Consider the following 65938-nt stretch of genomic DNA (forward strand, 5'->3'; position numbering starts at 1 on the left):
TTATTGACCATTTGAGAGTACTCTTCCTCGAGAACATCTTTCGTGCTAATAAGGCACTTCACTCATTAGAAAAAAAAAAGGCACTTCACTCTTGAATGCCCCTTCTCCTAGGCATCTTCCTCAATGCTCATCACGGTATCACCTACAAATAAGAGAGAGAGAAATGCTATCGCAACATTTTATCTCGCTATGCGAACGTGACAAAATATAATAGCCACCGAATCAGTCCCTGTTTATAAAAAAAAAAAAAAAAAAAAAAAAAAAAAAAAAAAAAATTCCCACTTTTGCAAAACTCTGCCACGTCAGAATAGTAAAATAAATAAAAATTAGATATATGGTATTATTCGTAATAGAAACTTGGGTATCGAGTCGATCAGTGAACTTCACTCTTCAAAGGACCAAAGTTTTCTCCAAATTGAAATGGATAAAATTCTTTTAAACTAGTTTATTAAAGCATGTGATTCTCATGTACATTTTTAATAAGACAGTCCATTAAACTAAACTAGGTTAGAAGAAATTTACTCCAACTCAATTTGGAGGAAAACTTTGTCCGGCTTTTCAAAAGTCTTAGGCACATATATAATGAGTGTGTTTCTGTGAATAGACTGATCATAATCTTAGTTTCAGCAACATCTTAAGTAAGACTTTGCATTTTTCTCAGGAAGTAGAAACACAAATTCAGAAAATAATACCCACTTTAAGAAACGTAAATGTACTGAACACTAAGAAATGATGAATGCCAAGGCACATGCTGAAAATTTGTGCCACAGAAGTGGTCGGATTAGGATACAAATTGGGAAGGAAATGATTTTCAATAACAGAATCAGCATCAGTTTTGGGGGGCATTGGAATTGATAGCAGACTAACAAGCGTTGCCAGTTTGGCTCTCTTTTACACAATCCGCTCCAACTCTCTTGCGTAGCTGAGTGTCTGGTTGATCAGTTGCAGAGAAGGTATTTCCTTGCAAGGTGCAGAGTCTTTGGCCTTCTGGAAAAATACAAAACCATTCTTTATCTCCCATTCAGTATGCTCCTGCATTCAAGCAACAGATTATGAGGTGAGTAATAAGTAATCAAAATATCATTAAAAAGCGAAAAGCGCTATCCAGATACACAAGTATACAAGAGAAATACCTAGCTAGAAGGAGAAAGAAAGGCATCTTTTTATCATGGCAGATTCATAACTAATGGCACATCTAATAGGCTTTTAGCAATTAACATAAATCCAGAAAACTATAGCCATCAAGTATTTGAGCAATATCTGCTATTTCACATATTGCAGAACCAAGGCTAATCCCTAGGGCTAGGGCTTCATTCATCCCAAACAACTGGCTGCTCCTAACATTCAACTTTGTCATGCAGCATTCCTACCTTTAAACAAAGGGCTTCTGGCAAGAGTTTGGATATGATCCAAAGGTATTTCACAATTAACCAGATAATTGTAGAAACAAGAGATCACTTAAATTACTTCCAAGTTGATCAGTAAGTTAGAATAGTTGGAAGAAAAAACATGACTCGTGGCAATAATGCATACCTCCTTGATGTATTCCAACAGTTCTTGGTCAGAAGAGTACAGCAACATTTGTCGCGCATCATTAATTGAAAGAAAATCATATGCCTTCTCACTGCATCCAGCTATTTCATCTCTGAAAGTGATAGAACAGCAATCAACTAAAAATTAATCATATTTTAGAGAGTAAATACAAACCTATAAATTCAAAACTGATGGAAAGGCTTACCACTTCCACCAATCACATATTCCCAGTGGTGAAAAGCTTGATTTTCATGTAATAGTTTACAGATATGAAGTTACATTGCAATATAATTCAGAAAAAGTTCTCCAAATGCTTGTTTGCAGTTTGCTGTCGCCTATTACTTTAAATTCATGATACCCACTAAAGTATTATTGAAGATAAGAATTAACCAATTTACCTGACTGTCTTCGCCAGAAGATCCATGAAGTAGACATAAGTCTCATCTGGCACCGTTTGTCGGGCAGTCAACACACGGTTGTAAGCCCCTTCCATGAAGGATTGCTCCAATTCCACTGCATGCTTAATGCAAGTATTCTCCAAAGCAGTCGGAGAAAGAAGTTCCAGTTCAGTGTGGAATTCAGCAATTCTATTCTGCACAAGGAGTCTCAACAGGTTGAGACCTAAAATTGGATATTCCTGCGGGGATGGCGGAAGCCGGTTTCTGCTCCAAAGAAAATAAAAATTCATTAGCATACCTTAAAAATTAATAATACATGAAAAAAATAAAAGGACTGAGTTATAAAAAGCTAAGCAGTAGAAAAGAGTCGGCAGCAGGCATGTTGTTTGATCCCAACGTTTTTGTTATGATCTCATGCTTAGTTATATGTTCTTTAACCTCACATTCAAATACATAATTATAGGCAGTTGCAAAGCCACATGTGCCCTCTCCCCAAAAAAAATCTTTAAAACTATTATGCTACCCTTATTGATGCGAGGATAATTGTAGGCAGAGTAATGCTAGGGACCATCTTTTTATTCTCCTAAAGGTGATGTGGCTTTTAAAATTACCATTAAATTTTAGATGAATCATACTTGAATTTTGATCAAATAGTAATTTTGAAAGCCACATTAACTTTAGGAGGATAAAAAGATGATCACTAGCATTACTCTTGTAGGCAATGCCCAAACAAATTAAGTCATGACCCCCAAAATATATGCCAAGTGATGATGTATATACTCTTCATACAAGGAAGTAGGACATAGATGAATTGAACACAGTATAAACTAACCCAGCATCTGTGTAATAAGGCTTCAACTGAAAGAAATCCCTCTCAAATGCATCTTGATCCTCGATCTTCACACTGAGAACAACAGCATGCTCATATATATCCCCTGAAAGTTCTCAAACACACTATATCATGAGGAAATATCTCAGAAACCAAAAAAAAATGGAATTCAGCTACACTTGCTTTACATAATCTTCAATCTTATAGACTCCACAGATGCAGGACAATAAGAGCTTAATTAAACAGAATGCTCCAATATTATTGTGTCCTAACATGGTAGTAAGACTTTGGACCTTATATCCATCTAATTTGTTTACACTAATGTGTATTCCTTGTTCATTACAGTATGTATTCTACATTTCAAAACACAGTTGAGGTCCAGATATCATAATCGAACATTTGATACATTAGATACACTCATGTTTCGATGGATTTGATTATTGTTCTCTTCTTTTACCTGTTCCAGATACTACATAAATCAAATGATGGATTGCATTATAGTGCAAGAAGAGTCATAAACATGAAGCATATTGCTTTTTAATCCATACATGGTTATAATTTAATATCAAGATATCCCCATATCACCAAAATCCATAGGTGAGTGAAACAAATGTAATACCAATGATAACAGAAGCATAACATGTTAACTGAAATGAGCCAAGAGCGTTACTTGCTAAAGTTAATTCATGGATCGCATTAGGCGTGTCTTCAAACAATGGAGGAAGGCTTCTGAAATGTGTCAGCAAGACCTGAAAAATGGAAAACAAGAATGTGAGACATAAGACAAATCCAACTCACTCAGATATTACCCAGCTAAAAAAAGGCTTCAGCTCATACACGCCCTCATCCTGAATCACATACAAGGGCTCATGCATGCTCCCATAATAAATCACATCCAAAATAATCCAATTCCATACCATTGTATTTACGAAACCCTATTTGACACTATACTGAGTATACTCATTATTATCTGACCAACAATCACTCAATACTTCGACTTCCACTTTAGCAACCATAAACTGAAACACAAAGATGGCTGCATTGAACAAGTCGGTATAAATCCCAAATCCACAATTCAAGAAAAGCCATAGCTAAAACTGCCAAATAACCCGGAAAGAAGTTTACGAAAATTTCAAAATGATAAATATATATAATGAGCTCAAAATGTACCAATTCTTCCAAGTTTTCAATCATACCAAACATATAGTGACTAAATCATACTCTATCACAACAAAAACCCTAATCCTATCGCAAAGTTCCAATCTTTGCCCAAACAATTTGGACCCAGATTCAACAAATCCATTATCACCAGTAATCTCATACCACCCAAAACGCAAACAATCTGTGATTCATAATCGAAAACAAAAGCTACCCAGGGAAAAAAAAAAAAAACGGCGGCAGATTAAGCGACTTACGAGTATCAAAAATCAGGATTTTTCGAACGGTACCTTGAGTTGGGAGAGGAGTGTGTCGCAGGTATCGTAGTCGTGCCTCACGAACGCAGCTTTGAAGCGCTCGAAGAGCTGCGAGACCTCTGTGAACTTCGGATCCATTCTCTGTAACTCCTTGGGGTTCTCCTGCTTCTTCTAACTTCGCTGTTTGTCTTCTCTCTTCGCTTTGCTTGGTGCAGAAGACAGAATTTCCTTTTTTAGGGCTTTTCGAGAAAAAGGAAAAACAAATTGGGTCAAATGGGTTGTGTTCTTCGAATCGAATCCAACCCGGAAACAGAGACCCAGATCAAAGACCAGTATTGGTCCTGGACGTTTTTATTGGGCCGAGTAATAGCCCTAGTCCAATTTAAATTAAAAAGAAAAAAAGAAAAGAAAAGTCATTGATTTGGGTGATATCACAAGCAGCAGTTTCACTTATATATATATATATATATATATATATATATATATATATATATATATATTAATTTAGATAATTAAATTAATTTCTACTTTTTTATTCAAATAAGTTCCACAATAGTTTCCCTTATTATTTTTTTGAAGAGAGGAAATATAAACCATTTAGTATTTTTTCAATAAATGCTAAGATAAAGAGAGAAGAAAAATAAGAAGGAGAAATCATTTATTTGAATAAAAAAAAAAATTGTTAATGTGGCACTTTTGGTTTTGGTTCCCTTGAGTTTTTTTAGGGAATACCAAATGCGTTTGTTGCAAAAAAATTTTGCGAGTTTTTCTTACATTTCAAAAAGTGAATGGATTGTAAGCAATGCTCTTATTTGTTTACTTTCCCACTTATTCCTTCTCAAGAGGATGAAATCAAAATTCCTTATTTGGGATTATTGGGTTGGGGTTTTATTTTTTAATTAGTTAGGATCATGTTAAGATTTTTTAAAAGAGTAATGCTATATACTATATTTTCATTTTATCTTCATTCTATTGGAATGACGTCCCTTGACATTAATTGAAAAGAGTTGTCGGTTTGTTTTTAAAATTACAAAGGGCTTAAAGGAATTGACAGCCCTCTAAGGAGTAGCTCATTGGCTACCCCCAACCCTCTAGGAGTGGCCCACTAGCCACCTCCTCCTCTTTGATTTTGGATGGCTAATTCACCATCATGGTGTCGTTTGACCACCATCTGGGTTGTGCCCTCGTTGTTTATATTTTACTATTATTTTACTGTTTTGATTTAAAAAGAATAAAGATATTTTGACGAAAAAATGGTTCAAGTGCATACATGTCACCACTTTTCAATTCAAACTAACAATCAAGACTAACAAAGGTGCTTAATTGTAACAAAATATAGTTTGGCATATTTAAATGTCATACCTCCGTTTTATGATGCTATTTTAAAAGGGCGATCGGTTAAAGAAGCTAAAATGTATTTTAAAGGTACAAATAAAGGTATAGTTTTATAACGTGCGCGGGGGTGCGCACAAAACCCCCCCTTATCTATCTATCCCCACTCTCACTTCGCACGCTGTTCCACACCAGAGCTCAAGCCCAATGGCCTCGTCTACTCTCACCTCCACAATCACCCCCTCAAATTCCCCATTTTGCCCCTACTCTCTTCCCCAATTCCCATCTCGACCCACCACTCCTTTCGCTTCCAAACCGAAACCTTTGATTCACCGAACCAGAAGAAGCGACCTCGGAATGTGTGTTAAAGCTCAAACCTTGGACTTCTCGGGATCCTTCTTCGAGGGCGGGTTCGGGTCGGAGGACGACCCGCCGTACCCTCCCGTGCCGGGCGCGACGGCCGTGGAGGACAAGGAGGCGCCCCAGTGCCCGCCGGGGCTCCGACAGTATGAGACCATGGCGGTTCTCAGGCCCGACATGTCCGAGGATGAACGACTCGCTCTTACGCAGAAGTACGAGGAGGTAACAAAAGAGAAAATAAGAAAAAATATTTAATATTTTTGTTATTATTTTGCTATTTCATGAATTCCCATTTAATACCAATAGGAGAAAAGTTTATAGAGTCATGTAATCATGACCATATGTCAATCATGTCTACTTTATAGCCATTACTAATACCATTACTACTACCATGTCTACTCGATCGTGAGTTTCATTCCGTCTTGTGATTTATATGTTTATAGTCCGAGTATACAAGTAGGAGTGGTTAAGTCCCACATAAGATAGGGTCTCAAGAGTTGGTGCTTGATATAACATAATTGGGCGACGGTAAATGGTGTGCCACATTGGATACTGGTTGCTAGAATTAGTGGTTGATATAACATAATTGGGCCGATTCTGCAATGCTTTTGAAGTAAATGGTGTGCTAGATGGGATAATGGTTGCTAGAATTTGTGGTTCATACACCATAATTGAGCTGACTCTGCAGTGCTTTTGAGGTAAATGGTGTGCTATATGGGACACTGGTTGCTAGAATTAGGGTTGATATAACATAATTTGCCGACTCTGCAATGCTTTTGAAGTAAACAGTGTGCTACACGGGATACTGGTTGCTAGAATTAGTGGTTGATACGCCATAATTGGGCCGACTCTGCATTGCTTTTGAGGTAAATGGTGTGCTACATGGGATACTGGTTGCTATAACATAATTGTGCCGATTCTGTGGTGGTTTTTAGTTAAATGGTGTCCCTATGTGTTATATTTATATTATAAGCCATTTATCTCCTATGATAGTGCTGCAAGGATTTTGACCTGTAAAGTTTCTGTTAAATATGGTGTGAACTTGTTGTTGGTCAATTTTGTATGAAGTTGCTGTTTAACATTGGAGTAGGATATCTTGGGTATAGTTTGAATCTTCCATGCAGATCATAATTTTAATGACCAAGTAAGGGCTTATCCAAATTGGACTAAAAGAATGATAAACAGGGAGCTAGGAAAGGTAAGCTCTCAGGCAATATATGTCCATAGATTTTAAGTTTAAGCAGCTTGAAGAAGCATAATGTGGGTATGAAAACTTGAAGCACCATCTTATTTGAAGTTTGTTCCTAGGCCTAGCTAGTACTGCTCTTTAGATTTCTTATATATGGGATTCAGAGTAACTGCTAAATAATTCCTAATTGTGCTGATTTTCCAGTTGCTTGTTGCTGGGGGTGGCATGTATGTGGAGGTTTTCAACAGAGGGGTCATTCCGCTGGCCTATAGCATCCAGAGGAAAAACAAAGCTGGGGAATCTAACACATACTTGGATGGTATCTATCTTCTCTTCACCTACTTCACAAAACCCGATTCCATTGCGATTCTTGACCAGACACTCAATACCGACGACGATGTTATCCGATCAATGAGTTTCAAAATAAGGAAGAGGAAGTATTAGTTTAGATTGAATCGATTGTTTTGGCTTTGAGAGGAAGACCATTAGGAAACAAAAGCTTGTATGCACGATGTAATCTCATATGCTATGAATCTTTCTTTCTTTCCCTTTCTTATTGGGATTTTTCATTTTTGTAATATAGTTGGATTGATGGCAATAGAAAATCGATGCGGTTGCTAGAAGTTGCAGACATGCAATGGAATGTGAGCATATATTTTGAAATTTTACATCTTGATTATGGACATAATAATTTGCTTGTTTGGCTTCTTCCATGATTTAACTGAAATGCAAATTAAGCACAATTCAACCCCAAACGCAGAAGACAATAAAATAACAATTGCACTGAACCTTCTTCCACTCTGTTAGTCATGACTCATGTCTTCTGATGTCCTGAACAATTGCCAATATGCTCACTGTTGTCTCGGCAAAAAAAGTAGCAGTGATAATTTATATTTGCTTGTTGGATTCATGTTGTGTTAAGGAATGAGTATAAAACTATATAAGTGAATTTTTAACTCGACCCATTTAATTAAACGGGTCAGACTCTGTAACTTTAATTTGATAATTTTGTATTGGGTTTGCGTCAGATTCATGAATTATGTCAAAAATTACTAACTTGATCCAAGGTTTTTTTAGATGTAATATCTTTGCTTATTGTACATAGTCGTCTAAATTCTTATCCTTTGACCACTGGGGTTCAGAAAATACCTTCCCATCATTCTGGGGTTGGGCTAATGAGAAATGAAATCTGCCTATTCAAGATTCAAGTTGGTTCGAATTGATCTTTTATATGGGCTGGGGTGGGGTTATATACACACAAAACTATTACTATGAAAAACTTACAAATTAATATTAGAGCCTATCTGGATAATATCATATCAACTGCTTAATAACTAGAAGTTGATGTACTATCAATCATATTGGCTATCACGTCAATTTGTAAGATTCTTGTAAGAAAATCCTAAAATCAAATTAAAAGAATGAAAAATACTTATGGTATTATCAATTTTACAATACAGAAGTTGTCATATCACTTTGTACATTCGTTTTATGCAGTCTTCCTTTGCATTGATGTAGCACTGCGATATCAGCTGTATTTTTTTTTTGCACACCCTCTTTTGGTCGACAGCACGACCCCTCCCAATAATTTAAGGATTCTACTAGTAGTGCAATTACCTCCTTAGATTCGGTTGGGGTGGCCGACTTCCCTTATGAGAAATGCTGGACAATTTGTTTTGGGGCTAACATGTGAGTGCCATGTCAGTAATTTTTATTTTATTTTATTTTTTTAATTGATGTGGTAGAACCTGTCAGCGCATAAGCTAACTTTATGGAAATCGTATATTCCATAGTAAAATTGGTAGTATCCTTGATATTATTCTTAAATTAACACATTGATTTTTTTAAAACTTTAGTGCCTAGTTTATTATAGCTAGTATGCAATGCACAGAGACTCAGAGTGTGGGAACTTGCTTTCTGACGTGAGGTCTATTGCTGAGATGTTAATCCTTATCATTTAGTTTCACTTTTTGTCAAAATAAAGAAAAATTAGGGGATTTGTCTTATGCATACCAGTCATCACCCACCTCAACAACAGATCCTGCCTTGATACGCCAGCAATAATACTAAAGCTAACAAGGCACATGAAATGCATGTGTCCTGATCATCTTTATGGTCTATCGTCATTGTGAGAAACTATTATCAATGATTTATAAAATGATAAAGTTTTTCTTCAAATTGAGTTACGATTTACTCTAATTAAAATGATTTGTGTATGCAATATATGTGATTTTCACATATATTTTAATTTTCATATACATTTGTGATAATCACATGCATTTTAAATTATGTCGATTAATTTGATTGCATTGAAGGAATTTTTTCCTACTGAGTTTGGTGAAAAGCTTTATCCTGAAATCAAAGTAATCCGTCTTGGCAAGCACCAACCGCCACCAAATAGTAATTGGATTCACCTTTTTCTATCACACATAAAAATTCTCAAGTCGGTGCTAAGTCCTACATGTTTTTTTACTAGGTGAGACTGGACTTTATAAGTGATTTTAAGGAACTCTAATAGCAACTTAAACAAATGCAGCTAGCCTTTTTCTTGGGTCGTTACAAATGATATTTTAGGGCTATTTAGTAACCCTATATGGAATTGAAGCATTGTATGACGTGGTTCTGCTGAGAATGCAAGGAATTTATTATATCACCCCAGTCTTAAATTTAGAAGATGCTAGCCCATATAGAGCGAGTGAATTATAAAAAAGTTCGTGTATGTTAACTCTCCTCTTAGTTTCTTAATAGATGATAGTGCAAATATAACCGGAAAATCCCTAAATAGTTATAGATTATAGAGAGGCTTCTTCATAATCCACCAACAACAGTAGGCTCTCTTCACTTCAAGTAAGGGACGTCTCTAACATAAAAACGCATCCTGGAAAAGATCTAAAAAGTGGACAAGTTGCACCAAGTAGGATCATATAAAATGTGAAATGCATTAAAATAGTGAAAATATGTCAGAAAAGTAAATGTTGGTCTCAAATCTTGTATGCTATGATGCTTGGAAGCACTTCTTAATTAAGTGGCTAATTAAACAATGAGTTCGTACATGAGAAAACTATACTATATGCTTCGCACTTGGACACCATGTCACTATACCTACTCAAAGTTGAAATTTTATTTCTTTATATGCGCATACGGACTGGATTCCCTTCCATTCAAATGCCTCTAATTTCCTCTCATTTTTGATTTGATTTTAGACTTACGGACCAGATTCCCTTCCATTCAAACGTCTCTAATTTCCTCATCTTTGGCTCGAGTTTAGACATATGAACCGGATTCCCTTCCATTCAAACGCATTAAATTTCCTCCCTGCATCGAATTCCCGTCCCTTAACCCTAATTTGCCATATAACAACCAATAACCACCTTTTTTTTTTTTTTTTTTTTTTGTTAATAAATTGGAGGCATTTGAATGGGAGGAGATCCGATCCCTACACATATATGCTTTCAAAGTTTTGTCATGACTCGCTATTATATGATGTCAGAAAAAAAAAAAAAGGATGGAGCTAACAACATCATCACTTTAGTGCATGAGGACATGATAGATATGCTTTTATTGATGCTTCCGTGCTTGATCCGGTGTTTATGTAATAATGAAAAGTTTAAAGATAAAAACATCATCACTTTAGTGCAATGACTTACAGAATTTTACCTTTTCAAGAAGAATAAGTTCTTTGATTATATAATAGAAAAGAGAGAGGGAGAAATAAGGCTGGCCCTAATAACCACTCAAAGTGTAGGGGCAAGCCATATCTTTTTCCTTTCCCTCATGTTGGATCAGAAACTATATGTATGAAAATTATTCCAAGATCATTTCTTTTTATTTGATTTTTGTCCCCCACTCTAAAAGGCTGGAGTGATTTGACAATTTTCGGAAATATATAAAACCATTTAGGAGGTTCACTTAACCGTTAACATATATAACACCAAGAAACGAACGAGGATCCCGTGCAATGAGCTGTCTAGACAAACCAAGTAGATGGGATTCAAACTTTTCTAACACGTGGAGTACTTCGGGCAATCTCTCACGTGAGGCTGCTCATTACACATTCAATGAACAACCTCATTGCTGATCTCTGTCTCCAAGAAACTTAGTGTCTATCGGGGAACATATACACCTAAATACAACATTAGTGGCTTAGTTGCTCTTGAATGTTGAAACTTGTAAGGTAGAAATGTGTCAATTTCTTGAGATTGAGTTAAACCCACTTTGCTAACCTCCTAATGGTACCAAGGTCATTAAGCCATTTGACCAGCCAACCTTGAATCTGAACCAATACCAACTTAATCATGATAATCTATCTTGATCTGTTTTGACACATAACAAATTTTACCTACCACACAAAGCTCATAAATTCGTTTCCAAGTGAGGCCTTTTTCAGCATCTCTTGACAATAAACAAGTCTGCAGAAATTTGGTGGTTAAATTAAAATTGTTTTATCTGACCATATCATATATCAAACTAAGTCCTTTTTTCCTTTTTCTTTTTGTTTATCAACTAAGGAGTGGAAGAATTCATGATCATGTTGGGCCCATGCATGAAGGACAAAGACAAATGGGCCTAAGTGCTTTGTGTGAGGACCCTTAAATTTGGTGGAGAGTCCTGGGCTCGTCCCATCATATAAAAGAAAGAAGATATACATGTCATCATCATGTAAAAATGATCTTCAAAAGCTCTTTGCTTGCTCATATTTTATTAACAAAGTTACAAATCTTTCATGAGTTTCCAAATCCACAAGCAATCTTTTAGTACCTCTCTCTGTCTCTGTCTCTGTCTCTCTCTCTCTTTGAGTGTGCGCGTAAAGATCACATACAAGAAGATTTTTCTGCATAAATACACACAATAAGGCCTTTGAAGCTCTCCTATATCTTGGACTCGATGGGTTTTCCTCAACCTCCAAACCCCTCACACCTTTCTCAGGCTGTTCAACTTAAGCTTTACCAAGCTTTCATATTCTCAATCCCCATCCTTTTTTCAATTATTCTCCTTCTGCTGTTTTACTTGTTCTACCTCAAGAGGAGGGCTTCCATTCTCTCATATCCTCCACCAATACTTCCTATAACTTCTAATCAAGCTAATCAATTTATTACCTTAGTAAGACCCCCTTCTCTGTCTCTCTCTCTCTCTCTCACACACACACACTTGCATACATACATGCAAGAACATGTACAAATAGTTGTACATGCATAGAATCAATGTGATGCTAATGATGATTAACATAATTTGACAGTTCTCTTCCTGATCTCTTTCAAATCTTTCAAGCTAGAGATCACAGATGCAGTGTAAATTAGATGATAGCTTTTCCTTTTTTAATCTAATATTTAACTAGTTCTCTTTTGCTTCATATCTTTCTGCAGACATGTGAGGTGGGTCTGAAGGGGGATATCAAGGACAAGCTTCCAGTAATCTTATTTGATGAGGAATTAAGGACAAGGGAATCACAGTATGTAATTAATATCTCTTCTCTCTTCTTTTTCCTTTCCAATTTCCCACTTAGTTTTGATCCAAATAAGAGTTGAGCTAAGCTTTTGCTATTGGAGTAATGTCACTGTTCTGTTTGTTAATGCGTTTAGAGGATATCTTTGTTTTTTGTTTGATATAAGGTAAAAGTAATTTTGAGTAGACAAAGTGTTTTATATTTTGAGTTGTTTATTAATATTTTTGTTTTGAGAAGAAAAAACAAAAGTGAGAAAAAAAAAATTATAGAACAAAGCGGACCTTTTATCATTTATGCCCTACAACATGTGCCCTATGATGGGTTGTATCACTTCCATCATGTCAAGAAGCCCAACTCACGATAGATGAACAATATTGACATTGACCACCAATAAAGTTTTCTTTTTCCAAAGCTCCACAAAGGGCATCAGATAATGACACATCCTGAAAACAGTTATATATGCCCCATATCGTCTAGCTAGATAAAACCTTGAATTCCTTTCCACATGCCACTTAGAATCTCTAATGGCATCCACTACTCTTTCTCAAAAGTGCGTTTTGAAACATGACTGATAAGAAAGCAGAATATATGAGAAATCATGACATCTTTGGAGGGTGGCCAAATATGAATAAAGTTTCAAAGAAAAACATTTTGGTACTATTCGATATTCTTCAGGAAAAAAAAAAGGTACCCTAACTAGATAAGAACAACCCCTGTATCAAAGTGCAATCTACAGTTTTTTTTGGTTCTTTTGCCTTCGAAGTTCTAATTACTTTGCCCCTTTGAGATATATGTCCTTGCTTACTTTGTGGACCCCATATTATGTTGTATTAATTGATTATCCCGTATTCGCTGCATCTTCTAAGTAAATTTCTGTCAATGTTATTCACTTCAATTGTACCATGATCAAGAACACAGATTTTTTTTCAGTCAGTGCACTCATGGAGCTCAAATTTTATAGTTGGTCTGGAAAGTTTTTGATGAGTTCTGTATAGTGCTAATTAAAGGGCCAAGTTTGGACGTTTGTATAGGATTACTATCTTCTATTGAAAGACACATTAGCAAGATCTATGAAATAGAAAATGGGAAACATTTTAGAATAGTATCTGCAGGCGGTGTGAGTTGAACTATGTTATAATTTTAATTTAAATGATTAAGTTTATCATTTTCTATCAGTTTAAGCTTTTGAGATAAGTGGTAATTTAACATGGTAGTAGAGCAAAAGTCCTGAGTTCAAACGTTGTCTTCATCATTCACTCTCAATTTCAATTAAATATTTCACGTCTAAACTTAAGAAATTTTGGAATAAATAGTGATTTAACAAACATTTGACGAATATTTTTCACAGATGTTGCGTCTGCCTGGGAGAGTTCGAGATCAAAGAAGAGTTGCTCCAAATCCCATTATGCAAACATGTGTTTCATGTTGAATGCATACATCACTGGCTGCACTCAAACTCAACTTGTCCACTCTGCAGACGCTTGGTGATCATCCCCACCAAACTTCACAATCCTGCTCCTTCACCTACTATATCAGAGCCCTTCCAACAAGAAACCACTACAACAGCATCCAACCAGCAGCCACAGAATGAATCATCAGAACAACAGCAACAACAACAACAAGAAGACAGTGCCGTTGAAGGATCATAGAGCGTGGGCGTATATTTAACGGAGTACTCTGGCAGATTACCTAACTATTCTGTTTGTAGGGAGAATGATCCGATGGCTCAAACTCAAGAATCAGAGTTCTCCATAGCAGAACTCCATAAATTATGAAGCATATCATGCCTTCTTTTCCAAGTTGGAATAAGTGCACTAGTTACACACCAGTTCTGAAGGCTTGCAGGCATGCAGGCAAATGCATGCCTGTTAAACATTCACATTATTTTTGCTGTGTTATTGCTTTTCCAACTTTTTTGAAGGCGGCTAATGTTAGTATTAGTGAAGCAGAGGGAAGATCAGTGTAGTTCCGGATGCACTCATTTGAGGTTTGTGTAAGCTTTTTGTCTTGCAGGTTTAAAATAGAATGCCAGTGTCATGGCCTAATTTATCTTGAACTCTATTTTCTGTAGCAGTAGGTAAAATCAGAGAATTTTCAAGAATATATACTTATAGCTTATTAGACAGATTAATTCACCAACCAATTATTAAACAAAAACAGTAGAATTTTCTCACTTCATGCACAAGTAGAAATGGAAAGTCACCCGAAGATACAAAGAAAAGTTCTAATTCTAAATCTTAATTCCTTTTTGTAAGAAACTGCCATGCAAAGAGTCCATTTAAGAAATTATGCAATTATCATACTTTTGGTGAGCATCTAAATCAACCATTTATTATCAACTTAAGTTTTTGAGATTACAGGCGATTTAACATGGCATCTTCAAACTCAATCTCTTCATTCAACTTCAATTTCAATTAAATATCATTGTTTTTACCATATGCATCTTATGGTAAAAACAATATCATGTAGACTTTCTTTCATGTGTAACTAGTGGTAATCAAATCAATGGTTTTCACTAATACCATGTAGACTTTCTTTTCTTCCTTTTTTTTCAATTTTTTCCCCTTCTCTTGTGGTGGCTCAAAAAAAAAAAAAAAAAAGAAGCAGTAAACCCAAGTAGCAAAAAAGTTCGAATTCATAATTTGACAATGATCACATACAAACAACAAAGTTTTTACTCATTTCAGAGCAAGAAATGTACTTATAGCAAGAAGTGACACAAGATAGGGCCAAGCTCTAAATATCAATAGCAATGCAAGAAGGGTAGAAATTATAGTAGTTTTGAAAGGCATTCTTCCTTTGTCTCTCCTCAAGACCATGGCTTCATAAATTGGCAGGGAATTCAAAACTACAAAACCTGCTATGAACATCTGCAGAAAGAGACCCTCCACACTGCTGCTGCCTCTTATAACTTGCATGAGTCCCATAAAAAAGGAGACCAAATTGATTATCGCCGCCATTGTTAGAGGCATAAACATGGGTGATGAGACTCCAAACTCAAATTTACCTTGGTCGTATCTTTTGCTTTGTTCATCATCAACCACTTTGCTGGTCAATCCGAAGCCATAGGTGGAAATGCCTAAACGGGTGAGAAAGAACTCGAGGAACCCGAACATGAAGGATGAGAGCCCTCTTATCATCCACATTCTCTGATTATTCCACCATTTTTGAACTGTTCCTCCCTCTATTACAAATTCAAAGAGATCTTGTCCATAGGCTCCAAGGAAAAGAAACACGTACAAGAAAAACCATGGCTCTGATAACTGCATATTACAACCCATTTTTGCAAGTTTAATATTGATTGGAAATGAAAAATTGAAAATCACTATAAATTAATAATGAGTTGATTTGCATCAACGATAAAGTTTTTCTTTGAATTAGACAGGAGGAACTTTCTTCAACTTAGTTTATTAAATTGATATGTCTTTATAGCATGCAATTCTTACAAGTATTTTCATAAGAGAAATGTTAAAAACTACAATTTTATTTCACAACTATTTCTCAATGTTGACACTAGTCAGCATTGTGAGATAAAAATGTGATATATAACACTACTATTTTTAGAAAGATTTTTCATTCACTTTACACTTACTAACGTGATGTGACATAACATGACATATTTTAAGTGGCTTAAAAAAGTAATGATACTCACCCACATTTCATACTAGTTGAGGTGACATGTTTTAAGTAGCTTCCATATCAGCCACTTAAAAAAGACAAAAGGAAGGGTAGTGATATTCAGCACGCCCGGCGTGCTTTAACAGTGAAGCACGCTGGGCATAAAATTTTTTTCTCATTATTATTTTATTATTTTAATTTTTTTAAAAAATAAAAAAATAAAAAAATTTATGCCCGGTGTGCTGAATATTACTACCCCAAAAGGAAAGCCCCTTATAACATGCCATGTCAACCTATTATCGGAGCACACATAGAGAAATGTTAATTTAATAGACAAAGTCCGGAAAGAAAACTTCTTTTTATTATTTTCTAATCAAAGCGGGGGAGAGGAGAAAAAGGGAGTTCGGGAAGAAAACTTGTGTAGGTGCATACATACCTTTGGGAATATAGTGAGCCCATTGAGATGAGCTAGTTGGGGCAGGAAAGCATATACTGTGAGAGGAACAAACCAAAAGGACCAGAAAGAATAATTTGTGTAGGCAAGGCCCACGAGAGGGCCCACAGACCTGACGCCGAAGGTTATCGGCCGAAATTTGCAGAAGGCCACCTGAAGACCGCCGATCATCCACCGCTGGCATTGTTGCAGAGCATCGATGAGGGAGATGGGTGCATCACCCAAAAAGGCAGGCCTCTTGGGATTGCAAAATGTGGACCTCCATCCCTCGCATTGTAGCCGAAAACCAGTGTAGAAATCCTCACTCAATGATCCATATCTGAACCCCATCTATGCATTGTACAACGAATTCATTTATCATTTATAACAAATATTGCCAAAATGTCAAAATAATTTAAAATTTTCTTCTAAATTTTATGTATTTTTAAGAAATGAACCCCCTAGTTTTTTTTTTTTTTTTTTTTTAGTTAGTTTTGCACCCACTTTCTAAAATTCTAGTTCCGCCCTTGCTTGTACATTCGATGCTCACAAAACCAACTTCCAACCAAGTACTTATGTTTCTTAGCATTGTCCAATTTCTGATTTCTAGTCTAAATACAATCTTAAACTGACAAATTTAGACTTATACCAAACTTAGTTTTGACACTGAATTAATCAGAATAAAACCTACATTTTTCAATAATTACATATCAATATATATTACCAATTTTGGGTTTAAAGGCTAGATCAAAAGGATTGTGATTCTTTAAAATTGGCTGCTCAAATTGCAGGTAATTTGTTCAAGCTCACAAAGAGGGAGCCTAGGGTGCACCTTGGAGACCGATCAAATTGCACGCAATTCGGGTACCCATTTGCATGAAATCCTTAATCCCCTACAGATGGGTGCCTAAATTGCGTACAATTTGGACAACGAATTACAAATGATCCTTATTCTTGAAGGGTTGGACAACACAACACGGATTAACTTTTTCTTGATAAAATTGAGATTTGATCCATAGTTTTCTATATGATACCAAGCAACTTAACACCTTCCATATACTCATTACATTAAGTAATAACTAAGAAAAAAAGAAAGCTAAGAAAGGGAAACAAATTAAGAAGACTACCTCAAAGCCCCATTGAGTCTTGTTCTCATAATCACACCCTGCAACCTTGTGTGCCAATTCCAGAATTGGTTGGGACTGAATGTTCTTGTCCACGACATGGTTCGGGCTAAGCTCGGGGATTTTTGGTGACACATTTGTTGCCGATGGACCTCCGAAGAAAGCCCGTCGATTGAAAAAGCAACCGGTTCCAACATAATTAGGTCCCACCAATCCATCCAATCCCATCGAATTAGTTTGAAATTCTTGTTTATATTCACAAGCATAAATGTCATTCTTGTTGATCCCATGAAACATCTGAGGGAATTGAACATATCCTAATTGGGACTGAATTTTAGAATCTGATAGGTAACACAATGCACGAAGAGGTGTTTGAGGATCATTCGGGTACATATCACAATCCAAGGTAAGGATTATAGGTGCATTGCTCATGCTAGCCGATACTCGAAGCTTCATTAATACACAAAAAGAAATAAATTAAAAAGGAAACTATGAGCGCAAAATGAGCAATATATATATATATATATATATATATATAGATTCGAACTAGTGATCTCCGCTTCATAAGGCATGGTCTACAGCCGATTGTACTACCCCTAGGGGACAAATGAGCAACATTGTAATAGAGTAATGTTATATTTATAACTTTTTTTTATAATTCATTGTCATGTGTCTGCATGTCATTGGAGGGACGTCTGCTACTACAAATAATTGGGAAAAGTAGATTTACTCCCTCTAACTACAAAGCAATTTGTAATGTCTAACTTTTAATTGTTGCAATGTCCTTTTGTGCAAAAGAAAAAAATGACACAAATAATCTTGAATTTAAAAATAAAAAATTCTGAAAAAATAAAAGCAAAAAATTCAAAAATAAAGACAAAAATTCAGGAAAATAGTTTTTTTTTTTTTTTTCAATTTTTCTAATTTTTTTTTTATTAGAAGTATTTTTATCATATTATTTTTCACAAAAGAGAGACATTAATTGCAACTCCTATTGTAGTTTTTAGGGGAGGAAGACATTGCAAATTGCTTGGCAGTTAGAGGGGGAAAAAATTTATTTATTTTCAAATAAATTTAATACCCGCCAATTATATACTGACATGTGTCAACAAATCATTAAAAAATTGCAGGTCTAATTTTCTTTGTAATATATATAGTGCATTCTGGAATAAATAAATAGGAAAGGTTACCAAGACATTGAGGGCACCGGCTTTGAAATTGTGGGGTGAAGTCCTCCGCTTTTCCCTAGAGACATAGATGAGGTTTGGCATCAAGTGGCCTGTGGTGTCTTTGCTTTTGCTACTTTCTAATAGGATCTGCTCATGGTTTTAAGCCAATAAATTAGATGCTCACTAAGATTTAAGTACCTCTAACAATTAAAAGGAATTGTTCCCCTTATTCCTGTATTGCTTAGGAAAAAAAAAACAATGAATTTCTAAATTAACTTTTCAATAAATTTAGGCAAACACACAATCGGGATCAAGTGAACTAAAGATGATTCATTTATTGTTTATATTTTATTTTGTTGCATTTAACCGTGTATACATGCATGATGTCACGTTATTTAAAATTTTAAATGAAGTGGCAACATATACACCCTTGAATCTATAAACTCTAATTTGAACCATGAAATTCACTTTTCAGACAACATGGATATGCTAATTTTTGTGCAATCAATTCCTCTCACTTAAAAAAAAAAAAATCCTCTCACTTGACGAGTAATACTACATACTACATATTTATTTCACTGGGTTGATATAGCAGTCTTCATAAGCCCTTACATTTTTTTTATTAAGGGCTGATTCAAAGACTGATGAGCACCGTCACATCAGGTCAGTTGGATGATAATATGATAAGAGTGTAGTAAGTAGCATTACTCCTCACCAAGCGTATATTTAAGATGACCCTCAAATTATTGTGCAAATGTTAACACAAGTAATCATTATGAAGCCATGGATGATACAAACCTGAATGACAGTGGGATGATCCTGGCGAGTAAAACTCTCCTCTGTCCATTTGCTGAAAGCTCTAGACTGTAGTTCCTCATTGACATACTCTTCGCCAACTTTCCCCCTGTCAAGCACATTCTCTACCCTGGCTTTCATGCTTTCATATAGTATCTATAACATGGTTAAAAACAAGAGGATTAAGCTAATGGTTAGGAGTATCGGTTAACCCTTTTTCAATGAGATAATACCACTAATCCAACAAAAATCCAACCTATGAAGAATTTCTCATTATGAATTAGAATTGACAAATTGGAAAAAAAAAAAAAAAAAAAAAATCTCTTAGGTTTTCTACAATACTTTTATGACCAAGTTTTTAAAATCTTAATCATTTTTTTTTAAGGAAACTTCAATTACTCCCGATCTTTTATTACTTTTATAATCATGATACCCTTAAACTTTTAAAAGTGTCAATGTTGGGTCGTTATATTTTAAAAGTTTGCAATGTCACCCCTATTATTAGGATTTAGAAATAATCAAACAGTTAATGGGTGAAATTTCTATTATACTTTCTAAAATTTATAAACTAACAAAATTATATTAACTAAAAAATTAAAAATCAGTAGACATCCTAATTTGCATTTTTTTTTTTTTTTTTTTTTAAAAAAGGCATTTTGAGTATTTCAATTTCCTCTATTAGGATTTAGTAATAAATCCTAACGGAATGGTGCCAATGCAAAATTTGAATAATGACCACCCGATATTGACACTTTTTAAAGTTTAAAAATATAATTACAAAAGTGATGAAAGATTAAGGAATAAGTGAATTTTCTCCTTGGTTTTAAATAACTCACTTATTGACATATAAATACAAACAATTCAAAAAAAATAAAAGATCTCCTGAAGAAGCATCTACAGTGGCTTATACACTTTGGATTTCTATGTAAAATGGCAACAAAACCCCTAAAAAAAATATCTTCATCCCATTCTCATAACCAAATGCATTTTGCGTTTCATTTATAGTGCCAAATGTAGGGAAGTACCATGTCGATGAATGCATATAAGTTATTTTTATGATTTTCTCATCTCCCTCCCTCTCTTTCTTTATTCATTTTTCTCTCCCGGCCTCTTTCTTTGTCTCTCTTTCAAAAGTCATTGACTGTAACATTTCCTTATTATTTGATTCGAAAAAAAAGTCATTAACTAAAATAAATAAATATAAATAAATTTTTTTATAAAAAAATAGTAGTTAAAATTTTAAAAACTCTAGTATAAAATTACTCTAATTTTTTTTTTTTTTAAATATCCTTAATGATGCTGAGAACAACATGTCATTCAACCATGTGATTGCCAACAACATGTTATTCAACCCATGTGAAACAATAGAAGATAAAATTGGACAGAACAACATTGCAAGTTTTATTTATTCACCCTTGCTTAATTAATATATATTTCTTATTTTATGATTAGAAATGTCCAAAATAAGTTCCACCTAAAAATGACAAATAATAATAATAATAATAATAATTTAATACACGTAGAAAGTGACCTTTTCTTTCTTCGTGGTGATCGATGCCGAATATTATGATGCAAAATTTTGTCGTCCGTCCTTTTCTTTAGCGGCCAATTTTGTCTTGTCGCAATCTTCATGGCCCATGGGACAAGCACGCGTCTCTAAACTTTATTTATTTAATTTAATTTTTTGTCAACTTTTCAATTGGTTTTTATACTGTAAGTAGCCGCTGAGTAGGAATAATGCTATCAGTTATTTTTGTATTTATTTTTTTGTGTTTTTTAAGAATGATGTGATTTTTAAAATTATCATTGAATTTATAATTAATTATTATTAAATTTTGATCGAATGATGATAAAAGTTACCTCATTCTTAGAGTTAACAAAAAAGACATAAGAATGACTTATAAAATTACTAGTAAAATAAACTTTTGGTTTCAATTTTTAGGAATTGAAGCGGCAGCCTTGTTAATAGGATATATATTATTAATTAGAAAAAAAAGGATATATATATATATATATATATATATATATATATAGAAGATACAATGAGTGCTTAATTGCTACTCCACTCAGCAGGAAGATATTTTTTGTTTTTGTTTTTTCTTTCTGTACATCTTTAATTTGTTTCTTTCCTGTTGGAAATTTCTTCTAAGAAAGTGGATAAGGATGATATAAAGCTTTAATTTGGAAATGTCTCGGAGGCTGCTAAAGATATCAGAAACTGACTAGACAAACAAATTAAGATGATATAAAACTTAGCTTGTGCAGAGTCTTATATATCCAATATTTGGGAATTTTTCTAATTTGCTACTTAATTTAGATGTACGTAGTCCACGTACAGAGGAAAGTTGTAGTCAACGGTTAATATTCTAATCACAAACTTGATCAAAACTTAGACTAGAAACTAGGGTATATGCAATCATGGAGGGATGGTGGCTATGACTTTTGTGAGAAAAAAAAATGTTTAGGAAGGTGTTGAAAAATAAAGCTTTTAAAGTTAAAAAAAAAAAATGTTTTAAAAAAGAAAAATGTTAGGTGTTTTGTTAGTGTTGTACACGTTATAAGTAGGTATTATTTTTTTAAAAAGCAAAAAAGAAACTGGTCATATCGTTCATTTACTTCTGTCATCTGATTTTTTCATGTTATGGTTCGAGTGAAAAAAGTCAAAGTACAGTAAGCTTTTGTATGACTTAACTTTTTAAGCTATTTAAGGCAATCCAAACAATTTCTTAGTCATAAAAAATAAAAATAAAAAAAAAATTGTTAATTAAACAAAGGTTTTCCTTTTATTTTTGCTTGTTTTCCATTATTTTCTTTTAACAATTAATATATATAGAGCAATAAGGTTTTAGTAAATATTACCTTAATCTTCTCAGTTTCGGAGCACCAAGAGTGATTTGATGCAAAATAAACTTCTGGGCTCCTGTTTATCATGTTTTTCTTCCTACAGAACGGTAACCAGTGAGTTGCAAACTTGGCAGCTTCCATGCAAGCAAACAGCGTCAGCTCCGATCCCCCATCGTCCGATACATAGATCGAAATCTTCTCCGTCGGATACTCATAAGCCATGACTGCTAAAACCGTGCTGATCAATCTCATCGGCGGCTCCTTGTACGGATCCGCGGTGCATATGAACACGTCCAGCGCCGGAAAATCTGGTTTCTTCAGCACCCTTTCGAGGTTCTCAGGGTATTCGTCGCGGTAGACGATAGTCATGAGGAAGCACTGCCGGGAAGCCCACATGAAGGCGAGGATAGCGTCGGAGAGGAAGAAGGAGAGGGAGATGAAGAAGGAGGATGACAGCGTGGTGGAGTGGATGAGTTTGAGTGCGTGGTAGTAGAGAAGTGCTGAGATTGCACACGTGTAAACCGCCGCAAACGCGCGGTTGAACGCCGTCCGACGTGCATGTCTTAGCGTGTGAAGGGGAGGGGAAGAGGATATGGAGCTGCTACTGCTGCTGCGCACTCTCTGCTCCTCCATGTTTTCTGCTACGAGATTCTTCTATGCCAAATAACTCGCCTTATCAGAATCGAAAACTGGGGGATTCAATTATTGGACATCTCTAAGCGCATAAATGTCTCTTTTCCATTTTTTGTTCAAGTCTCACAGTAAATTTGTTTATTTATTATATAGAAATACATAAAAGAATGCCAAAAAAATAGACAAAAAAAAAAAAAAAGAAGAAAAAATCTCTTTTCTTAATCACCATGTGTAAGACTAACTTGCCAGCTGTGTCGTTTGGACTGGTCTTCCTTTTTTTTTCCCTTTTTTTTTATGATAAAACATTATATACCTTTTTTTTTGTGTCAAATCTTGAAATCTACTTTAAAAAATTGTTTTGACAAAATTTTTGAAAAGTGCTTTTTTTTTTTATAAATAAAATAATAAAATAAAAATAAATATGAAACAATAGAAAATATTTGTAGATGTTGGAGGAAGTAGAGAGAGATTTTTATTACACTTTTTTGTAATGGGTTTTCTTGCAGTCAAGGGGATCGAAGTTGGAGATGCCCCGCCGCCCCCAACGACCAATGTCATTGATCGGTGCAGGTCACAGCATGGGTGGGGTCACATGGAAAACTTCCTCCAATCAAGAACTTCGATGATTGGTGAGGTGTCGAACTCTCCGCCACTAAGCCAATATGGGGTAGCATCAAATATTAATGTTCTCGTTGCCTTGGAAGTTGGAACTGACTATAGGCAATTGGAGAGAAGTTTTTTTTTTTTTTTTTTTTTTTAAAGAAAAAAATACACTTTATTCATACGAAATATCCTTCTATTTTTGTTTTTACGTTCAATGTAAGGGTGTCAAAAAATATTGAAGAACTGAAAAACTAGAAAACAGGAAATCCGGGGACCCGATTTCGGTTCGGGTTGAAAAAAATCAAAAATTGGATATCCCGATTCTGGTACCCGGTGTTAGGTATCCGGTTCTTACCGGGTTACCGGGAACCGAAATTGTTTTATATTTTATATTTTTTTTAAGGTTTACTCCCTCTGCCTTCTTTTTTTCTTCTTCATTTCTCGCACACGCCGTCGCCCATTATTCTGCCTCTGCCCTCTTTTCTAGTTTTCTCATTTTTCTCTTCCAACTCCCGGCCTCTCTCTCTCTCTCTGTGACCCTTTTGGTTAGAACGTTTGGTTGGTCCTCCCCTGCCTCGTACACTCTCTGCCTCTGATCCCTCTCATAGAGTACACAGAATCTACCAGTCAATCCAAACAAAACCCTATAACCCATCTTTCACCTTCTCATTATCCAAGATATGAACTACACGTGTCCATTTCTGCCTGGGAAAAACATGGGGGCATATATATAAGTCAGGCTGCAGAATAATGAAAAAGAATTCTCAACTTTCTCATACTTGAAGAGCTTTCTTTATTTAGTCTAGATTTCCATGACCCCATTTGATGATCATTGGGGGTATTCATAGAGCAATGCATTATGTGGAAAGAGCTCAAAGAAGAAGCCTCACAGCTTTTCCTTCTTATCCTCTTCTTTTTCATGCTTTTAAAACTGGTTATTGGACCAGGTAAAACCAAAACCAGCCGGTAACCAGGACTCTGTTCTCGATTCCGGTTGCCCAAAACCAATAACCGGAGTACCCCGATTCTGGTCCTCGATTTTAGCAAAAAACTGGGAAACCGGACCGGTTTGACAGGCCTAATTCAATGTTTAAAAAGTAACATTTGACCCCTACAAAATTTCAGACGTTAACAAAAAAGTCTTTCGGTTTATTTTGGCCGTCACTTTGGACGGAAATCAAGTCACATGCGTGGGATGTGGCACGTGACACATTTCAACCAAAAAGTTCGAAAATGCTCTTGGGGATAAAGTGTAAATACCCTAAATAGGTCCTCAACGCATGTCAAAATAACAATTTACTCCCTAAAACCAATTTTTGCTAAGTAAATTAACACAATCTGTCATTTTGTTATGTCATATTCAATAAAAAAGCGATACATGTTATTATTAATTTTCGACGTTCAAAAATGATAATTAGGGTTTTTCTGCACGTCATACTGTTACAATAAACTAACCTGATATCTTATATTCCAAAAATTTTACCCCGTGCCTAACCCTACCTCATCTTTATCTTCCTCAACCGCTTCACAAAATACAACCATCAAATTCTTGCAAAATGTTCCCGAATTGTGGCGAGAAAAATGAAAATCAGGAAGGGTTAAGCACAAAGCAAAATTTTGAGGATAGAAGAGATTATGTTAATTTAATGTATGACATGATAAGGTAACAGACTCTATTAAGTTATTTCATGGAAATTAATTTTAGGGAGTAAATTGTTATTTTGGCATACCTTGAGGACCCATAAATTATTTTTTATACCACAGTGACTGATTTGTAATTTAGGCCTGAAAATTCTATATACGACTCCAAACGACACCTATTCTGAATGTATATGTGTTTCACACAATGTTATGCGGAAATAGATCTGACCTAACAATTAATAAACAACCAAAAATATATGAAACAATAAACAATAAACAACACAGATATTTTGGTTACGAAGAGAAAACCAATTAGAGAACTCTCTAAAAGTAAAACCTCTCTAGGGCAGCCAAACCCAGGAAATCAACTAACTCAGTAAAAGAATAAAGGATTACAAGATGTTCACACTTACAAAACCTTTGCAATTGACACGATCTTGTATAAGACAAGCGACCCACTTGCCCTTTACCGCAGTAGCCCTTTCCAGAGACAGCTGGCACAATCCTTCTACGTGATCTCCCTTCACCGAAAATCCGGTTGACTTCACTTCAACAATCAACAAGTAAAAACAAACGATCACTCTAAGAGAGAGAACAGACTCTCTATATCATAGACTCTCTTAGCACACGACGAGGAATTCTAGATGCAGAAATTCGTAGTAATACAGATCTGTAGAGATCTATATATATCATATAAAGACCCCTAGTCTAATTAGGACTCAATTACATTTAAATTAAACCTAGCAGACTAGGGGCCGTCCGGATGGTAAATGGGCTCGTCCGAACGGGCTCTAGGGCAACATCGCTTTCTCTGTTCTTTTGGCGCGGCGTGTTCGAACGGACTTGTAGACGGGGTTGCAGACGAGGCTCTCGAGAGAAATTCATTGTGCAATTTTGAAATTCCGTCCGGACAGCTATGAGTCCCGTCCGGACGCCATAGTGATTTGGCACACTTTGAATCCATTTTGATCACCGAACATTTAGCCAATAATTAAAACTTACAAACTCCCCCTTTGGCAATTTCGGAGACAAAATCAATCGTCACCATCCTCTCCCCAATTTTATACTCCCCCTTTTTGTCACAAATTGACAAAAGGTATTATGTTTCCTGAAACACTCAACACAAAAACATCAAGACATATGTGGAACAGGAAAAAAACAATAATCAAGCACTCATGATCACATATAGGAAAATGCATGAAGAATATAACAAGATCATGAAGAATAGAAACTCCCCCTCAGTATAAGACTTAATAATCAACAAGAAACTTAAAAAAAATTTCTCCCTCTCAAAAGTCAAATGAACACACATGATACACACATCAACAACTCATGTATTTTAACAATGACTATCTCAAACATACTCAAAATATGCAAAATATACATGAGACAAAAAATGGCAAGAAACTCATATTGTTTAACCCAAGCCAAGAAAGATATTCCATTCAACTCATGCTTGTGTGTTGTGTGTGTAAGCCATTCAATGAGAAAAAGAATACCAGTTTACACAAAGAGGAGAAAGTTTCACCAACACGAGGTTTTGACAAGTAAATTCAATCAAAAGTCAAACATTATCATATTAGGGCCTAGCTGCTCTCATCCTATACAATCCTCTTTTGAAAAAATAGCACAAGTTTGACACAGTGAAAATAAATTCCATAAGGAACATGTTCTTTTGATTTTGTTTTACTATTTTGTTTCTTTTTCTCTTTGAGAGCATGTCCTTAAACAATTGGTGTTTTATACAAAAGAAAGAATGCAGAAATTTTTAAGCCCTAGGTTCAACTAGCATATGGTTAATTTGAAAAAAAATATGACTAGTCAAAAACACCTCATGTAGTTACTAACATACCTCACTTTTAAAAAATTACCTCAAATTAAGCTTAAGTATACATAATAATTAAGCATAGGTAAAACGTACCACATACGCTCAAGCTTTTGAGATAAGTGGTAATTTAATATGGTAGTAGAGCAAAAATCCTGAGTTCAAACGTTGTCTTCATCATTCACTCTTAATTTCAATTAAATATTTCATGTCTAAACTTGAGAAATTTTAGAATAAATAGTGATTTAACTAACATTTGACGAATATTTTTCACAGATGTTGCATCTGCCTGGGAGAGTTCGAGATCAAAGAAGAGTTGCTCCAAATCCCATTGTGCAAACATGTGTTTCATGTTGAATGCATACATCACTGGCTGCACTCAAACTCAACTTGTCCACTCTGCAGACGCTTGGTGATCATCCCCACCAAACTTCACAATCCTGCTCCTCCACCTACTATATCAGAGCCCTTCCAGCAAGAAACCACTACAACAGCTTCCAACCAGCAGCCACAGAATGAATCATCAGAACAACAACAACAGCAGCAGCAGCAACAACAACAAGAAGACAGTGCCGTTGAAGGATCATCGAGCGTGGGCGTAAACTTAACGGAGTTCTCTGGCAGATTACCTGACTATTCTGTTTGTAGGGAGAATGATCAGATGGCTCAAACTCAAGAATCAGGAGTTCTCCATAGCAGAACTCCATAAATTATGCAGCATATCATGCCTTCCTTTCCAAGTTGGAATAAGTGCACTAGTTACACACCAGTTCTGAAGGCTTGCAGGCATGCAGGCATGCAGGCAAATGCATGTCTGTTAAACATTCACATTCTTTTTGCTGTGTTATTGCTTTTCCAACTTTTTTGAAGGCGGCTATTGTTAGTATTAGTGAAGCAGAGGGAAGATCAGTGTAGTTCCGAATGCACTCATTTGAGGTTTGTGTAAGCTTTTTGTCTTGCAGGTTTAAAATAGAATGCCAGTGTCATGGCCTAATTTATCTTCAACTCTATTTTCTGTAGCAGTAGGTAAAATCAGAGAATTTTCAAGAATATATACTTATAGCTTATTAGACAGATTAATTCACCAACCAATTATTAAACAAAAACAGTAGAATTTTCTCACTTCATGCACAAGTAGAAATGGAAAGTCACCCGAAGATACAAAGAAAAGTTCTAATTCTAAATCTTAATTCCTTTCTGTAAGAAACTGCCACGCAAAGAGTCCATTTAAGAAATTACGCAATTATCATACTTTTGGTGAGTGTCTAAATCAACTATTTATTATCGACTTAAGCTTTTGAGATTACAGGCAATTTAACATGGCATCCGCAAACTCAATCTCTTCATTCAACTTCAATTTCAATTAAATATCATTGTTTTTACCATATGCATCTTATGGTAAAAACAATATCATGTAGACTTTCTTTCATGTGTAACTAGTGGTAATCAAATCAATGGTTTTCACTAATACCATGTAGACTTTCTTTTCTTCCTTTTTTTCCAATTTGTTTCCCCTCTCTTGTGGTGGCTCCAAAAAAAAAAAAAAAAAAAAAAAGCAGTAAACCCAAGTAGCAAAAAAGTTCGAATTCATAATTTGACAATGATCACATACAAACAACAAAGTTTTTACTCATTTCAGAGCAAGAAATGTACTTATAGCAAGAAGTGACACAAGATAGGGCCAAGCTCCAAATATCAATAGCAATGCAAGAAGGGTAGAAATTATAGTAGTTTTGAAAGGCATTCTTCCTTTGTCACTCCTCAAGACCATGGCTTCATAAATTGGCAGGGAATTCAAAACTACAAAACCTGCTATGAACATCTGCAGAAAGAGACCCTCCACACTGCTGCTGCCTCTTATAACTTGCATGAGTCCCATAAAAAAGGAGACCAAATTGATTATCGCCGCCATTGTTAGAGGCACAAACATGGGTGATGAGACTCCAAACTCAAATTTACCTTGGTCGTATCTTTTGCTTTGTTCATCATCAACCACTTTGCTGGTCAAGCCGAAGCCATAGGTGGAAATGCCTAAACGGGTGAGAAAGAACTCGAGGAACCCGAACATGAAGGATGAGAGCCCTCTTATCATCCACATTCTCTGATTATTCCACCATTTTTGAACTGTTCCTCCCTCTATTAAAAATTCAAAGAGATCTTGCCCATAGGCTCCAAGGAAAAGAAACACGTACAAGAAAAACCATGGCTCTGATAACTGCACATTGCAACACATTTTTCAAGTTTAATATTGATTGGAAATGAAAAATTGAAAATCACTATAAACTAATAATGAGTTGATTTGCATCAACGATAAAGTTTTTCTTTGAACTAGATAGGAGGAATTTCTTCAACGTAGTCTATTAAATTGATATATGTCTTCATAGCATGCAATTCTTACAAGTATTTTTATAAGAGTAATGTTAAAAACTATAGTCTTATCCCACAACTATTTCTGAATGTTGACACTTGTCAGCATTGTAAGATAAAAATGTGATTTGTAACACTACTATTTTTAGAAAGACTCTTTATTCACTTTACACTTACTGACGTGATGTGACATAACATGATGTGTTTTAAGTGGCTTAAAAAAATAATGATACTCATCACTCACATTTCACACTAGTTGAGGTGGCATGTTTTAAGTGGCTTCCATGTCGGCCACTTAAAAAGACAGAAGGAAAGCCCCTTATAACATGCCACGTAAACTCATTATCGGAGCATACGCAGAGAAATGTTAATTTAATAGACAAAGTTTGGTAAGAAAACTTTTTTTTCTTTTTTTCCTTCTAATCAAAGCGGGAGAGGGGGAAAAGGGAGCTCAGGAAGAAAACTTGTGTAGGTGCATACATACCTTTGGGAATATAGTGAGCCCATTGAGAAGAGCTAGTTGGGGCAGGAAAGCATATATTGTGAGAGGAACAAACCAAAAGGACCAGAAAGAATAATTTGTGTAGGCAAGGCCCACGAGAGGGCCCACAGACCTAACGCCAAAGGTTATCGGCCGGAATTTGCAGAAGGCAACCTGAAGACCGCCGATCATCCATCGTTGGCATTGTTGCAGAGCATCGATGAGGGAGATGGGTGCATCACCCAAAAAGGCAGGCCTCTTGGGTTTGCAAAATACGGACCTCCATCCCTCGCATTTTAGCCGAAAACCAGTGTAGAAATCCTCAATCAAAGATCCATATCTGAAGCCCATCTATGCATTGTACAACAAATTCATTCATCATTTATAACAAAATTGCCAAAATGCAAAATAATTTGAAAATTTCATCTAAATTTTATGTATTTTTATGAAATGAACCCTTAATTTTTTTATTTAGTTTTGGACCTACTTTTTAAAATTCTAGTTCCGCCATGCTTATAGCCGTTGATGCCCACAAAATGAGCTTCCAACCAAGTACTTATGTTTCTTAGCATTGTCCAATTTTCTGATTTCTAGTCTAAGTACAATCTTAAACTGACAAATTTAAACTTATACCAGACTTAGTTTTGACACCTAATTAATCAGAATAAAGCCTACATTTTTCAATAATTACATACCAATATATATTACCAATTTTGGGTTTAAAGACTTGATCGAAAGGATTGGAACTCTTTAAAATTGGCTGCTCGAATTGCAAGTAATTTGATCAACCTCACAAAGAAGCAGCCTGGGTGCACCTTGGGGACTGATCAAATTGCGTGCAATTCGAGTACCCATTTGCAAGAAATCCTTAATTCCCTATCGTTGAGTTCAATTTGGACAACCAATTACAAATGATCCTTATTCTTAAAGGGTTGGACAACACAACACGGATTAACTTTTTCTTGATAAAATTGAGATTTGATCCATAGTTTTCTATATGATACCAAGCAACTTAACACCTTCCATATACTCATTACATAATAACTAAAAAAAAGAGAGCTAAGAAAGGGAAATAAATTAAGAAGACTACCTCTGAGCCCCATTGAGTCTTGTTCTCATAATCACACCCTGCAACCTTGTGTGCCAATTCCATAATTGGTTGGGACTGAATGTTCTTGTCCACGGCATGGTTTGGGCTAAGCTCGGGGATTTCTGGTGTCACATTTGTTGCCGATGGACCTCCGAAGAGAGCCCGTCGATTGAAAAAGCATCCGGTTCCGACATAATTAGGTCCCACCAGTCCGTCCAATCCCGTTGGATTAGTTTGAAATATTCGTTTATATTCACAAGCATAAATGTCATTCTTGTTTATCCCATGAAACATCTGAGGGAATTGAACATATCCTAATTGGGACTGAATTTTAGAATCTGATAGGTAACACAATGCGCGAAGAGGTGTTTGAGGATCATTCGGGTACATATCACAATCCAGGGTCAAGAATATAGGTGCATTGCTCATGGTAGCTGACACTCGAAGCTTCATTAATACACAAAAAGAAATAAATTAAAAGGGAAACTATGAGCACAAAATGAGCAACATTTGTAATAGAGTAATGTTATATTTATAACTTTTTTTATAATTTGTTGTCATGTGTCTCCATGTCATTGGAGCGACATCTGCCACTAAAAAAAATTGGGGAAAGTATATTTGCTCCCTCTAACTACTAAGCAATTTGTAATGCCTCCCAACTTTTAATTGTTGCAATGTCCTTTTGTGCCAAAAAAAAAATGACACAAATAATCCTGAATTTAAAAATAAAAAATTCTGAAAAAATATAAAGGCAAAAAATTCAAAAATAAAAGGGCAAAAATTCAGGAAAAATAGTTTTTTTTTTTTTTCTTCATGTTTTATAATTTTTTTAAAAAAAAATTTATCAGAAGCATTTTTATTATTTTTTTTGCACAAAAGAGAGACCTTGCAACTCTATAGTAGTTTTTAGGGGATGAAGATCACATTGCAAATTGTTTGGCAGTTAGAGGGGGGTAAATTTTATTTTATTTTTTCAAATAAATTTAATACCTCCAATTAATCATCTACTGACATGTGTCAACAAATCATAAAAAATCAGGTCTAACATTTTTTTTTTCTTTGTAATATAGTGCATTCTGGAATAAATAAATAGGAAAGGTTACCAAGACATTGAGGGCACCGGCCTTGAAATTGTGGGGTGAAGTCCTCCTCTTTTCCCTAGAAACATAGATGAGGTTTGGCGTCAAGTGGCCTGTGGTGTCCTTGCTTTTGCTACTTTCTAATAGGATCTGCTCATGGTTTAAAGCCAATAAGTTAGATGCCCATTAAGATTTAAGTACCTCTAACAATTAAAAGGATCGAATTGCTCTACTTCTTAACTTTTCAATAAATTCAAGCAAACACACAATCGGGATCAAGTGAACTGAATATGATTCATTTTATGGTTCATATTTTGTTTTGTTACATCTAACGGTGTATGCATGCATGGTGTCACATCATTTAAACATGGTGCCTCGTCGTCATTTAAAATTTTAAATGAAGACCATTAAATCTATAAACTCTAATTTGAACCATGAAATTCACTTTTTGAACAACATGGATATGCTAATTTTTGTGCAATCAATTCCTCTCACTTGACGAGTAATACTACATACTACACCTTCATTTTATTGGATTGATATGGCAGTCTTCATCAACCCTTGATTTTTATTTTTTATTTTTTTATTTTTAATAAGGCTTGATTCAAAGACTAATGAGCACCGCCACATTAGTTCAGTTGGATGATAATGGAATAAGAGTGTAGCAAGTAGCATTACTCCTCACTAAGTGTATATTTGAGATGACCCATAAATTATTGTGCAAATATTAACACAAATAATCATTATCAAGGCATGGATGATACAAACCTCAATGACAGTGGGATGATCTTGGCGAGTAAAACTCCCATCCGTCCATTTGCTCAAAGCTCCACACTGTAGCTCCTCATTGATATACTCTTCGCCAACTTTCCCACTCTCAAGCACATTCTCTACCCTGGCTTTCATGCTTTCATATAGTATCTATAAAATGTACATGGTTAAAAACAAGAGGATTAAGCTAATGGTTAGGAGTATTGGTTAACCCTATTTCAATGAGATAATACCACTAATCCAACAAAAATCCAACCTATGAAGAATTTCTCATTATAAATTAGAATTGACAAATTGAAAAAATAAATAAATAAATAAATCTTTTAGGTTTTCTACAATACTTTTATGACCAAGTTTTTAAAATCTTAATAATTTTTTTTTAGGGAAACTTCAATTACTCCCGATCTTTTATTATTTTTATAATTATACCCTTAAACTTTTAAAAGTGTTAATGTTGGGTTATCATATTTCAAAAGTTTGCTATGTCATTCCTACTATGATCAAACAGTTAATGGGTGACATGTCTCTTATACTTTCTAAAATTTATAAACTAACAAAATTATATTAACTAAAAAATTAAAAATCAGTAGACATCCTAATTTGCAATTTTTTTTTTAAACAAAAAAAATAAATGGCATTTTAGGTATTTTAGTGTCCTCTATTAGTATTTAGCAATAAATACTAACGGAGTGGTGCCAATGCAACTTTTGAATAATGATGACTCGACATTGACACTTTTAAAAGTTTAAAAATATGATTACAAAAGTGATGGAAGATTAAGGGATAAGTGAAATTCCTCCTTGTTTTTAAATAACTCACTTATTGACATATAAATACAAACAATTCAAAAAATTAAAGATCTTCTGAAGAAGCATCCACAATGGTTTATACATTTTGGATTTCTGTGAAAAATGGCAACAAAACCCTAAAAAAAATATCTTCATCACATTCTCATAACCAAATGCATTTTGCATTTCATTTATAGTGCCAAATGTAGGGAATTGAAGTACCATGTAGATGAATGCATATAAGTTATTTTTATGATTTTCTCTCTCCCTCCCTCTCTTTCTTTATTCATTTTTCTCTCCATCTTTCTTTGTCTCTCTTTAGAGGAAGTATATGTTGGGAAAATGAAATAAAAGTAATAATAAAAAAAAAATATTTACATGATATAGAAAAATAGTATATTATGAAAGGTAAAGTACATTTAAAAAGTCATTGACGGTAACATTTCCTTATTTGATTAGAAAAAAAAAAGGTCATTAACTAATATATATATATATATATATATATATATATATGGTCATTAACTAAAATTAATATATATATATATATATATATATATATATATATATATATATATATAATGCTAAATGTAGAATCGGAAAAATCTAGAGAATTTTATAAAAAATACTAGTTAGAATTTTAAGAACTCTACTATAAAATTACTCTAATTTTTTTTTTTGTTTTAAAAAAAAAAAATCCTTAATGATGCCTGACAACATGTCATTCAACCATGTGATTGCCGACAACATGTTATTCAACCATGTGAAACAATAGAAGATAAAATTGGACAGAACGACATTGCAAGTTTTATTTATTCACCCCTTGCTTAATTAATATATTTCTTATTTTATGATTAGAAATGTCCAAAATAAGTTCCACCTAAAAATGACCAAAAAAAAAATTAAATTAAATACATCGTAGAAAGTGACATTTTCTTTCTTCGCGGTGATCGATTATGCCGAATATTATGATGCAAATTTTGTCGTCCGCCCTTTTCTTTTGTGGCCAATTTTGTCTTGTCGCAGTCTTCACGGCCCATATGGCTAAGCACGCGTCTCTAAACTTTATTTATTTAATTTAATTTTTTGTCGACTTTTCAATTGGTTTTTATACCATAAGGAGCAGTCGAATAAGAATAATGTTACAAGTTATTTTTGTCTTTTTTTTTTTTTTTTTTTGCGTTTTTCAAGAATGATGTAATTTTCAAATTTTATAATTGCTTATTATTGAATTTTAATCAAGATTAAATAATAATTTTAAAAGTTACTTCATCGTTAGAGTTAACAAAAAAATATATATAATAGTGACTTATAAAATTACTAGTGAAATAGACTTTTGGGTCAAAATTTTTAGGAAGCGGCCTTGTTAATAGGATATATAATACTAATTAGAAAAAAAGATATATATATATATATATATATATATATATTATTAACTTTTTATATATTATACTTTTTACTTGTTGCATCAAAAAGAAGATACAATGAGTGCTACTCCACTCAGCAGGAAGATATTTTTTGTTTTCGTTTTTTTTTTCTTTCTGTACATCTTTAATTTGTTTCTTTCTTGTTGGAAATTTCTTCTAAGAAAGTTGATAAGGATCGATGACATGAAGCTTTAATTTGGAAATGTCTCGGAGGTTGCTAAAGATATCAGAAACTGACTAGCAGTCAAACAAATTAAGATGATATAAAACTTGTGCAGACTCTTATATATCAAATATTTGGGAATTTTTCTAATTTGCTACTTTAGATGTACGTAGTCCACAGAGGAAAAGTTGTAGTCAACGGTTAATATCCTAATCACAAACTTGATCAAAACTTGGACTAGAAACTAGGGTATATGCAATCATGGAGGGATGGTGTGGCTATGACTTTTGTGAGAAAAAAAAAAAAAAAAGTTTAGGATCGTGTTGAAAAATAAAGTTTTTAAAGTTAAAAAAAATGTTTTAAAAAAGGAAAATATTAAGTGTTCGGTTAGTGTTGTACACGTTATAGGTTAGTGTTGTACACGTTATAGGTAGATATTAATTTTTTTAAAAGCAAAAAAAAACCTGACCACACTTATTATTTACTTTTGTCATCCGGTTTTTTCAAAAGTGCGTTATGATTCGAGTGAAAAAAGTCAAAGAAGTGGTGTTGAAAATTTTTACTAAGCTTTTGTTCGGCTTAACTTTTAAATATTAAAAATACTTTTTAAGCTATTTAAAGCAATCCAAACAATTTCCTAGTCATCAAAAAAGGAAGAAAAAAAAAATTGTTAACCAATGGTTTCCTTTTATTTTTGCTTGTTTTCAATTATTTTCTTTTAACAATTAATATAGAGCAATAAGGTTTTAGTAAATATTACCTTAATCTTCTCAGTTTCGGAGCACCAAGAGTGATTTGATGCAAAATAAACTTCTGGGCTCCTGTTTATCATGTTTTTCTTCCTACAGAACGGTAACCAGTGCGTTGCAAACTTGGCAGCTTCCATGCAAGCAAACAGCGTCAGCTCCGATCCCCCATCGTCCGATACATAGATCGAAATCTTCTCCGTCGGATACTCATAAGCCATGACTGCTAAAACCGTGCTGATCAATCTCATCGGCGGCTCCTTGTACGGATCCGCGGTGCATATGAACACGTCCAGCGCCGGAAAATCTGGTTTCTTCAGCACCCTTTCGAGGTTCTCAGGGAATTCGTCGCGGTAGACGATAGTCATGAGGAAACACTGCCGGGAAGCCCACATGAAAGCGAAGATAGCGTCGGAGAGGAAGAAGGAGAGGGAGATGAAGAAGGAGGATGACAGCGTGGCGGAGTGGATGAGTTTGAGTGCGTGGTAGTAGAGAAGTGCTGAGATTGCACACGTGTAAACCGCCGCAAACGCGCGGTTGAACGCCGTCCGACGTGCATGTCTTAGCGTGTGAAGGGGAGGGGAAGAGGATATGGAGCTGCTACTGCTGCTGCGCACTCTCTGCTCCTCCATGTTTTCTGCTACGAGATTCTTCTAAGTCAAATAACTCCCCTTATCAGAATCGAAAACTGGGGGATTCAATTATTGGACATATATAAGTTCATAAGTCCTTGTTTGGTTTGCAAATTTGGTATTTCATTAGGAAAAATGATAGATATTACTAAATAAAATAATTATTTAAATTCTTTAGTTTGATAACAACGCCTAATTATAATTAAATCAAAATTACTAAAAACCTCCCACATTAGTATTATTTTTGTTCAATTCATATTAAAAAAAAAACTGGGGGATTCAATTATTGGACATATCTAAGCGGATAAATGTCTCTTTTCCATATTTTGTTCAAGTCTCACAGTAAATTTGTTTATTTATTATATAGAAATACATAAAAGAACGCCAAAAAATAGACCAAAAAAAAAAACCCTTTTCTTAATCACCATGTGTAAGACCAACTTGCCAGCTGTGTAGTTTGGACTGGTCTTCCTTTTCCCACCCCCCACTTTTTTTTTATGATAAAAAGAAGAATATGGGAAGAACCTTACACGACTATTGGGCTTTTTATTTTTATTTTTTATTTTATTTATTCCTAAGTGAAAGTGGGTAAGGATTACATGGGGGAGAGTCTAATTTAGTTCTCACTTGAGTAGAGAACTCCTCTTACAATTCTCTACTATTATTTATGTTCTTTCCGTTTTTAGTTCTCACTTGAGTAGAGTCTAATTTAGTTCCGTTTACTGAAAATGAGATTCAAATCCCATACAACTTTTTTTTTTAAAAAAAAAAATAGTAAATCCTCAAATTACGTATTTTTATCGTTTAAATGCGTTAAAACGCTTAAAAAAATGCCAATTATTAAAAAAGTGATATGTTACCATTGAGAATTTAGTATATTTTTATCATATTTTTGTTCTTTATATTGTAAAAAAGTTTTTGGCAAAAAATTGTCTTTTAATTTTATAAAAAAGCGTCTCTATAAAAGTGAAGATAAAACTTTTTTGGAGGAAAATTTATGTTGGTTATCTCGATAGCATGCTGTACATATTTTTAGTAAAAAACATTTTTCAAGCGTTTTGATATCTAAAAACAGCTTAAATTATCTAATTTGATAATCAACAATTCTATAGAAATTATATAAGATCATAGTCCATGAAAAATGATGAAAAAAAAAAACATTAAATACCTTCTTCTTCTTTTTTTTGTGTGTGTCAAATCTTGAAATCTAATTTAAAAAATTGTTTTGACAAAATTTTTGAAAAGTGCTTTTTTTTTTTTATAAATAAAATAAAAATAAATATGAAAGAACAGAAAATATTTGTAGATGTTGGAGGAAGTAGCGAGAGATTTTTATTACACTTTTTTGTAATGGGTTTTCTTGCATTCAAGGGGAAGTTGGGGATGCCCCGCCGCCCCCAACCACCAATGTCATTGATCAGTGCAGGTCACAGCATGGGTGGGTTCGCATGGAAAACTTCCTCGAATAAGAACTTCGATGATTGGTGCGGTGTCGAACTCTCCGCCACTAAGCCAATATGGGGTAGCATCAAATATTAATGTTCTCGTTGCCTTGGAACTGACTATAGGTAATTGGAGAGATTTTTTTATTATTATTTTTAAGGAAAAATATACTTTACCCTCACAAAATATCCATCAATTTTCGTTTTGACGTTCAATGTTTAAGAAGTTGCACTTGACCCCCAAAAAGTTTCAGATGTTAACAAAAAAGTCCTTTCGTTTTTTTTTTGCCGTCACTTTGGATAGAAATTAAGTCATGTGCGTGGCATGTGGCACGTGACACTTTTCAACCAAAAAGTTCGAAAATGCCCTCAGGGGTAAAGTGTAAATACCCTAAATAGGTCCTCAACGTATGTCAAAATAACAGTTTACTCTCTGAAATCAATTTTTGCTAATTAAGTAAATTAACAAAATCTATCATTTTGCTACGTCATATTCAATAAAAACACGATACGTGTTATTATTAATTTCTGACTTTCAAAAATGATAATTAGGATTTTTTTGCTTGTTACAGTAAATTAACATAATCTTTTCTATTCCAAAAATTTTACCTCGTGCTTAACCCTACCTCATCTTCATCTTCCTCAGCCGCTTCACAAAATACAACCGTCAAATTCTTGCAAAATGTTCCCAAATTGTGGCGAGAAAGATGAAAATCAGGGAGGGTTAAGCACAAAGTAAAATTTTGAGGATAGAAGAGATTATGCTAATTTACTGTAACAGTATGACATGACAAAGTAACAGACTCTATTAAGTTATTTAATGAAAATTAATTTTAGTGAGTAAACTGTTATTTTAGCATACTTTGAGGACCTATAAATTATTTTTTATACCACAGTGACTGATTTGTAATTTAGGCCAACTACAGGGGCCTATAAATTATTTGTTATACCACAAAGAGTGATTTGTAATTTAGGCCAATCACACTAACCAATTTTGCATTTATCCCTTTAAAGAATAATGGCTATGTTTGTTAAAGTATTGATTAAATTATTAAATTCATCTATTTCCATAGTATGATATCAAAGACAGGTCTTAAGTTCAAATTCTGACTTCGTCAATTCACCCTTCATTTAAATTAATGTGTTAGGCCTCTAGTTTGAGTCAATTCATATGGAAAATGTTAAAATATTGATTAAATACCATTTAGCAGTGTTTTAAAGGGTATTTTTTTTTAAAAAAAAAAAAAAATGTTTTGATATAACATAAAAATAAAAACTAATTTTGAGATTTTAGTAATATTTGATGATTGAATTGTTTTTTAATATATATATTTTTAGAAGAGAGAATAAAAACGCCATAAAATAAAAGTTTTAACAAACGGAACTAGCTATCATGAGCAAGAGTATTTTATAATTGTCAAAATTACTATAGGGTTCAGCAACCAACAGATAAATCCACGGATAAACACAAATTCTTTGGGAAATGGTGTATAGTTTATAAAATATCTTATAAATGTAACTCAAACCCAACGTATTATTATGTGGGCTGTTTACAAACACATAACTATTATATTTATATGGAGATTTTTATGCATATTAATTATATTGCTCAACGATAAAGTTTCATGTGCCTTTTTACATCTAAAATAAACAATGAGGTTGTCTCTAATATATACTTTGGGATTGGAAGAGACAGTGTTCCTAGATCTCTAGGGGTAGCTCAATCGGCTGTGTATAACACCTCATGAAACGGAGGGCACTAGTTCGAATTCCTTCTCTCCCTTCCCTTCTGTGGACATGTAAAAAAAAAAAAAAGAATTCACATTAAAAAAATTAATTCATCCCCAAAAAAAATTATTTAGTGGGCTCCGTGTACCAACCATAAAATAATAATTTTCACCCTCTCAAAAAAAAAAAAAAAAAAAAATCGCATCCTCCATTGATTGAGTTTAATTCTAAGACAAGTGTCGGGGTAGCTTAATCAGCTGTGGATCACGCCTAATGAAGCGGAAGTCACTAGTTCGAATCCCCCTCTCCCCCTTCCCTTCCCTTGTGTGGACATGTTAAAAAAAAAAAAATCCAAGACAAGTGGAACATGAAGCAACCTTATATCTACATTTAAAAAAAATATATATATTTTTTAAATAAAATAATTATTTTTTATTTAAAAAATAATAATAACTATTTTTTATAAAATAATAATTATTTTATAAAAAATAATTATAAAATAATAACAACAACAGCAGCAGCAACAAAAACAACACAGTGCCGTTGAAGAATCATCGAGCGTGGGCGTATATTTAACGGAGTACTCTGGCAGATTATTTGACTATTCTGTTTGTAGGGAGATTGATCAGATGGCTCAAACTCAAGAATCAGGAGTTCTCCATAGCAGAACTCCATAAATTATGCAGCATATCATGCCTTCTTTTCCAAGTTGGAATAAGTGCACCAGTTACACACCAGTTCTGAAGGCTTGCAGGCATGCAGGCAAATGCATGCCTGTTAAACATTCACATTCTTTTTGCTGTGTTATTGCTTTTCCAACTTTTTTGAAGGTGGATAATGTTAGTATTAGTGAAGCAGAGGGAAGATCAGTGTAGTTCCGGATGCACTCATTTGAGGTTTGTGTAAGCTCTTTGTCTTGCAGGTTTAAAATAGAATGCCAGTGTCATGGCCTAATTTATCTTGAACACTATTTTCTGTTGCAGTAGGTAAAATCAGAGAATTTTCAAGAATATATACTTATAGCTTATTAGACAGATTAATTCACCAACCAATTATTAAACAAAAGCAGTAGAATTTTCTCACTTCATGCACGAGTAGAAATGGAAACTCACCCGGAGATACAAAGAAAAGTTCTAATTCTAAATCTTAATTCCTTTCTGTAAAAAACTGCCATGCAAAGAGTCCATTTAAGAAATTATGCAATTATCATACTTTTGGTGAGCATCTAAATCAACTATTTATTATTGACTTAAGTTTTTGAGATTACAGGTGATTTAACATGGCATCTTCAAACTCAATCTCTTCATTCAACTTCAATTTTAATTAAATATCTTTGTTTTTACCATATGCATCTTATGGAGACTTTCTTTCATGTGTAACTAGTGGTAATCAAATCAATGGTTTTCACTAATACGATGTAGACTTTCTTTTCTTCCTTTTTTTTCAATTTTTTTCCCCTCTCTTGTGGTGGCTCAAAAAACAAAAAAAAAAAACCAAAAAAGCAGTAAACCCAAGTAGCAAAAAAGTTCGAATTCATAATTTGACAATGATCACATACAAACAACAAAGTTTCTACTCATTTCAGAGCAAGAAATGTACTTATAGCAAGAAGTGACACAAGATAGGGCCAAGCTCCAAATATCAATAGCAATGCAAGAAGGGTAGAAATTATAGTAGTTTTGAAAGGCATTCTTCCTTTGTCACTCCTCAAGACCATGGCTTCATAAATTGGCAGGGAATTCAAAACTACAAAACCTGCTATGAACATCTGCAGAAAGAGACCCTCCACACTGCTGCTGCCTCTTATAACTTGCATGAGTCCCATAAAAAAGGAGACCAAATTGATTATCGCCGCCATTGTTAGAGGCACAAACATGGGTGATGAGACTCCAAACTCAAATTTACCTTGGTCGTATCTTTTGCTTTGTTCATCATCAACCACTTTGCTGGTCAACCCGAAGCCATAGCTGGAAATGCCTAAACGGGTGAGAAAGAACTCGAGGAACCCGAACATGAAGGATGAGAGCCCTCTTATCATCCACATTCTCTGATTATTCCACCATTTTTGAACTGTTCCTCCCTCTATTACAAATTCAAAGAGATCTTGTCCATAGGCTCCAAGGAAAAGAAACACGTACAAGAAAAACCATGGCTCTGATAACTGCACATTGCAACACATTTTTCAAGTTTAATATTGATTGGAAATGAAAAATTGAAAATCATTATAAATTAATAATGAGTTGATTTGCATCAACTATAAAGTTTTTCTTTGAACTAGATAGGAGGAACTTTCTTCAACGTAGTCTATTAAATTGATATATGTCTTTATAGCATGTAATTCTTAAAAGTATTTTTATAAGAGTAATGTTAAAAACTATAGTTTTATCCCACAGCTATTTCTTAATGTTGACACTTGTCAGCATTGTGAGATAAAAATATGATATATAACACTACTATTTTTAAAAAGACTTTTCATTCACTTTACACTTACTGACGTGATGTGACATGACATGACGTGTTTTAAGTAGCTTAAAAAAGTAATGATACTCATCACTCACATTTCACACTAGTTGAGGTGGCATGTTTTAAGTGGCTTCCATGTCAGCCACTTAAAAAAGACAGAAGGAAAGCCCCTTATAACATGCCACGTCAACTGATTATCGGAGCATATGCAGAGAAATGTTAATTTAATAGACAAAGTTTGGTAAGAAAACTCTTTTTTTTTTTCTTTTTCTTTTTTTTTCCTTCTAATCAAAGCGGGAGAAGGGGAAAAGGGAGCTCAGGAAGAAAACTTGTGTAGGTGCATACATACCTTTGGGAATATAGTGAGCCCATTGAGAAGAGCTAGTTGGGGCAGGAAAGCATATATTGTGAGAGGAACAAACCAAAAGGACCAGAAAGAATAATTTGTGTAGGCAAGGCCCACGAGAGGGCCCACAGACCTGACGCCAAAGGTTATCGGCCGGAATTTGCAGAAGGCAACCTGAAGACCGCCGATCATCCATCGCTGGCATTGTTGCAGAGCATCGATGAGGGAGATGGGTGCATCACCCAAAAAGGCAGGCCTCTTGGGTTTGCAAAATACGGACCTCCATCCCTCGCATGTTAGCCGAAAACCAGTGTAGAAATCCTCAATCAAAGATCCATATTTGAAGCCCATCTATGCATTGTACAACAAATTCATTTATCATTTATAACAAAAATTGCCAAAATGTCAAAATAATTTGAAAATTTCATCTAAATTTTATGTATTTTTATGAAATGAACCCCTAATTTTTTTATTTAGTTTTGGACCTACTTTTTAAAATTCTAGTTCCGCCATGCTTATAGCCGTTGATGCCCACAAAATGAGCTTCCAACCAAGTACTTATGTTTCTTAGCATTGTCCAATTTTCTGATTTCTAGTCTAAGTACAATCTTAAACTGACAAATTTAAACTTATACCAAACTTAGTTTTGACACCTAATTAATCAGAATAAAACCTACTTTTTTCAATAATTACATACCAATATATATTACCAATTTTGGGTTTAAAGACTTGATCGAAAGGATTGGAACTCTTTAAAATTGGCTGCTCGAATTGCACGTAATTTGATCAACCTCACAAAGGAGCAGCCTGGGTGCACCTTGGGGACTAATCAAATTGCGTGCAATTCGAGTACACATTTGCAAGAAATCCTTAATTCCCTATCGTTGAGTGCAATTTGGACAACCAATTACAAATGATCCTTATTCTTAAAGGGTTGGACGACACAACATGGATTAACTTTTTCTTGATAAAATTGAGATTTGATCCATAGTTTTCTATATGATACCAAGCAACTTAACACCTTCCATATACTCATTACATAATAACTAAAAAAAAAGAGAGCTAAGAAAGGGAAACAAATTAAGAAGACTACCTCTAAGCCCCATTGAGTCTTGTTCTCATAATCACACGCTGCAACCTTGTGTGCCAATTCCAGAATTGGTTGGGACTGAATGTTCTTGTCCACGGCATGGTTTGGGCTAAGCTCGGGGATTTCTAGTGTCACATTTGTTGCCGATGGACCTCCGAAGAAAGCCCGTCGATTGAAAAAGCATCCGGTTCCGACATAATTAGGTCCCACCAGTCCGTCCAATCCGGTTGGATTAGTTTGAAATATTCGTTTATATTCACAAGCATAAATGTCATTCTTGTTTATCCCATGAAACATCTGAGGGAATTGAACATATCCTAATTGGGACTGAATTTTAGAATCTGATAGGTAACACAATGCACGAAGAGGTGTTTGAGGATCATTCGGGTACATATCACAATCTAGGGTCAGGAATATAGGTGCATTGCTCATGGTAGCCGACACTCGAAGCTTCATTAATACCCAAAAAGAAATAAATTAAAAAGGAAACTATGAGCACAAACTGAGCAACATTTGTAATAGAGTAATGTTATATTTATAACTTTTTTTATAATTTGTTGTCATGTGTCTCCATGTCATTGGAGCGACATCTGCCACTAAAAAAAATTGGGGAAAGTATATTTACTCCCTCTAACTACTAAGCAATTTGTAATGCCTCCCGACTTTTAATTGTTGCAATGTCCCTTTGTGCAAAAAAAAAATGACACAAATAATCCTGAATTTAAAAATAAAAAATTCTGAAAAAAATATAAAGGCAAAAAATTCAAAAATAAAAGGACAAAAATTCAGGAAAAATAGTTTTTTTTTTTCTTCATGTTTTATAATTTTTTTTAAAAATTTTTTATCAGAAGCATTTTTTTTTATTTTTTTTGCACAAAAGAGAGACATTGCAACTCTATAGTAGTTTTTAGGGGATGAAGATCACATTGCAAATTGTTTGGCAGTCAGAGGGGGGTAAATTTTTTTTTTTTTTTCAAATAAATTTAATACCTCCAATTAATCATATACTGACATGTGTCAACAAATCATAAAAAATTGCAGGTCTAACATTTTTTTTTCTTTGTAATATAGTGCATTCTGGAATAAATAAATAGGAAAGGTTACCAAGACATTGAGGGCACCGGCCTTGAAATTGTGGGGTGAAGTCCTCCTCTTTTCCCTAGAGACATAGATGAGGTTTGGCGTCAAGTGGCCTGTGGTGTCTTTGCTTTTGCTACTTTCTAATAGGATCTGCTCATGGTTTAAAGCCAATAAATTAGACGCCCACTAGTATTTAAGTACCTCTAACAATTAAAAGGATCGAATTGCTCTACTTCTTAACTTTTCAATAAATTTAAGCAAACATACAATCGGGATCAAGTGAACTGAATATGATTCATTTTATGGTTCAAATTTTGTTTTGTTACATCTAACGGTGCATACATGTATGGTGTCATGTCATTTAAATATGGTGCCACGCCATTTAAAATTTTAAATGAAGACCATTAAATCTATGAACTCCAATTTGAACCATGAAATTCACTTTTCGAACAACACGGATATGCTAATTTTTGTGCAATCAATTCCTCTCACTTGACGAGTAATGCTACATACTATACCTTCATTTCACTGGGCTGATATGGCAGTCTTCATCAGCTCTTGAATTTTTTATTTATTTATTTACTTATTGTTGGTTTAATAAGGGCTGATTCAAAGATTGATGGGTACCGCCACATCAGTTTAGTTAGATGATAATGGGATAACAGTGTAGTAAGTAGCATTACTCCTCACTAAGCGTATATTTGAGATGACCCTTAAATTATAGTGCAAATATTAACACAAATAATCATTATCAAGGCATGGATGATACAAACCTGAATGACAGTGGGATGATCTTGGCGAGTAAAACTCCCATCTGTCCATTTGCTTAAAGCTCCACACTGTAGATCCTCATTGATATACTCTTCGCCAACTTTCCCACTCTCAAGCACATTCTCTACCCTGGTTTTCATGCTTTCATATAGTATCTATAAAATGTACATGGTTAAAAACAAAGAGGATTAGGCTAATGGTGAGGAGTATTGGTTAACCCTTTTTCAATGAGATAATACCACTAATTCAACAAAAATCCAACCTATGAAGAATTTCTCATTATAAATTAGAATTGACAAAAAAAAAAAAAAAAAAAAAAAATCTTTTAGGTTTTCTACAATACTTTTATGACCAAGTTTTTAAAATCTTAATCATTGTTTTTAGGGAAACTTCAATTACTCCCGATATTTTATTACATTTATAATCATACCCTTAAACTTTTAAAAGTGTCAATGTTGGGTCGTCATATTTCAAAAATTTGCAATGTCATCCCTGCCATTAAGATTTAGAATTAATCAAACAGTTCATGGGTGAAATGTCTCTTATACTTTCTAAAATTTATAAACTAACAAAATTATATTAACTACAAAATTAAAAATCAGTAGACATCCTAATTTGCAATTTTTTTTTTTTTTTTTTTTTTTAAAAAAAAAGACATTTTAGGTATTTTAGTGTCCTCTATTAGTATTTAGCAATAAATCCTAACGGAGTGGTGCCAATGCAAATTTTGAATAATGATGACCCGACATTGACACTTTTTAAAGTTTAAAAGTATGATTACAAAAGTGATCAAAATTAAGGGATAAGTGAAATTTCTCCTTGTTTTTAAATAACTCACTTATTGAAGTATAAATATATACAAACAATTAAAAAAATTAAAGATCTTCTGAGAAGCATCCACAGTGGCTTACACATTTTGAATTTCTATGTAAAATGGCTACAAAACCCCTAATTAAAAAAAAAAAATCTTCATCCCATTCTCATAACCAAATGCATTTTGCATTTCATTCATAGTGCCAAATGTAGGGAAGTACCATGTAGATGAATGCATATAAGTTATTTTTATGATTTTCTCTCTCCCTCCCTCTCTTTCTTTATTCATTTTTCTCACCCTCTTTCTTTGTCTCTCTTTAGAGGAAGTATATGTTGGGAAAATGAAATAAAAGTAATATATATATATATATATATATATATATATAGAAAAATAGTAGATTATGAAAGGTAAAGTACATTTAAAAAGTCATTGACGGTAACATTTCCTTATTTGATTAGAAAAAAAATAAAAAATAAAAAAAAGGTCATTAACTAAAATTAATATATATATATATATATATTGAGAATGCTAAATGTAGAATCGGAAAAATCTAAAGAATTTTATAAAAAATAGTAGTTAAAATTTTAAAAACTCTAATATAAAATTACTCTAATTTTTTTTTTTTAAAAAAAAAAAAAATCCTTAATGATGCTGACAACAACATGTCATTCAACCATGTGATTGCCGACAACATGTTATTCAACCATGTGAAACAATAGAAGATAAAATTGGACAGAACACCATTGCAAGTTTTATTTATTCACCCTTGCTTAATTAATATATATTTCTTATTTTATGATTAGAAATGTCCAAAATAAGTTCCACCTAAAAATGACAAAAAATAATAATAATAATAATTTAATACACGTAGAAAGTGACCTTTTCTTTCTTCGTGGTGATCGATGCCGAATATTATGATGCAAAATTTTGTCGTCCGTCCTTTTCTTTTGCGGCCAATTTTGTCTTGTCGCAAGCTTCTTGGCCCATGGGACAAGCACGCGTCTCTAAACTTTATTTATTTAATTTAATTCTTTTCAACTTTTCAATTGGTTTTTATGCTATATAAGGTAGGAATAATGCTAGAAGTTATTTTTGTTTGTTTTGTTTTTTTTTTTTTGGTCTTTTAAGAATAATGTAATTTTTAAAATTATCACTAAGTTTGTAATTTATTATTATTAAATTTTGATCAAATGTTGATTTTAAAAGTTATCTCATTTTTAGAGTTTAAAAAAAAAAAAAAAAATCTTGTCAAAGAAAAAAATAAAATAAAATAAAAGTGATTTATAAAATTATTAGTGAAATAGACTTTTGGGTCCAATATTTAGGAAGCCGCAGCCTTGTTAATAGGATATATATTATTAATTAGAAAGAAAAGGATATATATTATACTTTTTACTTGTTGCATCAAAAAGAAGATACAATGAGTGCTTAAGTTGTACTCCACTCAGCAGGAAGATATTTTTTGTTTTTGTTTTTTTCTTTCTGTACAACTTTAATTTGTTTCTTTCTTGTTGGAAATTTCTTCTAAGAAAGTTGATAAGGATCGATGATATGAAGCTTTAATTTGGAAATGTCTCGGAGGCTGCTAAAGATATCAGGAACCGACTAGACAAACAAATTAAGATGATATAAAACTTGTGCAGACTCTTATATATCCAATATTTGGGAATTTTTCTAATTTGCTACTTTAGATGTACGTAGTCCACAGAGGAAAAGTTGTAGTCAACGGTTAATATCCTAGTCACAAACTTGATCAAAACTTGGACTAGAAACTAGGGTATATGCAATCATGGAGGGATGGTGTGGCTATGACTTTTGTGAGAAAAAAAAAAAAAATGTTTAGGATCGTGTTGAAAAATAAAGCTTTAAAAGTTAAAAAAAAGTGTTTTAAAAAAGGAAAATGTTAAGTGTTCTGTTAGTGTTGTACACATTATAGGTAGATATTATTTTTTAAAAAAGCAAAAAAGAAACTGACCACACTTATTATTTACTTTTGTCATCCGGTTTTTTCAAAAGTGCGTTATGATTCGAGTGAAAAAAGTCAAAGAAGTGGTGTTGAAAATTTTTACTAAGCTTTTGTTCGACTTAACTTTTAAATATTAAAAATACTTTTTAAGCTATTTAAAGCAATCCAAACAATTTCCTAGTCATCAAAAAAGGAAGAAAAAAAAAATTGTTAACCAAGGGTTTCCTTTTATTTTTGCTTGTTTTCAATTATTTTCTTTTAACAATTAATATAGAGCAATAAGGTTTTAGTAAATATTACCTTAATCTTCTCAGTTTCGGAGCACCAAGAGTGATTTGATGCAAAATAAACTTCTGGGCTCCTGTGTATCATGTTTTTCTTCCTACAGAACGGTAACCAGTGAGTTGCAAACTTGGCAGCTTCCATGCAAGCAAATAGCGTCAGCTCCGATCCCCCATCGTCCGATACATAGATCGAAATCTTCTCCGTCGGATACTCATAAGCCATGACTGCTAAAACCGTGCTGATCAATCTCATCGGCGGCTCCTTGTACGGATCCGCGGTGCATATGAACACGTCCAGCGCCGGAAAATCTGGTTTCTTCAGCACCCTTTCGAGGTTCTCAGGGTATTCGTCGCGGTAGACGATAGTCATGAGGAAACACTGCCGGGAAGCCCACATGAAGGCGAGGACAGCGTCGGAGAGGAAGAAGGAGAGGGAGATGAAGAAGGAGGATGACAGCGTGGCGGAGTGGATGAGTTTGAGTGCGTGGTAGTAGAGAAGTGCTGAGATTGCACAGGTGTAAACCGCCGCAAACGCGCGGTTGAACGCCGTCCGACGTGCATGTCTTAGCGTGTGAAGGGGAGGGGAAGAGGATATGGAGCTGCTACTGCTGCTGCGCACTCTCTGCTCCTCCATGTTTTCTGCTACGAGATTCTTCTAAGCCAAATAACTCCCCTTATCAGAATCGAAAACTGGGGGATTCAATTATTGGACACATATAAGCTCATGATAAGGCCTGTTTGGTTAGCGAATTTGGTATTTCATTCGAAAAAAGAATAATTATTATTAAAAATAAATTAAAAAAAGTGAAATAAAATAATTATTTAAATTCTTAAAATTTGATAACAACGTCTAATTATAATTAAATCAAAATTACTAAAAACCTCCCGCATTATTATTATTTTTGTTCAATTCATAGTAGAAAAAAAACTGGGGGATTCAATTATTGGGCATATCTAAGCGCATAAATGTCTCTTTTCCATATTTTGTTCAAGTCTCACAGTAAATTTGTTTATTTATTATACAGAAATACATAAATGAATGCCAAAAAATAGACCCAAAAAAAAAAAAAAAAAAAAAGTCTCTTTTCTTAATCACCATGTGTAAGACCAACTTGCCTGTCTTGCCAGCTGTGTAGTTTGGACTGGTCTTCCTTTTGTTTCTTTTTCCTTTTTTTTTTTTTTTTAATGATAAAAAGAACTTTTTTTTTTTTTTTTTTTTTTTTTTTTTTTTGTTGTTCCTAATTGAAAGTGGGAGAGGATTATATTGGGAGAGAAGATGAGTAATACTACAAGTCTCTCTTCTGTCTCTCTAGAATCCATCAAAGAATGATGTGGCTACTAAAATTACCATTGGGCTTGTAATTGATCATTATTAAATTTTGTTCAAATGACAGTTTTAATTAGGGGTGAAATTTAAAACCGTCTAACCGCAACCGCTAACCGCTATAACCGTTAACTGCTAACCGCCTAACCGCTTTGAAAGCGGTTAGTAAAAACCGCTAACCGCCTAGGCGGTTGCGGTTAGCGGTTAGTGGGTTTTGAAAATCCGCTAACCGCTAACCGCTTTATATATATATATATATATATATATATATATATAATAACAATAAGTTGTGAGTTTATGAATTTTTTTTGGTTGATTGAAATGGGCCTCAAGCTTCAAGTTTAACCATATATGTTGGTTTTTTTGTTACTTGTGAGTTTATGAATTTGTTTGTGTTTTATTTTATTTCTATGTGTGAGTTTATGAACTTGCTTCTGAGTTTATGAACTTGCTTGTGAGTTTATATATAAGACTACAAGTGAAGGATGATTTTGTTATAATTTTATTTGTATATTATATGATGTGTAGATTTGTAGAAGGTGGCCAACAAGATTTTGGTATATAGCAATTTTTAATGCTAAAATGGCCATGAAAAGGGAAAAAAAAAAAGTTTAAAATGAGAAAAAAAAAATGTTTAAAGTAAGCCCAAAACCGGTCCAAACCCGGCCCAAAATCGGTCCAAAGAAAAAAGCCCAAAAAAGCGGTTAGAAAAAAAAACGGTTATTCCAAAGCGGTTAACCGCTAACCGGGCGGTTAACCGCCTAGGCGGTTAACCACTACCCGGTTAGCGGAGGCGGTTAGTAAAATTTACTAACCGCCTAGGCGGTTGCGGTTAGCGGTTTTAGCCACTAACCGCTAACCGCAACCGCTATTTCACCCCTAGTTTTAATAGTTACATCATTCTTGGAGGGACATAAGAGGGACTTCTAGAATTACTCAGAGAGAGTCTAATTTAGTTCTCACTTGAGTAGAGAACTCCTCTTACAATTCTCTACTATTATTTATGTTCTTTCTTTTTTTTAGTAGGGTATAAATTGATGCCCTTTACTGAAAATGAGATTCAAATCCCTTACAATTTTTTTTTTTTTTTAAAAAAAAATAGTAAATCCTCAAATAACGTATTTTTATTGTTTAGATGCATTAAAACGCTTGAAAAATGCCAATTATTAAAAAAGTGATATGTTACTATTGAGAATTTAGTATGTTTTCATCAGGTTCTTGTTCTTTATGTTGTAAAAAGGTTTTGAGCAAAAAAATTGTGTTTTAATTTTATGAAGAAGCGTCTTTACAAAAGTGAAAATAAAACGTTTTTAGAGAAAAATTCATTTTGGTTATCTCGATAGCATGCTGTACATATTTTTAGTACGAAACATTTTTTAAAGCGTCGACAATTCTAAAGCAATTGTAGGAGATCATAGTCCAAATGCATGTAAATGATGAAAAAAAAAAATTAAATACCTTCTTTTTTAGGTGTCAAATCTTGAAATCTACTTTAAAAAATTGTTGACAAAATTTTTGAAAAGTGCTTTTTTTAAAAAATAAAATAAAAATAAATATGAAAGAATAGAAAATATTTGTAGATGTTGGAGGATGCAGAGAGAGATTTTTATTACACTTTTTTGTAATGGTTTTTCTTGCATTCAAGGGGATCGAAGTTACCAATAAGGTGGTAATTGAGTTGGCAAATGAAATTCTTTTTATCCTAATATTTGTGTTTTCGAATCCGCTTGTAGTAGTAGATGCATGAACCAGATGCTATTATGAAGGAATTTTACTGGCTCACACATTGGTGGAGCTGTGGTGATGGATTCGTCTTTCCAGGCACATTTCACAGCGGGTAGAAACCCTGATGATAACGCCTAAAGAAAAAAATTACACTGATCGCCTCTTTCCACCCTTTTAAATTTTTTTTTTTTTTTTTAAAAAAAAAAAGATCGAAGTTGGAGATGCTCCGCCGCCCCCAACCACCAATGTCATTGATCGGTGCAGGTCACAGCATGGGTGGGGTCACATGGAAAACCTCCAATCAAGAACTTCGATGATTGGTGAGGTGTCGAGCTCTCCGCCACTAAGCCAATATGGGGTAGCATTAGTACGGGGTAGCATCAAATATTAATGTTCTGGTTGCCTTGGAAGTTGGAACTGACTATAGGTAATTGGAGAGATTTTTTCTTTTTCTTTTTTTTCAGGTAAAATACATTTTATTCTCGGGAAGTATTCTTTTATTTTTGTTTTGACGTTGAATGTAAGGGTATCAAAAAATACTAGGGAATCAGAACCGGAAAATTGGAGACCCGGTTTCGGTTCTGGTTGAAAAAAATTAAAAACCAAATACCCCAATTCTAGTACCCGGTTTTAAGTATCCAGTTTTTACTGGGTTACCAGAATCAGGATAATTTTATATATGTTTTTATATTTTATATTTTTTTTTAAGGTTTACTCCCTCTGCCTTCTATTTTTCTTCTTCATTTCTTACACACGCCGGCGCCCATTCCATTCTGCCTCTGCCCTCTTTTCTAGTTTTCTCATTTTTCTCTTCCAACACCCGGCCTCTCTCTCTCTCTCTGACCCTTTTGGTTAGAACGTTTGGTTGGTCCTCCCCTGCCTCTGATCCCTCTCGTAGAGAACACAGAATCTACCAGTCAATCCAAACAAAATCCTATAACCCACCTTTCACCTTCTCATCATTGGGTGGTACACATTTTCATCATCCAAGATATGAACTACACGTGTCCATTTCTGCCTGGGAAAAACATGGGGGCATATATATAGGTCAGGCTGCAGAATAATGAAGAAGAATTCTCAACTTTCTCATACTCGAAAAGCTTTCTTTATTTAGTCTAGATTTCCATGACCCCATTTGATGATCATTGGGGTTATTCATAGAGCAATGCATTATGTGGAAAGAGCTCGAAGAAGACTTCCTGCAGGTAAGTCAATCTCAGCCTCACAGCTTTTTCTTCTTATCCTCTTCTTTTTCATGCTTTTAAAAACGGGTTACCGGATCAGGTAAAACCAAAACTGGCCGGTAACCGGGACCCCTGTTAACCGGGATCCGATTCCCGGTTCCCAATTTCGGTTGTCCAAAACCAAGAACCGGGGTACTTCAGTTCTGGTTCTCGGTTTTGGCCGGTTCTTGGTTTTGGCAAAAAACCGAAAAACCAAACCAGTTTGACAGGCCTAGTTCAATGTTTAAAAAGTAACACTTGACCCCCACAAAGTTTTAGACGTTAACAAAAAAGTCTTTCGGTTTATTTTAGCAGTTACTTTGGACGAAAATCAAGTCATGTTGGAAATAATTTTGGATGGTGCACAAATTCTCATTGATATAAAATAATTATAATATGAAAATTAACAATAAAATAAATAAAATACAAGAGATGAAAAGTAAAGTATGGAAAGATCTCACAATACTATAAAATCACGTAAGAGCGTTGTCCTTAAAGGTTGATTCGTGTCTCCCGGAGTGTATAACTCAGTGCGATCGGATCATTTGATATGCAACCTCCCAGAATTAGACTATAGCGTCTACCTTCATTAAGGACGCATTTCTAATAACAAAGACTAGTAGAATAACCCTTTGATCTTTTTGATAAAAAACCACAAAGTGAAAATAGAAATTGAATAGAATAGAATTCTATGCAATTGTTCTTTTAAAATAAGACAAAACTCTTTTATAAAGAAAATGAGTTTGCTTCTTCAAAAAAGAAAAGAAAAGAAAATGAGTTTGTCCTTCTTTCTTTCTTGTTGCAAAATCACTCTACCATAGGATTGATGATGTTTTCTTTCTTTATATAATTAATGAACAAATGGTCATAACACTAAAAAATGGTAAAACATTTGTTAATAATCAAATGGTCAAACTACAATAAAACTTGTTAAAGACTAATGGTCAAAACGGTAAAAATCAATTAAAACTAATTTTTATTTGATAACTCATAACCAATTAATAAATACAAACGGTCATAAAAGTTATATCTCATAACCAAGTAATAAATACAAATTGTTATAAACCAAAATGGTTAAAGATGATTTTTATTTCTCATAAAAACTTGTGAAGATATTATCAAATGATAAAACATTTTCAAATGATTGAAAAATGAATGTTTGTAATAAATATTACAACAAGTCACGTGCGTGGCATGTGGCACGTGACACATTTCAACCAAAAAGTTCGAAAATACCTTCAGGGGTAAAGTGTAAATACCCTAAATAGGTCCTCAACGCATGTCAAAATAATAGTTTACTCTCTGAAATCAATTTTTGTTAAGTAAATTAACAAAATCTGTCATTTTGTTATGTCATATTCAATAAAAACACGATACGTGTTATTATTAATTTCCAACTTTCAAAAATGATAATTAGGATTTTCCTGCATGTCATACTGTTACAGTAAACTAACCTAATCTCTTATATTCCAAAAATTTTACCCCGTGCTTAACCCTACCTCAGCTTCATCTTTCTCAGCCGCTTCACAAAATACAATTGTCAAATTCTTGCAAAATGTTCCCAAATTGTGGCAAGAAAGATAAAAATCAAAGAGGGTTAAGCACAAAGTAAAATTTTGAGGATATAAGAAATTATGTTAATTTATTGTATGACATGACAAAGTAACAGACTCTATTAAGTTATTTAATGGAAATTAATTTTAGGGAGTAAACTGTTATTTTAGCATACATTGAGGACCTATAAATTATTTTTTATACCACAATGACTGATTTGTAATTTAGGCCAACTATATGGGCCTATAAATTATTTGTTATATACAAAGAATGATTTATAATTTAGATCAACCATATAGACCAATTTTGCATTTATCCCTTTAAAGAATAATGGCTCTGTTTGTTAAAGTATTGATTAAATTATTAAATTCATCTATTTCTATAATATGGTATCAAAGCCAAGTCTTAAGTTCAAATCCTAACTTCGTTAATCCACACTTCATTTAAATTAACGTGTTAGGCTTCTAGTTTGAGTAAATTCATGTGGAAAGTATTAAAATATTGATTAAATACCATTTAGCATTGTTTTAAAGGGTTTTTTTTTTTAAAAAAAAATGTTTTGATATAACATAAAAATAAAAAATAATTTTGGTATTTTAGTAATATTTGATGATTGAATTGTTTTTTAATATATATATATAGAGAGAGAGAGAGAGAGAGGAGAGAACAAAAACGCCATAAAATAAAAGTCTTAACAAACGGAAATAGCTATCATGTGCAAGAGTATTTTATAATTGTCAAAATTACTATAGGGTTCAGCAATCAACAGATAAATCCACGGATAAACACAAATTCTTTGGGAAATGGTGTATAGTTTATAAAATATATTATAAATATAACTCAAACCCAACGTATTATTATGTGGGCTGTTTACAATAAAACACATAATTATTATATTTATATGGAGATTTTTATGCATATTAATTATATTGCTCAACGATAACGTTTCATGTGCCTTTTTATATCTAAAATAAACGACGAGGTTGTTTGTAATATATACTTTGGGATTATAAGAAATAGTGTTCCCAGATCCCTAAGAGTAGCTTAATCGACTGTGTATTACGCCTTATGAAACAGAGGGCATTAGTTCGCACTCCTCCCCCTTTTCTTGTGTAGACATGTAAAAAAAAAAAAAAAAAAACTCACATTAAAAAAAATTAATTCATCCCCTAAAAAAATTATTTAGTGGGCTCCATGTACCAACTATAAAATAATATTTTTCACCCTCTCAAAGAAAAAAAAAATCACATCCTCCATTGATTGAGTTTAATTCCAAGACAAGTGGAACATGAAGCAACCTTATATCTACATTGAAAAAAAAAAAATTAATTGGAGTTCTATTAAATATATGAAGTGCAATATTAGAAATATAAGATATTATTTTATTTGAAAATTTTATGCAGTATAAATAAGATCAGATCCCATATGATTGAGCGACCATATATAAGAAATTTTAACAGTTAACATTACAACAAAAGTATCAATTATCCCAATTAAGAGGAATGCTAGGTTTACAAACAAATTTTACAGAAAATTTTTTACAAATTGATGTGGCACAACATAATTGAATATAAGATAAATTTAAATTCTGAAAAACCTAAGCCTAGCACTCCTCTCCTCTCTCTCTCTCTCTCTCTATATATATGGTAAACGGATCAATGGATCAACATTCAGGCTAAATAGGCTTTGCATTTGCGCTATATATATGGGCTTGCTAGCCCATTAAACCAAGAGATATAATTTTTGCACTGAATGGGTATACAACAATTCGTTATTATTTAGCCTGTATATATTACGAGTGACATTCAAAGATAGCGGCCACGTTTATTAAAAGAAAAGGAGAGAGCAATTAAAAGATAAAAGTAGAGAAATACTACCTTCTGTCGTAAATCGTAATGCACCCGACAGAGTGGGGGCCATCGGTCCAAGATTTTCCAGGGAAAGAAGGGGTTAATGGGACGGCCCTGTTGGTTATGGTCCAGCTTGAAGGACAAACGAGCATTGATGGATCCAAGGGCCAACAAGGCCTGATGTGGACTGAAGCCCAAGTCAACCCTGGATAAATGGTATCACCGTTAACATTAGGATAGTATGTGACGATAGATAATAAAATATATTTATATAGTTTGGAATGATAATTTGGAAATGTTTATGTCTACAAACTTGAACCATAAACACTGATAAAAATGGTGAAATGACCTTTATATTCTTAAAATTTCTATAAAATTTTAAATTTATCTTTAATTAATTATATATATATATATGACCCACGATGGGCCATTCTTTTTTTTTTTTTTTTTTTTTTTTAAATGAGGGTATTTTGAGAATTTTACACCCTTATGTTAGTGTTTAACAAAAAAAAACTAATGCAAGGGTGAAATTGTAAAAAATTAGAATTTTTATAACACTATATTGAAAGTTTTTTGACTTTGAAAATGATATTACAAAAATGACTGAAGTTATAAAAAAGAAAAAATGAAAAATGAAAAGTTTACTTGATTTACACGTTAAGGTTGAGGGAAGCATTGCCGCATGCTGCACTACCTTTGCATCATTTCTCATGCTTTTAATCACATGCCTTTACGTTATTACTCCACTTAACACTCAAACAAAAATTTGATATTCTTAATTTGTGTAAGCTTGCTTTTTTGCTTTTCCGTGCATGATTTACTTTTGAATATTTTGTTTGCCCCCCAACAAAAAAGCAAAGTAAAGTAAAGTTAAGAATAAAATTTGCAACATTTTGGTGTGCATAAGGAGAAGTCCAACTTTTGTCAACCTTGCTTGCCTCTTGGGTTTGATTTACATATATCTTTATTCGGCCTTTCAACTTTTGTTTATGGTAAGTTTGGGTCACAGTAGGAAGCTAATTTTTTTTAAGTCAAAATTACCTTGAAAATTCTAAAACTATTTTCAAAATCAAAGATCTAAAATAATACTATTGGAACCGCATAGTAGCATGGGAAGTGGGAAGGAACATAATTAACTATGGGTCCGGCTTTTTTCGTTGCCCCTAGACTTCTTAGTAATTTCATCAATAAATTTGACTTGTCTTGTGAAATTTTTTTGATTTATCACTGAATAATATTGGACATCCACAACAAGTTTTTGATTTGTCAATTAAGAATTGCAAACATGAACGATGTGTTGATACTCCAAATTATGAGTATTGGGAAAGGATGTAGACAATTTTTTGATAGTTTTTGAGATATATTGTTTTAATTAAAAGTTTGAGGACATATTATCAATTAGATAGTAATTTGATGGAGTATATGAACATTTTTTTTTTTTTTTTTTTGTATTGAATGAGAATACAAAAATTCATTATTATTAGTTGGTATATATTCAAAAGAATTTTTGAATTCGAGGTGACAATATTGAAAGAATTTGACATAAGAATTCGCTGAGTGCAAGCCAAGTTATACTTTGCTTGCCTCTTTGGTTTGATTTACATGAATCTTTCATTCAACTTTTGTGTATGATAAGTTTAGCTCACATTATAATGATAATTTTTCGGGTTAAAAGTTGCATCACTTCTTTACTTTTATGAAGAAGAAAAAATGTAAAATCAGTTTTTGTGGTTTACCGAATTTGCAATTAGTTATATATAGTACCAAAAATAAACTCAGAAGTTCGTATGCCAAAAAAGTAATTGCTAAATTTCGTCTACTAATTTAACAAATTTCGATAGTATGATATGTAAAAGCTATTCAAATTATGACACGTGTCCTATTGAAATTAATGTAATAATCACCAATCATCACTATTATTTCTTATATTGTAAGATGACTGCAATTCAAAAAGTTTAGTTACAAGCAATTTGATTAACATTGAGGAAGAGATATTGCGCGGTGAGTTGATAAAGAGTGTTATGAAATTAGCAAAATTAATAATGGAATTTTAGAAGCATGATTTATGAATGTAGCCCTCAAAATGAAAATGAGGAAAATAAAGAAAAAGGAAAATGAAAAGAAGTTGAGAAAAACGTGTAATTAAAACCCCGCAGGTCGCTTCCTCAATATTCGATTATATCTTTCTTTCTTTCTTTCTTTTTTTAATTTGTTTTGTATGTGCCATGTGTGGTGGGTCCATCTAGCTTTTTTCAATTTCATTGCCATAATGCTATCCCTCCTACACCGTTGGCGTTAATCAATCTATCTCGCTAATTTTGTCTCGTGAATATTGAAAAAGAATACCCAAACAGCTGAGACCCAGTAGGGCCGTAGGGGGTTGTATATTTGTGACACACAGATCTTCATCACCATCTTTATCTCGTTAATTTATTAATTCTGCATATCACTTGTATACCTCTTTCTCTTTCTCTCCCTCTCCATCGCTTCTGTGCTCTGACTACTTGTAACTTGTAAGAGAGACACACACACAGAGTGCGTGTGTGTGAGAGAGATCTTGTCTCTTTAGACGACAGAGATGGTGTCATGCAGTCATGGCTATTTCTATCCTCAGCACCACTTGATCTACAGAGAAGAGCTGAAAAAAGATGGTGAGAAGGAAGTTGTTTGCTCGTGGAGGGGGTGCCACAAACCAATATGGGGTTCCCTCCACAATTGCGTCGAATGTGGTAACCGCCCTGTTCACAAGGACGCATCGTCCAAAAATCATTGCTTGGACTTCACTGAAAAGTTGGAAAATGAAGTTGTTTGCTACGGGTGCAACGAACCAGTATTGGGTCCCGCCTACAAATGCTCTATCTCCTCCGAATGCAGCTTTTCCATTCACAAATCTTGCGCCGATTTATCTCCGAAGATGAATCACCCTCTGCACCCAGACCACGCCCTTTCTTTCCGGTTGTGGCATAATGAACGTTGTGATGCTTGTTATAAATCTCACGATCACTCTTTCTTTTACTATTGTAATTCGTGTGATTTTCAACTCGACATCAAATGTGCTAATCGCAATCCTAATGACGGTCACCAACACGAATTCTCCCTCCTTTTGAGGCGGATCCGGTTCAATTGTGATGCTTGTGGACAGGAAGTCAATAACATGGCCAAAATATGCAATATCTGCAAACTCTTGGTTCACATCAAATGTGCTGCAATTCCACGCAAGGTCAAAATTAAGCTGCACAGTCATTTCCTTAACCTCATTTATTCTCCTCATGAAATCAATAACCGTGATAACATGTTCTGTAGAATCTGTGGTGACAAGGTCAATAAGGAGTATGCAGCTTACTCTTGTCAACAATGTAGTTATATTTTACATACGGAATGCCTAAGACATTTTAGGGATCGCTACAGGGAGTGGTCTGCAACTAGTGAGTCGATGCCCAACGAATATGTTGGCCATACAACTCATTTGATCAAGGCGCTCGATCAAGCAAAGGACAAAGGACCTCACCTTGGGGAGATCCAACATTTTAGCCATGAAGATCATAAGTTAATCCTCTGTGATGATGAGATCAAGGATGATAAGCTTTGTCAAGGGTGTACAGAGCTCATAATTTCAGTCCCTTTTTACAGCTGTGCGCAATGCAACTTCTTTCTTCACACTCGATGTACTAAACTTCCCAGAACGATTAAGCAACACCGACTTAGCAACTTTCATACGCTCACCCTTCTCCCACAGGCACCTACCAAGAGTGCTGTGTTCTTTTGTAATATTTGTTCTCGTCATCATCGTGGTTTCACCTACAATAATCCTCAATATAGTTCGCCTTGGAGATTCATTGACGTTCAATGTGGTTCAATTCCTGAAACACTTGAACACGAAGGTCATGAGCATCCCTTTTGCCTTGCTCAAGATTCTAAGAATAGAAAATGCAAAGTTTGTCCTAAGGACAACAAGGACCATGTATTCGTATGCAACGGTTGCGATTTCATCTTGGGAATTAGATGTGCAAATCTTCCACTGGTAGCGAGGCACAAATATGATACACATCTCCTCAAGCTTACCTACGCTGCTGAAGACAATTCCAGAGAATATTATTGTCTAGTTTGTGAAAAAAAAAGAAATCCGAACCATTGGTTCTATTACTGTGAAGAATGCAACTTTCCTGCTCATACCGAATGTGTTCTTGAGAACTATCCATGCATCACGATTGGAAATACCTACAAAAGTGAATATCATGAGCACCCTCTCACTTTTGTCGAGAAGCCTAGATACAATTGGGACTTATGTAGGGTCTGTTGGGAATATTTTGATGGTGTGGCCCTAGAATGTATTGAATGCAAATTTGTAGTCCACCCCCCTAGACCTTATTACCCTGATTGTATGTGGATACTAAGTGAACGGAGAAGGTAGAATACCGGTGTTGAGTCTTTCTGATGAGGTTGGCCGCACTCTGCTAGGTTTGTTTGTACTACTTTACTGTTTAGATTTTTTGTGTGATTCTTTCTTGTGGGTCTCCCTCTTTGTACTACTTGTTCATCCAAAAATGAAAAAACTAAAGTGTGCACAATAATTTTATTTTATTTACGTAATGAAGGCATTCCATTTTTTTTTTTTTTTTGTCTTTTTTTTTTTTTCAATGCATGATTAATTGGTTCTTTACGTACAACCAAAGCATATTGTTTTTTTCTGCTGGACTAATGACTCAAATTAATGCGGAGTATATATGAGAAAATTGGAACGCCGAAGAGGAAAGAAAAAGTTTACTCATGAATAATTAAACTCACTCATGTAGAGAAAATAGAGATTCTATATGCCATGGCATGCAGTTAAATCGCAGTTATAGCAAACAAATTAAATTAATAAGTGGCATTTTTCAAACCATTTGATTGCAAAGAGAGACTTGAATTTTATAATTTTAGAATTTGAAATTGTAAGAGATATAATCCAATTTAATTGTTTATATATTCAATTGATACATCAATAAGTAAAAAAATTATAATAAAAGGTCACTCTCACTCTCGTATATATTAACCTGCTAATTTCTCTCTCTCTCTCTCTCTCTCTCTCTCTGAATTTCTACCTATGAGGGCTAAATTAAACTCCTAGAAAGCTAGAAGTGCAAACACAGTTAGGGCTGGGTAACGGTTAAATTGGTGTCAGTAAATCCATTTTTGCCTACCGAACCGACTCTATACCGATATATAATTTAGACAATTTTGGTTAATTCGTTAAAGTCGGTTAATTGTTAGTTGGTTAAGTCGTTTAACTTTTATAGGGCAAATGGGTTGTTTTTTGGCCCAAATTATTTTTTTTTTTAAGGCTAAACAAGTGTCACACATCTTTTTCCCGCAACAAACAAACAACAACAATGAAAACCAAAAAACCCCATCTCTTCTGAGATGAATAGAACCAAATCACAATCACAAGGGCAAGATTAATAAGCAGATGAAATTTAGTAACCTTTGAAAATATGCCTTTGTATTATTAGTAATCATATATATGAAAGGGTAAACAAACATGAAAATTAGATAACCTCTGTTTATCTGTGATGGAAGAAAATATGCATTTTCAGTACATATATTTCTGTCTATATAACGATTAACACATATCAAACAAAGAAATGGAAAATTGGAGATATCTAGCTTTAGCTTTAGAATATTAATTAGGGAAATCAATCATCAAATTATTGAAACCAAGAAAGAAAAATCAAAGTAGTAATACAAAGAAAATCATAACCAGCGGACCATGTCAAATATTGGTCTAAAATAAAATATTGTTCAATCTAGGATTCGATTCTTTGGGTACAATGATAAGTCTAAACTTGCTTTTGCTTTTTCCTTAGATTTACTTTCGAATTTTTTTTGCCTGCCCTCCAACCAAAGATAGAAAAGTAAGCTTAGAAGAACATTGGTGTTCATAAGAAGAATATCATGATAATAACAACATTAAAAGAAATATATAAAGAATCATACCATGAGTCCAAGCCAAGTCAAGTACTTTTCTCAGCATGTCAGTATTCGTTTGAGGGCATGCCAAGTGAACCTTTGCTTCCCTCTTCGGTTTGATTTATAAGATATATTTTTGTTACGCCTTTTAACTTTTGTGTGTGATAAGTTTGGGTCCCATGACCATTTTTTGGCTAAAAAAAAATTATCAAAGATCTAAATATTGGAACCTCAGGGTAGTTGGAAAGTGGGAATGAACATAACTATGGGTCGAGCTTTTTTCATTGCCCCTAGACCTTTTAGTAATTTTATCAATAAATCCGACTTTGCCTCCTGAAATTGAATAGCAAATAGCCAAGACCCACCAAGTCCTAGCAAATTTAATAAATGAGTAATGTTATTTAGCATATTACAATATAACTGCTATACAACTGGGATAATGTGGCATTAAAAATCAAGTCATGGGTATCACTTGATCTACAGTAAGAAAGAAAAAGCATTTTTAGTTCCAGGCATTTTCATAAATCTCCTAGCTAAATTACTTGGAGCTTCTTTGATATTGCATTAAAAAATATAGCTTTTATTTATTAAAAAAAAAAAAAAAAAAGAGGCCAAATATAGCTTTTTAGAAAAAGCATAATTTTCAAGCTTTCTCTAAAATGCAGTTTTGAGCTTTTCTTTTAAGTGCAAAAAAAAAAAAAAAAAAAAAAATTGGTAACAACATGAAAAATTGTGTTTAATCGAGGGATATATCCCAATTAAACACTCATCATCAAGAAATGATCAAACTTACAAAGATGTCCTGTCTCATAACACAACATGTCTTATGAGTCAGAATTAGACTTCAGCTAGTGATCTCTAATTGGAATTAATATAAATTCATGTAATAATCACCAATCTTCACTAATATATTTGATTCTTATATTATAACATGATACTGCATTTCCTTTGCATCACTTCTCTTACTTTTATCACATGCATTCGAGTTGGTGGGAGTTGAATAAAGGCAGTGGTTGTTTCTGACTTGTTCCAAGTACATATATGAACGTACCACTACCAATTTAGTAGCTCAACTTCACCTCACTTTTACATTTTAAAAAATGTTTTACAAACAAAAAGTAATAATTTATTAATAATTGTTTATCTCCTTTAGTCTAAAGTAGTTAGAAAATAGAAATAAGAGTAAAGAAAACTAATCTTTACATGCTATATATACTTTGCTTGCCTCTTTGCTTTGATTACATCATTCAACTTTTGTGTATGGTAAGTTAGGCTCCCATTAAAATGATCATTTTCAGTTGTTTTCGGAGTAGGTGGGCCATTGGACAAGTATCCCTTATTATTAAGGTTGTTTGATTTTATGGTAAAAAAAATTTAACTCAAGCATAGGTGTTAGTGATCTTGTTAATCCTCTTAAAGCCATGAGGAAATTGAAACAATAAAAACAGAAATAAATGACATACAAAACACATTAGCCTACAAGGAGCATGATTTCAGCAACCAAGTTTTACACGATATCTTTCCTTTAACAAGTGATTTTAACATAAATACAACCATTTTTTTTTCTACTATAAATGCAACTATCTTATTATGAACATCTTAATTAACTAACCAGAAGCATTATCATCTAACAGAGGAAGTTGTAGTTTTGAAAAAAATTTAAGCAGAATAATGGGCCTTGACCTTTCCAATAACATCCTACTGCCAAGAAAACAACCATTTTAATTAACAAATAGGGAAAAGGCAACTCCCCTATTCTCTCTTGAATCATAATGTGGAAGAGAGATGTCTCGTGAGTTCATGAAAAGTCTACTGATATACAGATTAATTGACAATATTTTAATTAAAAAGTTTTAAATATTTACATCAGCCCCAAGAATCTGATGTACAGATCAATTTTTTTTTTTTTTTTTTTTTTGGTGAAATTGTTAAGATCATATTCTTTAGCTAAAATTGAACTTATAAACAGTAAATTGGCGGATAGGCAAATAGCTCGTGTATGCATGCAGAAGTGATTGGAGGATACTGAAAGCAAATTCTGTCGACTGGCTTTGCATCACTTCTCGTGTATATTAACCTGCTAATCTCTCTCTCTTTTATTTGTTATCAATCTGTTTATCTCAAAAACGGTCCATAAAGTTAATTGCAATACAAACTAGCATGCACATAATCTCACAAGGTGGACTGTTTCTACAAGCAAGAATATCTCGAATGATCGGAAGTCTAATTTGTTTATCTCAAAAACTTGCCGGCCAGCTTTTGAATCTTATCCCAATCTAATCGTTCAGCAAAGTACAAACTAGCCTGAGCATAATCTCACTAGGTAGACCGTTTCTACATTCCCATTTTATCCCTACCCTAGCAATTTTGCTAACTAGATTGTTGGCTATTCGGGCAACAAATGTAAGAAAGCCCATATGGGCCACCTGTCCGAGTAAATTTTAGTCAACCCACCCAGCTGCTTGACATTTGCTGCCCGTATTAAAGCAAACAATGCTCATATTTGGATTCCAATATCCTAATGGTGATAAAAATAAAAATAAAAAGCAATTAAATTTGATAGGGAATTTTTATTATTTAATGACTAATGTAGTAAGTGTCATATGAGCCGACACGTATTTATTATCTCGCACCTAAACTCAATACTTCCGCCAACTTATTTTAAACTAAATTGCAGGAAATATATTGCTCGGGAGTGTGTTTTCAAAAAAAAAATTGTTATTTGAAAACGTATAAAAAAATTTCTTTTCAAATTGTAGGTAAGGCTGAAGGGGGTGAGATTTTAAAAGCAGACAATTTTAAGAGGTTAAAATCAAACCATGATTTTATCAAATACTTACATACGTATTTAAAAATAGTATTTTCAAATTACACCTTTTAAAATCGCTATTTCTAAAATCCAATTCCAATTGGCCTTAGCGACCTTCTTTGTGATCTCCATCTCCTGGTTGTTATCTGATGTTGTGCTTGCTTTCATGGGGTGATGATGGGTGCTCGCAACTAATTCTCTTCGCTTTCATTTTTGGGATAAGAAAAAACACAAATGGGTTCCTAAATGCCTTTTCCATGAGATAATTTGACGAAATTCATTAATATACCATGTCAGCAACAATAATTGTGATGCATGTTATTTATAATAAAAATTAAAAGTGCAAACACGATTAGGGCTGGGTATTGGTTAAATTGACGTCGGTAAATCTATTTTCACCTATCGAACCGACCAAGAATTAACCGACTCTATACTGATGTATATATTAATTTAGACAATTTCGGTTAATTCAGTAAAGTCACTTAATTGTCAGTTGGTTAAGTCATTTAACTTTTATAGGCCAAATCTCTCTTTAGGCCAAATGAGTTGTTCTTGGGCCAAGCATATTTTTATGGACCAAATTCTGAATGGGTTTTTTTATTTTTTTGCCCAAATGATCTTTTTAAGGCTAAACAAGTGTTTATTGGACATATTTATAGCATTTTCATTATCTTAGATTATTACAAACTGTCACTAATATAGATAAAATTAAACAAGACCTATTGCTAGGACACGGTGGCCTATCAAAACTATTTTTAAAATTACTATATTCATAGCTCTAATTATTGTTTCTATTAT

At 33.7% G+C, this 65938-nt stretch overlaps 7 protein-coding genes across 8 annotated transcripts; 3 read left to right on the forward strand and 4 right to left on the reverse strand.

Moving 5' to 3' along the window:
- Positions 1–681: 681 nt before the first annotated feature.
- On the reverse strand, positions 682–4419 carry RPN12A (regulatory particle non-ATPase 12A). The gene is made up of 6 exons (XM_059586468.2): positions 4209–4419; positions 3431–3509; positions 2764–2866; positions 1932–2195; positions 1534–1645; positions 682–1032 (listed from the first exon to the last, which is right to left on the reverse strand). The coding sequence occupies exons 1-6, from the start codon at positions 4311–4313 to the stop codon at positions 892–894; spliced, it is 804 nt and encodes a 267-aa protein (XP_059442451.1). The 5' UTR covers positions 4314–4419; the 3' UTR covers positions 682–891.
- A 1220-nt stretch (positions 4420–5639) lies between these two features.
- On the forward strand, positions 5640–7754 carry LOC132175075 (Translation elongation factor EF1B/ribosomal protein S6 family protein). Its single transcript, XM_059586890.2, has 2 exons — positions 5640–6089; positions 7261–7754. Exons 1-2 carry the CDS (start codon positions 5715–5717, stop codon positions 7498–7500), a joined length of 615 nt encoding a protein of 204 aa, XP_059442873.2. The 5' UTR covers positions 5640–5714; the 3' UTR covers positions 7501–7754.
- A 4032-nt stretch (positions 7755–11786) lies between these two features.
- Positions 11787–14570, forward strand: LOC132174842 (putative E3 ubiquitin-protein ligase RHA4A). The gene is made up of 3 exons (XM_059586539.2): positions 11787–12156; positions 12420–12505; positions 13848–14570. The coding sequence occupies exons 1-3, from the start codon at positions 11941–11943 to the stop codon at positions 14146–14148; spliced, it is 603 nt and encodes a 200-aa protein (XP_059442522.2). The 5' UTR covers positions 11787–11940; the 3' UTR covers positions 14149–14570.
- Positions 14571–15116: 546 nt separating this feature from the next.
- On the reverse strand, positions 15117–23171 carry LOC132174841 (cellulose synthase-like protein G3). Of its 2 annotated transcripts, XM_059586537.2 has the most exons (6): positions 22498–23171; positions 19642–19794; positions 18865–18990; positions 17678–18124; positions 16554–16901; positions 15117–15762 (listed from the first exon to the last, which is right to left on the reverse strand). In XM_059586537.2, exons 1-6 carry the CDS (start codon positions 23113–23115, stop codon positions 15178–15180), a joined length of 2277 nt encoding a protein of 758 aa, XP_059442520.2. In that variant the 5' UTR covers positions 23116–23171; the 3' UTR covers positions 15117–15177. The 2 variants fall into 2 exon arrangements, with proteins under 2 accessions (XP_059442520.2, XP_059442521.2); XM_059586538.2 differs by lacking the exon at positions 17678–18124 and having other exon boundaries at positions 22498–23170.
- A 5582-nt stretch (positions 23172–28753) lies between these two features.
- Positions 28754–36757, reverse strand: LOC132176308 (cellulose synthase-like protein G3). Its single transcript, XM_059588475.2, has 6 exons — positions 36108–36757; positions 32970–33122; positions 32226–32351; positions 31123–31569; positions 30036–30383; positions 28754–29399 (listed from the first exon to the last, which is right to left on the reverse strand). Exons 1-6 carry the CDS (start codon positions 36723–36725, stop codon positions 28815–28817), a joined length of 2277 nt encoding a protein of 758 aa, XP_059444458.2. The 5' UTR covers positions 36726–36757; the 3' UTR covers positions 28754–28814.
- A 4653-nt stretch (positions 36758–41410) lies between these two features.
- On the reverse strand, positions 41411–49397 carry LOC132174941 (cellulose synthase-like protein G3). Its single transcript, XM_059586705.2, has 6 exons — positions 48726–49397; positions 45648–45800; positions 44899–45024; positions 43798–44244; positions 42708–43055; positions 41411–42056 (listed from the first exon to the last, which is right to left on the reverse strand). The coding sequence occupies exons 1-6, from the start codon at positions 49341–49343 to the stop codon at positions 41472–41474; spliced, it is 2277 nt and encodes a 758-aa protein (XP_059442688.2). The 5' UTR covers positions 49344–49397; the 3' UTR covers positions 41411–41471.
- Positions 49398–58876: 9479 nt separating this feature from the next.
- On the forward strand, positions 58877–60796 carry LOC132174403 (uncharacterized). Its single transcript, XM_059586065.2, has one exon. The coding sequence runs from the start codon at positions 58964–58966 to the stop codon at positions 60794–60796; it is 1833 nt and encodes a 610-aa protein (XP_059442048.2). The 5' UTR covers positions 58877–58963.
- The last annotated feature ends 5142 nt before the right edge of the window (positions 60797–65938 follow it).

This window comes from Corylus avellana, chromosome 3 (assembly GCF_965113065.1).
Source record: "Corylus avellana chromosome 3, dhCorAvel1.hap1.2, whole genome shotgun sequence".
NCBI classification, from domain to species: Eukaryota; Viridiplantae; Streptophyta; class Magnoliopsida; order Fagales; family Betulaceae; genus Corylus; species Corylus avellana.

Excerpts from the sequence above, each read along its gene's own strand:
- RPN12A (XM_059586468.2), bottom strand. The coding sequence starts at position 4,313 with ATGGATCCGAAGTTCACAGAGGTCTCGCAGCTCTTCGAGCGCTTCAAA. Across the intron at positions 1,646-1,931 it reads CTTCTGGCGAAGACAGTCAG|AGATGAAATAGCTGGATGCA; the intron begins GTAAATTGGTTA and ends TATCACTTTCAG. Across the intron at positions 1,033-1,533 it reads TGTTGGAATACATCAAGGAG|GAGCATACTGAATGGGAGAT; the intron begins GTATGCATTATT and ends GCTTGAATGCAG.
- LOC132175075 (XM_059586890.2), top strand. The coding sequence starts at position 5,715 with ATGGCCTCGTCTACTCTCACCTCCACAATCACCCCCTCAAATTCCCCA. Across the intron at positions 6,090-7,260 it reads TTACGCAGAAGTACGAGGAG|TTGCTTGTTGCTGGGGGTGG; the intron begins GTAACAAAAGAG and ends CTGATTTTCCAG.
- LOC132174842 (XM_059586539.2), top strand. The coding sequence starts at position 11,941 with ATGGGTTTTCCTCAACCTCCAAACCCCTCACACCTTTCTCAGGCTGTT. Across the intron at positions 12,157-12,419 it reads CTAATCAATTTATTACCTTA|ACATGTGAGGTGGGTCTGAA; the intron begins GTAAGACCCCCT and ends ATCTTTCTGCAG. Across the intron at positions 12,506-13,847 it reads TTAAGGACAAGGGAATCACA|ATGTTGCGTCTGCCTGGGAG; the intron begins GTATGTAATTAA and ends TATTTTTCACAG.
- LOC132174841 (XM_059586537.2), bottom strand. The coding sequence starts at position 23,115 with ATGGAGGAGCAGAGAGTGCGCAGCAGCAGTAGCAGCTCCATATCCTCT. Across the intron at positions 18,125-18,864 it reads CCGGTGCCCTCAATGTCTTG|CTTCGAGTATCGGCTAGCAT; the intron begins GTAACCTTTCCT and ends GTATTAATGAAG. Across the intron at positions 16,902-17,677 it reads AGACTCAATGGGGCTTTGAG|ATGGGGTTCAGATATGGATC; the intron begins GTAGTCTTCTTA and ends TACAATGCATAG.
- LOC132176308 (XM_059588475.2), bottom strand. The coding sequence starts at position 36,725 with ATGGAGGAGCAGAGAGTGCGCAGCAGCAGTAGCAGCTCCATATCCTCT. Across the intron at positions 33,123-36,107 it reads CCGAAACTGAGAAGATTAAG|ATACTATATGAAAGCATGAA; the intron begins GTAATATTTACT and ends TACATTTTATAG. Across the intron at positions 29,400-30,035 it reads GGCTCACTATATTCCCAAAG|TTATCAGAGCCATGGTTTTT; the intron begins GTATGTATGCAC and ends TGCAATGTGCAG.
- LOC132174941 (XM_059586705.2), bottom strand. The coding sequence starts at position 49,343 with ATGGAGGAGCAGAGAGTGCGCAGCAGCAGTAGCAGCTCCATATCCTCT. Across the intron at positions 43,056-43,797 it reads AGACTCAATGGGGCTTAGAG|ATGGGCTTCAAATATGGATC; the intron begins GTAGTCTTCTTA and ends TACAATGCATAG. Across the intron at positions 42,057-42,707 it reads GGCTCACTATATTCCCAAAG|TTATCAGAGCCATGGTTTTT; the intron begins GTATGTATGCAC and ends TGCAATGTGCAG.
- LOC132174403 (XM_059586065.2), top strand. The coding sequence starts at position 58,964 with ATGGTGTCATGCAGTCATGGCTATTTCTATCCTCAGCACCACTTGATC.